Raw genomic sequence first — 72,089 nt, forward strand, 5'->3', positions numbered from 1 at the left:
TGAAATTCGCGGGTTGGCGATAGTGTGGGTTGAGGCCATGGCTATGGAGGTTGGGGAAGGAGGAAAAACATAGATAAAGGAGAAAGAGAGTTTTGAGAATGAGAGGTAGAGGGAGAGGGAGAACCGAGAGAAAGAGAGATATCAAATTAGAAGAGGAGCAAGGTGAGGAAGATGAAAAGAAATAAAATAAAAAAAAAAAGAGAGAAATAGAACACTTGGTGGCATGGCATCAGCATGCTCACCACGTTGCAGGTGGAATGCAAGAAAACCTGGGGTAGCAACCCATGGTTTTTGATTGGGTTTTAGTACAGCAATTATATGGTTTCAGTGTAATTTGATTACCAAAAAAATATAGAGAAAAATATAATAAAAATATCATACGGTTCAGAAATTAATATTGAGTAATAATATAAAGTCAAAAATATTTTATTTTATTTTGTTTTGAATAAATTTTCAGTATAAAAATATACAGACTATTAAATTCAAAATATTGTGAATAATTATTTAAGAAAATTAAAAATATACATATTATTTTTATTATATAAAAATACGGGGTTTCACAGCTCATATTTTAGCCAAATAACTAAAAAATTACTAAATTAGCCTGTTCCCAAACGAGGCCTTCATATCATTTTTCATGAGATTATACAATGAATTTTCTAGGCTAACTTAAATGTTAAATAATTTATTTGTTTTGTATGTTTATACAGTGTTGACCTATGAAGTTGTATAATAAAAATAGTATAAAAATGTGACAATTTGGTTTTGGTTTCTAGAAATACTTTTCAGAAAATTCTACTTTTTTATTTTTCATATTTTTTTTTGTTTTCAATGATTTTTTTTAATATTTTAACAATTTTTTTTTTAATTTTTAAGCACACCTAACATAAATATACTTAAAAAGTATAATATTTGTGAAAAAAATCTTTAAAAAATTTATTAAATACCAAAAATACAAAAGTTCAGTACATTTTTCGAATTTTTATGTATTTGTTAATTTTTTAAAATATTTTTTCAAAAATATTTTACTATTTAGATAAAGCAAGGTTCACCTAAAAAAGTAAGAAAAATTACTTAAAATTTTCAAAATATTCACTAAAAACAAAAAATCACGAAAAACAAAACACTCAATTTTCAAAAAATTGAAACCAAACACATTGATTAGTTTTTTTTTTCTTCTAATAGGCCCAAATGAGGTTGAGGATTATATAAGACAGGTTTCAATCCTCTAGGAGGAATTCCAGCAGATCTTTTGTCTAATAAAAATATACAATTTTTTTTTAAAAAAATTTTACTAGTTATTTTAGTTAATATGTATATCAACAGGACTTTATTTAATTAGCCATTCAAGATTTATCTTTTTATTTTTTTTTAAATAAAAAAAATTGCATTCACTAATGAGATAGAAAAAGGGGAAGGGGAGGGGAATTAAGAGTATATATATATATATATATATATTTATGTTTATATAGTTTTTAGTAGCCAACCAAATGTACTAAGTTAAAAATAGTAACAGAAACTCTAGAAATTTAAAACTGAAGTATAAAACAATATATTAAATTAGGGACCCAAAAAAAAAAAAAAATCAGGTTTTGATATCATTGTAATAAAATAAACTATGAATTTTCAATTTTATCAATTTAAACCTTAATTTTTTAATTTGTTTTCAATTTAAATCATTCTCTTATTTTCGTTAAATAAAATTGATGGAAAAAAAAAGTTTTATAGTCATTAAAATCAATATAGGTAAAATGTCTAAAATACACTTTTCATTGAGTTTAATAATTAAAATATTTATTTTTTTAATCAGTTTTACTTAATGAAAATATGTAAATGATTTAGATTGAAAATAAATCAAAAATTTAGGGTTTAAAGTGATAAAATTAAAAACTTATGATTTATTTTGTTACAAGACTCAAAACCTGAGGGTTTTTTTTTTTTTTTTTTGTAATTGTCCCATTAAATTAAACCATAGATATGTATAGTAGAAATTTCAAACAAAAATATTATAATTGGAAAAACTTACAATACTATGGGAAAAAAATTACAAACATAAATTTGAATCAAGAATTGTGTTGGGCATAATTTTCTTATAGTAAATTTTTCCCTTACTCTCCTATTTTGAGATTTACCGGTGTTTGTTTCCTAAAATGCAATGACTCTTCACTTGCAAATGCAACAATACACGTCAAAGTCTCGCTAACCAAACAAATGTTTCTCTCTCTCTCTCTCAACTATGCACTCACAAAATGCAGAAATATAAAGACGTAAATACATAAGAAATATGAAAAGTAGAGAGCGAAACATCATGAGTTGTTTGGTTTGTTTTTCAAGAAAAATTTTAGAAAAATTTTTTTACAAATAAATTTTCAAGAGTAATCAAATTAAATAATTTTTTTAAAAAAAAATTTCAAAATTTTGTTTAGTTATCTACTTTTCAAAATCACTCTCTCTCTTATACACATCAAATCAATCACTTTTTTTAAAACCCTCTTCCCAAAACAATTTTCTAAAACCATTTCTAAAAAAAAATAAACCAAACAAGTTTTTGTATTTTTTATCTCAAAAATAACTGTACAAACTCAAACTAAACACATCAATGTCTAAACTTGTCGGAGTGAGGAACTATTTATAGCCTTTGTAGTGGCTGTTCAAAGGGGCCGGTAGTCGTGAATCATCATACCGGTAATGGAAGGGACCGGACTACTCAACTTTGAATTTATTTAAAATTTTCTCAATCTATGTCTAAGTAAATGGAACAATAATCACTATTTAAATCATTATGTTTAGATTTTTTAGTGTTGATGATTGCTTTGATATTATAAGAATATTATTACCACAATCAAATTACACATACAATACTAGAGTTTTACTGAAAGTAAGAAATAAAATTTACAATTAATTAAATTTGCAAAAAATTAATTGAATGTTTTACCGAAAGTAGGGAACAAATTTTGCAAAAAACCAAATTTGTAAAAAAATAATTTAACCAAAAAGAATTAATCTATATCATTACAGATAAAAATTTTGTCTTAAAATTGCAGGAAAAATATGCTCGGTAAAATCAATTTAATGCAAATAAATAATAAAATAAAACACAAGAAATTTCTTATAGAAATTCTATATTTAATGCGTATTGTGATTGAGGCCAATGTTTAAATACTGTGTCTATAACATAGAATTTCACCCTCACCTTTGATGCTTGCAATTAATGAACGTTCTGCCTCTACGATACAACGATCACCCTACACAGAAATTGCATAACTTTCTGTGTATACAACAAACCAATTGTGCCATAATCTATGATCATAAAACAAAACTTAATTTATGCATCAATGCAATGAGATGTGATGGTATTTATAGAAGTCTTCGTGACCTTTAGAATAGTTATGTCTCTTGGATTCACACTCTTTCATACGAATAGAAACCATGAAAGATTGCATCATTTCACTCAAATGGAGTTAATTCCCTTTCCGACCATGTTACGTAGCTCGAAACCGCGGCTCGACACCAAAATGACGTCGTTTTGGTGTCAAATTTTTTTTTTTTTTTTTCTTTCTTTCTTCCCTGGTTTTGTTACAGAACGAAGAAGAAGAAGAAGAAGAAGAAGGAAGAAGAAGAGAAGGGAGGAGGAGGAGGGAGGGGAGGAGGAGGAGGAGGGAGGGGAGGGGGCCATAAAAACCGGTTGGAGGAGGAGGGGAGGCTGGGCAGATTACGGTGGTGCTGCGACGTCGGCGGGGCTGGGCGAGGCGACGGTCTGCTGCGACGATCGGCGACGACCCACGGCGACGAGCCCTCTCCTCTCTCTTTCTCCCTCTCTTCTCCTCTTCCCTCTCTTTCTCCCATCTTCTTCCATTTTCGAGCCGTTTCGAGCTCGACCTTTTCGAGCTACGAGACATTTTCGTTCCCTTTCACTTCTAAAATTTTTCAATTGGATAGTACGTTAGGTATCCAAACATTACTAATTAAATATATAAATAATATTTATATAATAATATAACTAAAAATTAATGTGGCATGTGAACCACTTAAATGGAGACATACTTACCAGGAATTGCGTCGAATTAGATAATAAATTTGTTTAGTTTAATATTTTAATAAAGTACAAAATGTTTATAAATTTAACTTGTTTATTCAGTGGACTAATCATGAACAAATGTATGACAGGTTGAACACAAATCATTGTATCCCAAATAATAATGTAATTATTTTATTTTTACATCCAAGAGAAAATAAAATAAAAAATTTAAAAAAAATGTTACATGAATAGTAAAATGTTATATTTTTCCACATCAAAAAAAGTATTGACTTTTAGTTCACCACAAAAAAAGTAACAAAAGCCACAATAATGTTATTTGGTGATTAATTGAAAAGTCTATGCCAGAGTAATTTGTATAATTTCTACTTATAACTTATGATATAGAAATAGATTAAAAAAATTGATTATTTGAAAATTGGAAAAAATATACTTTTAGTTTTTTAGTATAAACTTACAACTTGAGAAAAAATTACACCAAAAAAACCAAATATTCATAATATAATTTTAAAGAGTAATAATGTAAAGTTTTCTTAGGATATGTCATTTGTAATTACACTACTTTGATTCATATCTGTCACTTCCATCATAAAAATTTATAATTTTATTATGACTGCAATAGTGTCTGGTATCATTTTTTAGATCTTTTTTTACTTGCCCTTCTTACACCCAAACAAAAATATAGTGAGTCCCATACCATTTATATTTATTAACATGGATCTATTCCTCTGTGTTTACTAGTAAAAAATAAAGTAAAAAACATACTTATATATAAAATTACTCTATTTATACTGTTTTATTATTGACTTGAATTAGTTGTCCCAGTTAAGTTAGACACCAAAAATTTAAAAATAAAATAAAATAAAATAAATAAATAAATAAAAAATAATAAAAAATCTATATAATACCAAAGTTTGGAAATTCAATTTTTTTGTGACTTTTTAGTTTCTAGTAAGGTGAAAGTCTTTGAGATTTTTTTTTTTGGGGGGGGGGGGAGGGACCTATTAAGAAATCGTTTTTTAAGTATTTGTATCATAATTAGTTCATAATATATTCTTATATTCCAATAAGTCTTAGTATTTAGACATTTGATTCATCAAATTCTAATTATTTTATGGACAATTTCACCCTTATAAATAGTTTTTGAATACTTAGAGTGTGTTTGGTAACGCTTACGTTTTCAGTTTATATATACAAAAATTTTATAAACTAGTTTTTGTTTATTTTTGTTTATTTTTAGAAAAACATAAACTACAAACGCGTTTGATAATTGACAAAGTGTTTATAAAAAATTTAAAATATAAAAAAGAGTGAGAAATGGCGAGTGGTGGCAAGTGGCGGCGGAAGACGGTGGTGGAAAGTGGTGACGGTGGGTAGCTGCTGCTAGTGGTGGTGGTGGTGGCGAGTGGTGGGTGGTGGTGGCGGGTGGTGGTGGCGAGTGGATGGGTGACGGTGGCAGGCGGTGAGTGGTGGTGAGTGGTAGCGAGTGGGTGGTGGTGGCAGGTTGGTGGCGGATGGCGGGTGGTGGTAGGTGGTAGCGGGTCGTGATGGTGGATGGGTGGGTGGGTGACGGTGGCGGGTGGTGGGTGGTAACGAGTGTGTGGTGGTGGTGATGGCGGCGGGTGGCGGATGGTGGTGGCAGGTGGGTGGCGGATGGCGGGTGGTGGTGGGTGGTGATGGTGGGTGGGTGGGTGATAGTGGCGGGTGGTGGTGGCGGGTGGTGGTGGCAGGTGGGTGGCAGATGGCGGGGTGGTGGTGGGTGGTGGCGGGTAGGTGGCGGATGGTGGCAGGTGGTGGTGGGTGGGCGGGTGGGTGACGGTGGCGGGTGGTAGGTGGTAACAAGTGGGTGGTGGGGGGTGGGTGGTGGGTGATGGTAGTGGATGGTGGTGGTGGCAGATGGGTGGTGAGTAGTGGTAGTAGGTAGGTGGTTGTAGCGGGCGGTGGATGGTAGTGGCGAGTGGTGGGTGGTGGCGGGTGGATAGCAGGTGGGTGGTGGGTGGTGGGTAGTGGTGGTGGTGGTGGGGGTGGGTGGTGGGTAATGGTGGCGGCGGAAGACGGTGGTGGAAAATGGTGGCGGGTGGTGGCTAGTGTTGGGTGGTAAAAAAAAAAAACTGAAAGCTCAAAATGGAAACACATTTTTTGTGTTTTCATTTTTTAGCTAAATTTATAAACTGAGACCACTGATTTATAAATCAAAAATTTTACCAAACAAGTTTTTATTTGAGTTTTTTAAATTTTTGTAAATATAAACAGAAAACTGAAAATGTAAGTGTTACCAAACGGCACCTTAGCAATTTTGTGTTCCCATTGACAATGTAAACATTCACATCATGAAACATTCTCAATATCAATGTATTTTGATAACTATATCACCCGTAGGATTTATTGGAAGGGAAAATTAGTGAAACATCTCTATTCAATTTTGTATAATAGGAGATATCCAAGATTTATTTATTTATTTATTAGTTAAGGTCCTTCGATGAAATTTCTTTGTAATCATACTGTGAAAATTGGAATTTCTCTGTGTTGGAGCCAAAATTTCTCTTAGTTGGGTGAAACTTCTCTAAGTCAAATTTTCTCTGTGAAAATATTGAGGAACTTTAACTACTATGAAAATATTACATATTCTTCATCTTATAAAATCTTAATATCAAGGACCTTAAAAAAAAAAAAATTCCTTATTGGAACATAAAAAATAATTTACACTATGTAAAACATAAGTAGGTAAAAATGAATTTATGAATAAATTCCCATTTCTTTTTCTAGTTATATAAAAACTATGAATTAATAAAATAGTTGACTTTTTGTATTTTTTAATTTTTTTAATGACTTTTAAATTTTTGTAAAGATTATTTTGACCAAAAAAATCAGTTTACCAAACTCGGCTTAATTAGTGTATAGAATTTTTGTAACGCCCCGAAATAAATTCCATATGTCATCCCAAACGATAAGTAAATAACATTATGAATCTGGGTATAATGTCCTTCATTACATGATATTCGATTGTAAAAAAGGGTAACACATGCAATATATATTCATAAATAGTACATCCTAAATCTACAGCATATGTTACCAAATAGTAATAATGTAATAATAGCTAAGCAGGTAATCGTATACCTTAAAGGCTTACACCTTTCTAAGTCACTGCTTGGGTACAACAAAAGTGGACTCTCAATCCAATACAACTCTAAGCTCGAGGCTTGTTCAAAATACAAATAAAAGCAAAACAACAAGATAAGCCTTCTGCTCCACGGTCCTCCTAAGCTAAGCCCTTAGCGGAGACATATCATCAACACCTGAAAATAGTTTTCCCATAAAGGGTGAGCCAAAACCCAGTAAAAATAATCCAATACAACATATGAAGCTTAACGAAGATATAAATGTAATATACATATACAATACCATTGATAAATCATTTCATAATTCTTTTGCAAACCATGCGGTACAAATTGTATATTTCAATGTATGAAATCAGTTCCATTTCATTTAGAAAAATAAACTAAGAATACAACTTAATGGGTTTCTAACTAGTACAACTGTGGGGATATATTTTCTGAGTACCAACACGTGGCAAAGTGACGCCAACGTGTCAGCCGAGGTACCAAGTGTCCTGGTCGTGACGCCGAGGTGATCTCGGCAAGGCCGAGGTTATCTCCGAAGATATCGGAATCCGAGATAAGTGGATAAGGGCCAAGAGTTCTAGAATGAGAGAAGACTTCAGTTTGTATTAAGATAAGACTCTTAGAGAGTTTATCCTAATCTTACTGGGAGTCCAAGATTAGCAGTAATCCTGACTCCATAGAAGTTAGGCTTCTATTGGGACTAGGTTTATGTTGGTTATAAAAGAGAGGCACCCCCATGGGTCTAAGGTATGCTTTTTAGGCTCAAGCTCGTGAATTGAATAATTCATTATCTTTGAGAGGTATACTGACTTGATCGTCGGAGTGCCCCCCTGGTGGACGAACCACTGCGAGATTCTTATATTTTTGTTGCAGGTCAGTCAGGTGCCATCTATTCTGCCAGTGCTCTCCAGCTGAATTACTGAGTTGGCAGTGTGGTCGGAAAATTTCCCACACAATTTGGCGCTGTCTGTGGGAAAGAAAGAAGAATAGATGGCCAATGACGGACAGAAGGATCAGACTGGAGACAACGCTCTTGCTGGGAATGGGAGATCTATCAACCTCGACGTTGAAGGGGACAATAGCAACACAGAAACTCGTGACCAAAGTCATGGAGTGAAAGACGCCGGCCAGGAAGGTGACGCACCAAAGACAACAGATCGAAGCGGATACTACAACGAAGATGACCTCCAGGTATGGAAGGATAGATACCTGCGGAGGAACGAAGACCCTTCCAGAAGGGATGCAAAGACAAGGGGCATGAGCGCTCCCAAGGAGATAACATTCAAGTATAGAAGAACTCATCCTGAGTGAGCAGATCCCGGATTCCAGATCCTGGATCCCGGATCCGAGAAGACATGATCTCAGCCTAGACAAGTAGGCCCGAGAAGACAAGAGCTCAACCAAAGTGAGCAAATCCCGGATTCCCGATTCTGGATCCTAGAAGACATGATCTCAGCCTAGATGAGTAGGTCCGAGAAGAGAAGAGCTCAACCTAAGTGAGCAGATCCAAGATTCTAGCAGACAAGATCTCGGCACTTAAGTCCGAAAAGAGAAGAGCTCAGTGAGCAAATCTCAGATCCCAGAAGATAAAAAAGAAAACACACAAGGTTAGACTGCAGTTAGCCAGGTTGAAGACCTTTTATAAGGTTTGCAAAGGAGTATGTGGAAGCCATGCAGGGGGCAGAGAGAAGAAGAATATGTTTACCACTTGTTGAAATTTGTAGCAATTTACAAGTTGGTTAAACCGATATAATGTTTACCACTTGTTGAAATTTGTAGCAATTTACAAGTTGGTTAAACCGATATGATGTTTACCACTTGTTGAAATTTGTAGCAATTTACAAGTTGGTTAAACCGAGATGATGTTTACTATTTGTTGAAATTTGTAGCAATTTACAGTTGGTTAAACCGATATGATGTTTACCACTTGTTGAAATTTGTAGCAATTTACAAGTTGGTTAAACCGAGATGATGTTTACCACTTGTTGAAATTTGTAGCAATTTACAAGTTGGTTAAACTGAGATGATGTTTAACACTTGTTGAAATTCTGTGTGAATTTACAAGTTGACGTTAAACCGAGATCATATTTAACACTTGTTGAAATTCTGTGTGAATTTACAAGTTGAAGTTAAACCGATGTGATATTTAACACTTGTTGAAATTCTGTGTGAATTTACAAGTTGAAGTTAAACCGAGATGATATTTAACACTTGTTGAAATTTTGTGTGAATTTACAAGTTGAAGTTAAATCGAGATGATGTTTAACACTTGTTGAAATTCTGTGTGAATTTACAAGTTGAAGTTAAACCGATGTGTTATTTAAACACTTGTTGAAATTCTGTGTGAATTTATAAGTTGAAGTTAAACCGAGATGATGTTTAACACTTGTTGAAATTCTGTGTGAATTTACAAGTTGAAGTTAAACCGATGTGATATTTAACACTTGTTGAAATTCTGTGTGAATTTACAAGTTATAATTAAACCGAGGTTATGATAAAGGAAGATGGTTTAACACTTATTGAAATTTTGAGAAAAAGTTACAAGCTGAAGTTAAGCTGAGGTTATGATAAAGGACGATGGTTAAACACTTGTTGAAATTTTTGAGAAAAATTTACAAGTTAAAGTCAAGTTCAAGCAATATCTGCGTACTTGTCGAGACTACCAGGTTGTCAAAACTTGAAATATGGAAAACTGAAGTCTTGATAGAAGACATTGAGAAAGTGACAAGTCCTAAGCAACACTTGTGAAAATATTTGTTACAATATTTTCAAGTGTTAGGACAAGGCCGAGATGAGCAAGATTAGAAGTTGTGACAGAGGTATTTTACCCGAAGAGATTGCACAGTCAAGGTGTACTTTGAAGACATGCAAATTATTCTAAGTATAGAATCATACAAGAGCAAAAAAAAGAAGACATACATTCAAAGAAGAAATCAGAGAAATGCATTTAAAGAAGAAAGAAGGCACTTCGGCCTGAATATTGAAAAATAAATTATTCAGACTACAAAAATGGCACGTCGGCCGGATTAAAAGCATACAAAGACGGACAAAGTATAAGGTACAAGGTACAAGGAGTAAAAGAAGGAAACAAAACTACTCGGCATCAATGGCAGGATATAGAAGACAGTTGGGAAGACTTCTCAGCAGCCTTCTCGGCCTCGAGCTCAGCATCGATCTCCCGAAGAGTTTGATTAAGGCTCTTCTCGGCGATTGGTGCCTCGAAGTTTAAAGGCAAGGATTGAATGCAAGAATCTGGAAAAAGACACAGAAAACAGAAACAAGAATGTAATTCGTAATCAAGAATGGTGATGAAGCTATCAGAAAATCAAGACAAAAAGATTGCACAAGTGTGTCAAGCGAAGAACAGTGGCAGAAATCAACAGATGTGTGAACAGTGTGTATTTAAGAAGATGATTTGGAAACAATGGGTAAAACAGCAATGGTGATTAACAATGAAGCAGAGCTTCTTGGGAAGCAACAAGAAATAAAATCAGGAGGAACAGTGGCTTACCAAAAAGAGGGAAGCCGAAATGAGAATTACCGAAGTCTGACGACAATGACAGAATGACGTAAGCTTCACCGGAGGAGAGGAACGAAGACAGTTGCAGAAGCTTGAAAGCTTGGAACAATGACGGATTTAAGCAAAAGAGCTAGAAAGAGAAAAAGCCAGAGGATTGAATGAAAAAAGAGAAAAATAGTCAAGAAGACGACAAAGTTCAAGAATAAAGCCAAGTGCACAGGCACTAAGTAAGTATGTGAAGAACAAGAAAGTAATGACCCAGACACGATGCTAGCAACAGAAAGCGGATATGACAAGAACAGCGCCAGGCATTCAAACAATTCAAAATTTGAAGACAGACGAAAATAGAAGGCAACAGCTGGCAAGTAAATAGATTCAGAAGAGTTATAAAAGATTGAGCTTAATAGCAAGTAAAGAGTTTATGAACCTACAAAGTGAAATGAACGTCGATATGAAAATCGCCGGAGTCAAATAGATGACTGGAAATCGGGAACTCACTAGAGAGTGTGAGTGGAGCAGTTGCAAAGCTCTTGGAGTTTATGAATTAATGGAACCAGAACCTCGGCTAGGAGGTGCGATTTCAAGCAGCTTGGAAAGCATGAAACTTGATTCTTGACACCAGTGGACAGTAAAGTCCAGGGAACTTTGAGGTCGACGAGTTTGATCTCAGACAGAGGGGCACAGATGAACGAACAGTGTAGGTTCCATCACCTCAGAATGCCGAGGTAATAGAACCTAGGGGGCAGTTGTGGGGATATATTTTCTGAGTACCAACACGTGGCAAGGTGACGCCGACGTGTCAGCCGAGGTGCCATGTGTCCTGGTCGTGACGCCGAGGTGATCTCGGTAAGGCTGAGGTTATCTCCGAAGATATCGGAATCCGAGATAAGTGGATAAGGGACAAGAGTCCTAGAATGAGAGAAGACTTCAGTTTGTATTAAGATAAGACTCTTAGAGAGTTTATCCTAATCTTACTGGGAGTCCAAGATTAGCAGTAATCCTGACTCCATAGAAGTTAGGCTTCTATTGGGACTAGGTTTATATTGGCTATAAAATAGAGGCACCCCCATGGGTCTAAGGTATGCTTTTTAGGCTCAAGCTCGTGAGTTGAATAATTGATTATCTTTGAGAGATATACTGACTTGATCGTCGGAGTGCCCCCCGGGTGGACGAACCACCGCGGGATTCTTATATTTCTATTGCAGGTCAGTCAGGTGCCATCTATTCTGCCAGTGCTCTCCAGCTGAATTATTGAGTTGGCAATGTGGTCGGAAAATTTCCCACACAACAACCATCATATAATCACTTATATTTGTCATTTTACGGATATTTCGTTCGTGAGAATTGGCACCTATGTATACTCATGAATTACAAGACTTTCACCGTGGATACTCCAACCAATTTAATTCAGTGGAGTACATTCCCTTTCTTCTCCCAAACATCATACATTTACAATGTGTTAAAGATGTGACAACGCTCAATGCAAATGGATAAGAAAATTAGTTTTAATTCACCAAATTCTCATGCAATTTCTACAATAATCATAGCTATCCTCCACCAATAGCCCCAAACAGATATTTCTAAACAAATATACAATCTCTAAGACAGAGAAACCACCAAAATTTTCATAGGTGAGTGATAATACATATTTGACTCCACCATTTATATAAACATCCATCCAATTTCACATTTTCAATACCAATTCCATTTATTTATACGAAATAAATATTTAAGACATTTTAGGACAAACTCTCTTTTCTTCCGAAATCCAATCCAAGTATCAAATCAACAATTTTTTTTACAACATAACATCATATTCATTCTCATAACCATTTTCAATACATCCATATGTAACCCCTCTTTCGATTTTAAACCAAAACCCTAGGTTTGTTCAAAATCCTCTAAAATCACAATAGTGTTTATACAAAACAAATAACTAAGTTAAAAATCATACATGAGTATAGAAAATCCCTACCTCAAAGTTAGAAGACGAGCAAAGCAAGGAAGAAACCCGAATGAAACCAAAACCCAACTCTATTTGGATGAAAATGTAGCCCTTGAGATGCTCTACCTTTTTAACAAAGGCACCCGGGTAGAGAAATCACTAAATCTAGGTGAAAATGTAGAGATAAGGGGAGTTTTAGAGAGAGAGACTCTAAATCTAAGGTTTTTAGAAAGTTTAGAGAGAGAGATATGAAAAAGTGATATAAAAAGTGAATTTTACGGACTGATACACGCATAGTCCGCTCAAGCGCAAGAAATGACGCTTGAGTGTCCAGACACAATAAGTTGTTCCACTCAAGTGCAAGAAGTAACGCTTGAGAGTAAAATACACATTTCCAGTAGTTTTGAAGACAGAAGACCAACACTCAAGCTCAAGAAAGACCGCTTGAGCCGAGACCTCTAAAGCGCAAAAAGCACCGCTCAAGCGTAGAATACACTCTCCCAGTAGTTTTGCAGACTTATAAAAATACTGAGAATTCACAAAGTCCGCTCAAGCGCAAGAAGTGACACTCGAGCAGAGGAGTAAAATTCTAGGCAACAAAATGTTTGAAAACCAAGCTACCAACCTGTTTCAAACACAACCAACACAGCCTAATAACCAAACTCAAAGAGGGAAAAGAGGAATAAGACAAGAACAACAATACAGAAACATGAAACCTGAGTCCATAATATCAAACGAGTCGGGTCTAAAACCAAAATCACTATAATCTCCCCCCTTAAGGAATTTTATCCTCGAAATTTCAATTCAAACTTTAAAACCATGCTTACACCAATTACAATAATGATAATTAATCAATTTCATTACCATGACCCATTCTCTGATTATCCATTCTCATCAACTCGATACAGAAGTCCCAACATTGAAAGTATAATTCACATTTTCTAAAACATATAAAATGTTTTCAAATTTCATTAACATAACATAATCTCAATACATGCTCAAACACCAACAAATAAGTCAGGATACTTCTCACGAACCTCCAACTTACGTTTCCAAGTTGCTTCCTCAACTCCATGATGTTTCCATAACACTTTTACTAAAGGAATTGTCTTGCCTCGCAAGACTTGGTCTCGAGTATCTAAGACCCTCACTGGTCTCTCCTCATATGAGGCATCCTCATCTACCTCTACATCGGTCCAATCCAATACGTGCGATGGATCCGACTTATACTTCCGAAACATACTAATATGAAACACATCATGAACCCCAAAACATTGTGGCGGCAAGGACAAGTGATAAGCTACTTCTCCAATTCGCTCAAAGACCTCAAAAGGCCCAATAAACCTAGAGGATAACTTCCCACTCTTCCTGAAACTCATCAGACCCCACCTAGGTGATATCTTTAAGAAGACATGATCTTCTACCTCAAAAGACAAAAGTCTTTTCCTACGATCGGCATTACTTTTCTGGCGACTCTGGACCGTAACCAACCTCTTACGGATAAGTGCAACTTTCTCTGTCGTTTCCCAGACTAACTCTGAATCGAACATTAGTGTATCACCCACCTCGGCTCAACACACAGGAGATCTACACGGTCGGCCATACAATGCCTCAAACGGTGCCATGCCAATACTAAACTGGAAGCTATTATTATAGGCAAACTCCACTAAGGACAAGTGCCTCTCTCACGACCCCTTAAAGTCAAGAACACAACCCCGAAGCATATCCTCAAGGATCTGAATAGTAGACTCGGATTGCCCATCAGTTTGAGGATGTTACGTAGTGTTAAAAGTCAATCTCATACCCAAGACACTCTGTAGGCTCTGCCACAATCGGGCCATGCAACCTCACTATGTCCCTAATAAAAAGATTGACAAGATAATCTACTGAGTCACTCGCGTGCATAGGTATAAAGTGTGCTAACTTGGGTAACCAGTAAACTACCACCCAAATTGCATCACTACCCCGTTGAGTCCTTGGAAGGCCCATAACAAAATCCATCGTGACATGCTCCCATTTCCACTAGGCTCTAGGCAAGGGTTGTAACAAACCCACTGGCCTTTGATGTTCGGCTTTCATTTGTTGACAAGCAAGGCACCTCGATACAAACACGACCACATCCTTCTTCATTCCCCTTCACCAAAACTGGCGACTAAGATTGTGACACATCTCTGTGCCTCTCGGATGCAACCCAAGGCGTGAATGGTGAAACTTTCAGAGTACTTCCTCTCGACAAGACTCTGGCACAAAAAGACGGTCACGGTATCTAACACTCGAATCAGGATACACATTCAAGCGTTTCTCCATCTTCCCACTGGAGATATTTTCCCAGAGGGTTTCTACCCGCGCTTCTATCACTCGGTTCACAAGTGTAGGTCGTACAACTGTCGAGAACAAGGCTGCAGACTTCACGGACTCACCAAGATGCAAGTCAAACTCACCAATAGCATCCAACATCTCCCATTCCTGAATGGCAATACTAGCCACACTACCAATGGATTTCCTACTTAGAGCATCGACCACAACATTAGCCTTCGCCAGATGATAATGTAACTCAAAGTCATAATCTTCTATAAACTCCATCCACCTCCTCTGCCTCAGGTTCAAGTCCTTCTGTGTAAACAGATATTTCAAACTCTTGTGATCAAAAAATACCACAAACTTCTCACTATACAAATAATGTCTTATAATCTTCAAGGTAAAGATCACCGCCACTAACTCTAGGTCATGAGTAGTATAGTTCCTCTCATGTGTTTTCAACTGCCGTGAGCCATAAGCTACTATTTTCCCCTCTTGCATCAACACAAAATGAAAACCTTCTCGCGAAACATCACAATATATCGAATAGCCCAAGCCCTTCTTCGGAATAATCACTACTGGAGCAATGGTAAGCCTAACCTTAAGCTCTTGAAAAGACTTCTCTCAAGTCTCGTTCCACATGAACTTAATGCCTTTCCTCATCAGTCTAGTTAACGATGAAGCTAATCTGGAGAAATCTTTCATAAACTGACGGTAATACCCGGTGTAGCTCGGCAGCTCAAATATAATCCTATAGTTCGGACTCTTGCGGTTCTGAATCTAATCACACAAGTGCAATGTGAAATTGATAAACACCAAAGAGTCCAAATCCTACAAATCGTTTGGAAAGTTGATTTTGAATAAAAAATGCCAAAATTAGATTGCTTTGCCAGATACAGAGTCGCTACATAAATATTTTATTTTGGAGAAATTTAGGAAACCCATGACTTGTGCCAAAGGCCACCTATTCGTCATCACCAAGATTGTCTCGGCTCGAGAACTTAGGTACGAGAGGGGAAGGCCATGAATTGAGCACCCTAGCTTGCCCGATCAAAGATCAGCCTTTACTAATCATGATACGATTTTTATCAACATTATATGCGCTTGTTCCTATTTATTAGGCTAGCATTTACTATGCGATGCACGCACACAATGTATAGACTAGTTTGTACAAATTGGAACAATTCAATTTCATATTTTTTTTTAAAAAGGGTTCGAATTTTGCCACTTAACAAAGTGGGCTTAAAACGTACATTCATTGAATTGTTCCAATTCAAGCAACAAGCCTTCATCCACAGGTACTCAAATAGTTATAGTAAGTAAGCACTTAGCCTTATGGCAAGCATGCTAGTCATGGCAATCACTCACACTCATGCAAGTATGCTAAAGCACTAAAAACTCACCTACTACTCCAAGCTAAGATAAAACAAAAGAGTTAGAAAAATATAGATGATTTCTAACTATACAAGATGACTAATGCAACGCATGTAATAATACATCTAAAATAGGCTCGGCTACTTAACATGTTATTTGCAACAATTTCATAGCATGCGTTTAAACACGTATTCAACAAGGAATTTGAAACGACAATGCAAGTTAGAATGATGAACTAAGCCTCGGTGCATGCAAGACAAATGAATGGATGAAAACATGCGATATGCTAATTGAAACGTGATGCTCCTAATCTAATCATCAAAAGCAGATCAATAAAAGGGAGAAAGACGTAGGGTTGGAAGACATACACGTTATTACAACATTAATGCCCTCGTGCAAGAGGGTCCGAATGAATAAACTAGCTAAGCTAAACTACTTAACTAATTATTACAAAAAAAAAAAATGAATTAAATTAACTATTCTAAGCTAATTAATTAAGTACGACAATTAAATAATTTAACTAAGGTAAGCTAATTAAATATTTACAACACAAACTAAATTTAATTAATCAAATATAAACTAATTAAATAAGTACAAAACAAACTAATTAGCTACAACTACAAATAAATGACTAATTGCTAATTAAACTAATTAACTAGTCCCGAGAAGCGAAGGAGGCCCATGCATGCTCAGTTTCCACCCGAAGAACATCCACTGTCTGCCCTTGAAAGCCTCTGTTGCACAACCTTTGCACTGATTTTCCACTTCCAGGTCATAAGCCTCTTTGCTTCACAAACATTCTGCTCAAAATTCACTGGTGGCCGATAGGCCAGAAGTGGTGGCTGGCCGGCCACTAGTGGGGGTTACTGTCCAACAATGATGGCCTGCCGGCTAGTAACAGTGGCCGGTTGACCACTGATGATGTACCATTTCTTGCTGCAATAGAGAGCAAACAGAGCAAAGCGAGAGTATTCTCACAGGTTGTTTGTGCTGTGTATCCCTCTTTATCATCAAAACATCTAAAAAGAGTGATACACTTGGTCCTCAAACCATCTATTCAAGCAATTTCATTGCATGATGGCTAAGGAACCAAGATGTACAAGTTTAATAAATGCATAAACAAGACAAAAAACTATTACCTTATCATGCATGATCAAGGGCAATGGGGACCTAGGAAACTTGGCACATTTTATCACTTTGAGTATGAAATGCCCGAATTTTCCTTGTGTTCAACTAACATCCGATAGAACACATCAAAACATAGCCAAATTCTTATCTTTGCACAATTTTAGTTTCTGCTTTTTGTTTCTCATTTTAATTACCCTTCCATTCTTTAACCAATTAAGTCTATTGGTGAGTTAAGTCCTCTAAAAGAGAAGGAGGTGTCAAACAAGGGGTCATTTAAGGTAAGAGAGAGGTGTCATGCCGTTGATAATGAACCCCCAAAAGAGGGTTAAACCATTAAGCATGGAACTCAATCTCAAGCTTAAACAATCCTAAGACTGAAGCAACCCTCAAAGAAAACAAAGAGTCAAGAAATAAGAGAGGTTACAAAGATTATGCTTGTTGAAATTAAGTGAGAAAAAGCATTAAAACATACAATCAACTCAAACAAGTGGTGTCTAAATGCCTAAAACACCAAGCTTGTGAAGACACTTACACTAGAAGCATGCAAAACAAGGCTCAAATGCAACAACCAACCAAAAATAGAGGCAAAACAGTCTAAAATAAAGCCTAGAACATGCTGGAATTAAGCTATAAAAGGCTAGAAAATTAAGCTAACACATAGAGCTATCTAGGCTAGCAAACAAGACACAAAGAGAGGAGAATAACCTCTCCAAATTTGGACTTCAAAACATGATTTTCACCATTGAAAACACTCTGAAATTCAGTCTTCAAAAGCCCAAAAAAGATGGTTTGAAAGTGGGAAAAGAAGGTGGAAATGCCTTATAAATAAGGAATAAAGAAGGGTGAGCCACCCCCTAACCTTAATTGGCCTAAAACCACCAATTTCAGCCCATCAAAATAGAGTTTTGTATAGCCCAAAAATAGCCCAAAAACGGTGGGAAAAGATAGAAAAACAAGTATGCAAAGCAAGGTAAAAGGGCAAGTGTTATACCTTTTGAAGCAAAGATCAATTCTACGTTGCAATTCAAGCCAAAACTAATTTCAAGAGCTCCAAGAAGGCTTCAAGGAACCTCAGTCCAAAGGTGATCAACTTTGATTAAGGAGGTGTAAGCAAAAGTGTAGTGTATGCAAGCTAATGTGCACAAATTTACAAGAGAGAGAGAGAGAGAGAAATGTAGAGAGAGAGAGAGAGAGAGAATTTTGCTCCAAAAATTTCAACCCTCAAAAATGGGAGAGGAGACGGCCCATATATAGAAATACATGCATTTAGCTGAGATATATCCCTCCATACATGTGTAAGGAGATGCAGCCAATTGTGCCAACAAGTGGAATAGCTGTCAACAAAATATCTTAAAAAAGACACTGATGGTCAGCAGGTCACACCATTGGCCGGCAAGGCACAAGGGTGGCCGGCAGCCCACTAGAGGAGGCCTGCAGGTCTGAAGGTGTTGAGGTTTGAAGCACTAAAGTTTTAGTCCAAAACAAGGCATAGAATAGACAGGGTTTTAAGGCTCAAAGACAGGGCATTCTACTGAGGACTTCGGACACTAAAACGAGCACATGTAGTTATAATCATCGAGTGCAAGCGATGACGTCCAAGTCTTGAAGACGGTAAAAAATGGGGTGTCTACAGTTGCCCTCTTTGACAGAACTTAGATGTCATGAAATCACGTGAGTAAATGTCAAAGCCCCAAGACGACCTATTTTGACAAGGCCAAAAGACTTGGACAAACAAACAAGACAGAAAATAAATGGTTGCGCCTACATGCTACCTATGTATCCCTTTGCAAGGAATCAAACCAGCGTAGTTCTGGGGCGATGCAAATGATATGCATGCAAAGCAGTTTGAAGGTTGGACTTATACGCTTCACGATGCCTACCATGTTGAGAACTCATGATCATGCGAGATGATGCATTTAGCAATACAAATGCAATGAGCAAGATAAAAACATATAAATGAGCGGCTTCATGCTTAAAACCAACACAAGTTTTCATACAAGAGATAAAACACACTCTAACCTTGCCCAAAACAAGAGATGAGGAAAGAAAACATCGCTCAGGGGTGCGTGGAAAACCGTTCAGGGTTGTGTTTCACACGTCCTGAGAAACAAAGAAAAAAAAAAACTGCTTCAGCTTGTGTTTCACGCGTCTCAGGATAAACAACTGCTCAGGGCCACGCCTCGCACGTCCTGAGAAAACCACTTGAGTGCGTGCTTCGCACGTCTTGAGATGAAACTCGCCTAGGGCCGCGTTTCACGCATCCTGAGAAACAACCACTCGGGCGCGTACTTCGTATGTCCCGAGGTAGAACCCACTCGGGTGCGTACTTCATACATCTCGAGGTAGAACCCGCCCAGGGCCGCACTTCGTACATCCTGAGAAACAACCACTCAGGCGCGTACTTCGTACATCCCGAGGTAGAACCCGCCCAAGGCCGCGATTTGCACGTCCTGAGAAACAACCACTCGGGCGTGTACTTTGTACGTCCCGAGGTTGAGCTTGCCCAGGGCCACACTTCGCATGTCCTGAGAAACAACCACTCGGGCGTGTACTTCGTACGTCCCGAGGTAAAACTCTCTCTGGCGCGTACTTAGTATGCCCCAAGGTAGAACCACAGAGGGGTGTGCAATAGATGCATGAAATGAAAGTGTGCGATAGATACATAAAGTGAATAGTGTGCGATAGATGCACGAAAGTGAACAAGTACGATAGATGCACAAAGTGAATGAGTACGATAAATGCACAAAAGTGAATGAGTGCGATAGATGTACAAAAGTGAACAAGTGCAATAGATGCACAGAGTGAATGAGTGTGATAGATACATAAAGTGAACAAGTGCGATAGATGCATAAAAGTGAATGAGTATGGTAGATGCACAAAGTGAGTGAGTGTGATAGGTGCACAAAGTAAACAAGTGAAATAGATGTACAAAAGTGAACAAGTGTTATAGATGCACAAAAGTGAACAAGTACGATAGGTGCACAAAGCGAACAAGTGCGATAGATGCACAAAGTGAATAAGTAGGTTCTCCTACTGAGACATGAAAAACTTTATCCGGAACTCCTCCGAATAAACCATACATACAATATCATGCACTTCGTCGAATGAACCGTACATACAATATTGTGCACTTCTTGGAATGAACTGTACGTACAATATCATTTGTCTATCCTGACAATGGAAAAAAATAAAGAGCTTAACAAGTGCGATATAGTGAGAATGCATGTTCTATGCAAGACAAACAACTGAGATAATTGAAGGCATATTGTATGCATGAAACGAGATGCATATTCTACATGTGACTCATAACATGATGCGAGATACGCATACAGGATACATATGTGAAGCGAAATGCTTATTCTTAGCAACAACGTGAAATGCATATTCTAAGCAACAACGTAAAATCCATATTCTATGCAACAATCCGAAATGCATATTCTATACAATAATGTGAAATGCATATTCTATGCAACAATGTGAAATGCATATTTTTTGCAACAATGTGAAATGCATATTCTATACAACAATGTGAAATGCATATTCTATACAACAATAGAGAATGAAAAGAGAATGAAGGAAAAACGAATAAAGGCGACATTCAATGGTACCTTCCAATTTACCTCTTGGAGGAATTACAATATGTTTTAAAAGGATACACCTCATGTATGTTGACAAGCGATGAATGGTGTTATGCTCAAAAACAGTTTTGAGCATTCCGTAGAGACAATCTGAACCCAACAACAAACTTTACTTGCAATTCTTGGGAAACAAAGGCACAAAATAACATCAGGACTTAGAGGGAGGCTATAGGCCACCTGCCGGCCTTGAAGTACTGTTGCCGGCCACCCGTGGCAGATTGAGGGCTTTTTGAACATTTTGTCGTGGGTCTTTAAGTATAGGGCTTGACACTTCATTTCCTCATTGCCCTACATCCGAAATTCTTCCCTCTCTCTCTCTAGGTATTTTTTTTTATCTAGATTCGGGCTTTCTACGCATTTTTCAACGCCCAATGTGAAGTTTATTCGCTAAACTCTCTTTGTTTCCCCTGTTTTGAACTGATTAAAATTTGATTTCGGTGCTTTTTCTTGGATTTTCACCACTTGAGGCTTATTCCTCTCGAGTTTCTCTCGGGTTTTGTGCCTTTTCCCGGGCTTTGATTTTTCCTTCCATTTTCTCTCTCCTAGGGTTGACTTTTTCTAAGTTTGCCCTTTTTTCCTCCGTTTTTCTTCATTTTTCAACCACTTTCTCATCTTCTTTCCAGATGGTGGATGACATTCCACATAATGGAGCTCCCCTCGAGATTCCAGCCCAGTTATCACCTCCGGCAGAGATGGAGGCCGAGCCTGAGCCTGAGATATTACCGCTGGGAGTATACCCCTTCAATCTAGCAACATATCATCCGTGGACACACGTACTACCACTCGGGGGTATTAGGCATTTCAAAGAGTTCGCACGACGGGCACCGGAGGACCTCTTACTACAGGAGCCAGACTCCCATTTGTCCTATGGCGCCACCGAGGTATACACTGTGTTTTCATGCTTTCTTCACGTTACATTGCATTTCTTACTTTCACTGTATTCATTGCTTCAACTGTATGATTACACTGTATTTCTTGCCTTAATCACACTCTTACACTGTATTTCCTACATTGCCTCTTCATCTGCCTGTTCTGATACCACTTTATGTCACTATTCTAATCACAGGAAGACCCCGCTGGCGTACGCTACATCATCGACGAGGCTGGTTTCGGTTTGTTCTGCACTGGCTATCACGCCACATCACGAGCCGACCACTTCTCAGCGCATTGGTGGAGCGGTGGTGGGATACCAGAAACTCCTTCCACTTCTCCACTGTCAGGGAGATGACGATGACTCCCTATGACTTCTTCATGCTCATGAGTGTAGGAGTAGGGGGTGATCCGATCCCTTATGACATGGACATGGGCGAGTGGGAGGCCGCCTGGCTACACTTGCCGGGAGGACACCCACCTTTCTTCAGACTAGCCATGGTCCGATACAACTGGTTCACCAAGCAAGTCCGTGGAAGAGACCCAGAGGCCCTAGAGGAGACCGAGCATTACGCCCGGGGCTTTTTGATGTTCCTTTTTGGCACCACCTTGTTTGCAAACAGGTGGAACACTATAGGGTTGTATCTACTGAGTGCTCTAGTGACCCTACCTCAAGTCTGGCTCTATGAATGGGGAGGAGGTGGCCTCACCACACTATATGGCTACATGAGCTCGACGTCCTACACGAGGGGAGACAAGGTTGGAGGCTATTAGAGAGCCTGGGAGGTACGCTTTACATTTTTGTTTTACATTTTCTATCTTTTATTTTTGTAGTTTTCACTTTGTACTCTCTGTACACTGTATACTACATTCTTTACATCTATACACTGCGCTTTCTGCACCGCACATTCTACATTCTCTATATCTATATACTTTATTTATGCATTCTACACTCTACATTCTCGGTATCTGTACTTTCTACACACTGTACTATATATTGCATTATGCATTCTCGATATCTATACTTTCTATACACACTGCACTCACTGTTGCCTTTTTCTTGAAGCTCTGGGTATATGCATAATTCCCGACCCTTGCTCCGGAGCCGAAGGTGGAGATTTCTCTTGTTGTGCCGTACTCTCATCGGTATGATGGCAGATGCCTACATAGGACCCAGGAGACCTTCTCATTCTTCCACCGACACTTTGACATAGTGACTGCAAAGGAGGTAACCCAAACTGACAGTTACTTTTGCTTTATCAACAACTGACGACGACTAACAATCTGTATATTCCCTGTTTGCAGATCTCTTGGCAGCCTTGGGCGACGTTGCCGACTGGAGCAAGAGACTAGTATGCCGGAGCCTGGGGGGTCTCCCATTTTCGACTTTTGCTGGGGGGCCCAGTTTGCCGAGCCTAGTTTCTAGGCAAGCTGTTTGTGTGCTAGACTATTGGTTTGCCTGAGCCGGTAGATCCCATGACGTCTCCAGCATCTATGAGGACTATAGAGAGCCTCTTCTTCTAGGAGATGATTTAGTTCATCGGGGGACTTGGACGCTGACTACTTCCTGGGGGAGGGAGATTACTCAACATTCATCCGGACACACCTCATGCCTCCTTTGATGGGTTCTCGTGCAGGCGGAGCAACAGGGGCCCCTATGGCAGGTAGGACTCGGGCGACGAGGGCCAGGATTAGAGGGGTCCCTCCCGCTGGATACGTTATCAGTTGGTCAGAGATCTTGACCATGCTAACATGCTGGAGGCCAGCCGAGACGTCCTACCAGATTCCGATCGAGCTGGCGGAGGCCGAGCATAGATACGTCTAAGCTCGCGATGCACCTCCGGTATGTACCACATTTCCTCAAGCTTTCCATTTTCCTTCTGATATTTGTTCCTTCCAGATACTGATCATTTCCAATACATTTACAGGCACCCCCGAAGTACACTGAGGGATTGCTCGAGCTACTGGCCTCGTTCGAGGGCATAATACTGAGGAGGGAGGCACTGCTCAGTCTCTATGGAATCCAAGTATTCTCCCCTATTTTCTGCCCATATTTCAACATTTTTCACACTGTTGTACACATCATTCTAACTGAAGCACTGATACTCATGTGACGATATACATTTTTCCCCTTATCACATCACACAGATACGCTGCACTGACACACTGTACTGTACTTGTAATGTATCTGGCTCATTGCATTCCACCACTCTTATCATATTGCATCTGCAACCATACATTGTATCTGATATGCCAATATTGCATCTTTTCAGGTTTCGATCGCATTGAGAGCACCAGCGGCAGCGACTGCATCTACACCATCACCACCTCCTTCAACAATAGAGGGGAGGGAGAGACGGGTCCCACCACACAGCCGAGTGGAGCATCGTAGTCGAGGCCGGAGGAGCCCCTCAGAGCCAGTGTTGAGTCACGACGATACTGAGACCAGTGGCTCCGGGGAGGCAGTGAATTTGCAGTCTGAGTCCTCCGAAAGTGGAGAAGATGGTGGCTCGAGATCTGGAGGTGATGTTGAGTCAGGCTTTGGAGCAAAGAGCGGCGATGATTCCGGTTCTGGCCCGGCATCTGAGTCAGACAGCAACGTTGATGGAGATAGCTTTGAGTCTCCACCCAGAAAGAGGGTGAAGAGGGCCTCTCGAGCCTGAGATGACTGGTGCTTCTTTATTTGTATTTTTGCTTAGTTTCTTTTTGTTAGTAGCATTACCATATGTATAGCTTTAGGAAGTTCTATCTTGCTTTAAAACTTGTACTCCTCTTTTGTAAAAAGCCATGATCGAAATAAAATCGATACAGTTTTTATGAAAAGTGTGATGTCATTTTTGCATCGTGAGCACCATATATGCATGAAATGGCCAAGACCACTTGATTAATACAAGATGCTTAATCGGGTAATGAACCGACCAACAACCAAAATACAAAATGCAATGCACAACTCAATAAACAAAACAACTCAAATACAACTCAACAAACTTGCTAAAATGAAAAGGACTCAAAACAAGACCACCGAAAACACACACAAAAAAAAAAAAAAAAAAAAACAAGACAAAACACAAGCTACCTCTACTTTCAGCACATAGCTGGACAATAGGCCCAAAAGGGAGGCTGTCAGCCAGAGGAGCGCAGAACCTCCAGATTATTGACAGCTGGCTTCCACTCATTACCTTATCTTCTACAAGAGCTTCACCTTCGTCATTTCTCCTCCAGAACTCATTCTAGCTACTGTTTTTGCCACAAGTGGAGCCATTTCTTGCCTAAAACCTCGCGGATTGGATTGCGACTTTGGATGGCTCGAAAAAGGTGAATTTTTGGGGTTTCGACATAAATGCACTTTTTCCGTTGAGTCGGACTCCACTTTGTTTTCCGTTCCTTCATGCCGTGGCTAGATACTGGAACCCGATTACACACGTCTTTAGCTTCAGGGAACAAGAAATATGCCCGACAATTGAAGAATTTCAAGCGTTAATGGAATCCTGGTGCGATGAAGAGATCATGCCTCAATCTCGTTTTGGCCATGTCCAAGCTCTGGGACGAATGTGTGGACTCACTATGCACGAGGCTCGATCTCTAGCCTACAACGGAGAACTAGACACTCCAAGTTTGATTCATCGATTTTCCGACCTTGGTGATCGCAGCGATCGTCTTTGGCGGGATTTTCGACAGCACGCCCTTTGCTTATGTATGCTAGCTCATTTCCCTTTTGCCCCTAATTTTGACGGATCTAGCATTTGCTTGATTGAAATAGCGCAAGGTCTGAGAGAAGGAAAGAGTTGCATTGGCTTGGCACTGGTTGAGACTTTGATGGGCTTAGACACTTTCCATCGACTGGAGACTACCAGATTCGCAGGAAGTCCACTACTTTTTCAGGTAATGTTTCCCACCCTTTCTAATATGTGTTTCTCACATCTCTCAGCACTCACGCTCTGTTTTTCTCTCAAAGCCCTTTTCTCACTTTTCTCTCAACATATATCTCTCTATTCTTTAATCTCTCTTTTCTTTCATCCCTTCCCAGGTGTGGCTCATGGACAAGCTGAAGGTAGTGGACTCTTGCCTTGAGTACTCAGCTCGAGGCTGCTTCTTTCGCCATCAGCTAGTAAATTTACCAAATAAGGGGTGGTGGTACGAGTGGATGTGCAGCAGGTCTGCTGCTGACATAGTCTGGTGTTGCCCCTAGCTTGATTTGACCGAGATGAGTTACGGCATGGCTTGGTAATCTAGGATACAGCTGATTGGCTTGACTCACTTTGTATTCTACTTCCCATTCTGGCTCAAGCGTCAGTTTGGGCAGGATCAGGCCTGCCCAGAGAGGGGGTAGAATACCCGGTTTCATTCCCCATCCGACGTTCACATTTGGCTAGGTACCTCATTGCTTGGAGGACAAGAAAGCTTCTGGCCCTTGCCCCTGGTTTCAGTTGCGCCCTTTCTGGCGAATGCTTAGCCTGGCTTAAGGATGAAGCACAATTCGGGCCTACCTTGGCTTTAGAAGCTTCCACAAGCACGAACAAGGAACGCAGGAGCACTTGACTCATCTATGTCCCTAGTTTATTGCTTTGATCTTACTTTTCAAATTTTTTGAATGTAATAAAAGCAACCTTGATTTGTATCGAGAGTTGGAGAACTTTGTATTGAAATTAATGAAATTAAAGTTGTGAGCACTGAAAATTTTCCTTTTGGTCCAAAAATGGTCCAAGTTGAAAAAGGTAAAATTTGAACAAAATCAACTTTTATTAAAACTTTCCAAAACCATTTTCGCAAAGGATCACCGCTTGACACGCATAGAATCAATCTTTGAGATGTACCACCCCGAATCCAAAGATCACAAATTGCCCTTTGAGTGAATAACACTGCTCAGCACTGTAACTAGTTCTCAAAGTAAAGATCACAACCGAACCTTTGGATAAAGAATAGACAAAGATGACTTGATCAATCACATGGACAGGATAATTGAGTTGGTGGTGTTTACAACCGAACTTCAGGATGAAGTTGCCTACGTATCCCAAAGATAGGAATCAGGCCTTACGTAGTTCGGTTTGGGTAAACTCAAGTATTAACACTCTCCTTTTACATTCTAACTTTTGCCAAGGTCGCCCTTTAAGGTTTTCAACATTGCAAGCTCAGTTTTTCCTTATTTCTAATTTTTTATGCTCTAACTTTTGCCTAGGTTGCCCTTTCGGGTTTTTGGCCTAATGAGCCTCTCAGGGATAGTATTTCTTCAACTTGTCTATGTTGATCGGTTGGGAAAATTTTAGGCCATCAGGTCCATGAGAATAACAGCTCCACCCGACTAGATAGTTTTGATAATGTAAGGACCAGTCCAATTAGGTCTGAACTTACCCCTTGGGTCATGGATGGGAGCTCGATTGTCTTTCAGCACCATATCCCCTTCGTTGAGATTCCGGGACTTAACCTTCTTGTTAAAACCTTTACAATCCTGCGTTGACAACCCTGAACATGGTACAATGCTTTCAGCCGTTTCTCATCAAACAACATCAATTCTTCGAGCCTGCTCTGTTGCCAGTCCACCTCTACTATTTAACACTCAGGCATGACTCGTAGCAACGGAACTTCTATTTCAATCGGCAGAACAGCCTCCATACCATGGACAAAAGAATAAGGAGTTTCCCCTGTAGACGTCCAGATTAAAGTTCTATAACCCTAGAGTGCGAATGAAAATTTATCTGGCCAGTCTCTGTAGGTCTCAATCATCTTTTGTAGAATATGCTTGATGTTCTTGTTGGCGGCCTCAACAGCTCCGTTGGTTTGTGTCCGATATATAGATGAATTATGAAAAGCCACATTGTATTTTTCGAACAAGTCTATCTCTTCTTTCTTGAAATGGAAACCATTATCTAAAATGATCTCGTTTGGGACTCCATATCGGCAAATGATGTTGTTTCGGATGAACTTAGCCACATACGTTGCTTTTAACACCGCGTAGGACTGAGCTTCCACCCACTTCGTAAAGTAATTAATTTCCATCAAAATATATTCATGCCCATTCAACCCTTTTGGTGTAACTGTGCCGATGACGTCAATTCTCCAAACTGAGAAAGGCCATGGTGAAATCATGTTGTACAGCATTGACAGCGGGATATTCATGTGATTAGCATGAATTTGGCATTTGTGGCATCGCCGAACAAAACCAATACAATCATTCTCCATGGTAGACCAGTAGTAACCTTGCCTGAGAATCTTCCGGGCCAACATTACTTTGTTCATGTGCGCTCTGCACTCCCCTCCACAAATGGCCTCCATTAGACGCTTTGACTCCTCTTGTTTGACACACAACTTGTGCATTCCCAGATGACCTCTTTTGTATAGTTTACCTCCGCAAATGATAAATTGGGCAGCCCACGCCGTATTGCCCTTTTGTCTTTGGCATTTGCCCCTGGTGGATAAATCTCATTTTCCAAGAAGTTTCAGATATTGTAGTACCAAGGGTTTTGATTTTACGCTTCATTTATTGTGGCGATAGTTTCGTAGGCCGGCGTATATCTCTGCTCAATGATAACTAGACGCATTCAGACTCCAACTGGGATGTTTATCATGGAAGATAGAGTTGATAAGGCGTCAGCGAACCTGTTACTCTCTCTCAGTAGATGTGTGACAGTCAACTTTTCAAACCTAAGAATCAGAACATCCAAGGTCTGGTGATAAATCTTCATCTTTTCTTTTTTGACCTTCCAGTCTCCGTTTGCTGAGAAACAACTAGGTTCGAGTCCCCGGTGACATCTAACCTTTTTGCCCTTAATTCCAGGGTGGCTTCCAAACCAGTGATACATGCCTCATATTCTGCTTCGTTTTTGGATACCTTGAACCGGAGTTTGAAGGCTAAAGGTATATGGGAATTGTCGGGTGCTATCAGCAACACACATATCCCCTAACCATATTGATTGGACGCTCCATCAAAGTACATTGTCCAACTCTCCTACTCGACTTGCAGAATAGCTTCATCTGGGAACAGGTATTCGACAGCTTCATCCTCTTCTACTGGGTGATCTACCAAGAACTTCGTTACAGCTCTCAGCTTGACCAACTTGCGGGTGACATACTTCAGGTCAAATTCGGAAATGAGAAGCAACCAACGGGCTAGCCTACTCGTAAGTGCTGGTTTCTCGAAGAGATATTTAATGGGATCTAATCTCGAAACTAGAATTACAAAGTGAGCTAACAAGTAGTGCCTCAACTTTCTGGTAGACCATACCAAGGCCAAACAAGTTTTCTCCAGCGGAGTGTAGCGAGTCTCATAATCTAGCATTTTCTTGCTCAAGTAATAGATGGCTTTCTCCACCTTATCCTCAAATTCTTGAGCAAGCATGCATCCCACCGTTGTGTCCATTACTGATAGATACAAAATCAAAGGCTTTCCTGGCTCTAGTGGCGACAACACAGGTGGATTCTAAAGGTACTGCTTGATCTGCTTAAAAGTGAATTGACATTGATCGTTCCATCGAAATTTCTTTCCTTTCTTTAGAAGACCAAATAGTGGTTCACAAGTCAAGGTTAATTTAGAAATAAATCGTCTTATGAATTACACTTTACCCAGAAAGCCTCGCACCTCCTTTTTAGTCTTTGGTGGTGGCATTTCTAGGATGGCCTTAATTTTGGAAGGATCTACCTCGATGCCCCTCTGTGTGATCAAGAAACCCAACATTTTCCCTGTTATTATACTGAAAGTACATTTCTGCGGATTCAACCTCAGACTGTATTCTCTGATCCATTGAAAGAATTTCTTCAAGATGGTGTAGTGACCCTCTCTTTCTTTGGACTTGACAATCATGTCGTCCACTTACATCTCAACCTCTTTATGGATCATATCATGCAGAATAGTGGTTACAGCCCTTTGATAGGTAGCCCCAACATTCTTCAACCCAAACGGCATCACCCTGTAGCAGTAGGTTCCCCATAGTATAGTGAATGCAATTTTCTCTCTATCCTCGAGCGCCATCAGAATCTGGTTATACCCGAAAAATCCATCCATGAATGAAAGTAATGCATGGCCCGCAGTGAAATCTACTAATTCATCAATGTGCGGCAAAGGGAAGTCGTCCTTCGAACTGGCTCTGTTCAAATCCCTGAAGTCTACACATACCCAGATTCTACCATCCTTCTTCGGCACTGGGACGATGTTGGCCAACCAAGTCAGATATTCAGATACTAACAAGAAACCTGCTTCGATCTGCTTGGTGACCTCCTCATTAATTTTCAGTGCCCAATCCGAGTGGATACTTCGCAACTTCTGCTTGACGGGTTAGGCCTTGGTGTCAAGAAGGATCCAATGTTGTACAATCTCAGGATCGATTTGAGGCATGTCTTCGTAGGACCACGCGAAAATATCTTTGAAATCTTTTAATAAAACGACTAAGCGCTCGTGCTCCTCTAAAGACGACATGGACCCGATCTGGATCAGACGCGGATCCTTCTCAGTACCCACGTTAAAAACAATGATTTCATCAGCAAAGGGTTTTGCAAACCTCTCATCCTCTCGATTAATCAAATTTTTCAAAATCAAAGGAATTCCTTCCTCTTCGTTTTAATTAAAATTTTGAAAATCCTAATCAATACAATAAACAAGTGGTACAGAGAAATACTCAGAATAAGCAACGACATTCTCATTCATAAAGTCTAGCTCATCCAGCTCTTCGGTTACAACCGACTCAAAAGTAAAAGAAAAGGATGACCTAGACAAGACCTTGGCATCCGAGTTATCACCTTTAGAAATATCAGACTCAGACTCAAAAGAACTGAAATCTGATTCCGACTCCATAGACTCTATGGAATTAGATTCCGGCTCACTACCCGACTCAGAACTACTAGGCAGGTAGCCCTCCTCCAATTGCCAAACGAGAGATGATGCTTCAGATGCATCCAAAATGCTGCTAGAAGGGTTCACACCCGGTTGGTCCCCGATCATGGAGATGGTCAGGTTATCCCCTAAGCTCTCTTAGTCAGCCAGAAGATTTGAAAAGAGACATGCCAGTGCTGCCCCTACTTCAAGTTAGCTATTGTCTGAGTCATTTTCCATGTTTTTCGTAGCTTCAGCAATTGGTTCAGCCTTTTCCTCTGTATCACTGTCTTGCAACTATAAGTAGAAGAAGATCTCAAAGTCGGGGACACGCTGCTTTACAGGATTTAACCAGGGCTCAGGAAAGCCACAAAATGGAAAGCCCTCTCCCTCCTAAACAAAGTGACCATTCAGCGTTCCTCGGATTGGCTTGTGAACAAACTCAGACCTTCTCCCGACCTGCTTGGCTCTAGCTCTGTCTGCCATCTCTTCCTTTTTCCTGACCCAATCCTCTTTGGTGGGCGTATAGCCAAGACCAAAGACATGTGGATTATGCGGCACATCGGCCAATGCTATGACGCCTTTCTAGCCATTTTTTTCCAAACCCATTCCTGGCACATGTTGGAGCTTGTTCATGAAATAGATTGATTGGGCGCTGACATACAAGCCCTCATCAGCTGCCAAGATGTTCTGCACTGCCCGGGCCTCAACCAAAGTAAATCCTGAAAGGAATACATCCTCTTCGCCATGGTTGATTTCTAGCACTAGTGTAGTTACCTCTGGAGGAGGATGTATGGATGAATTCCCGAACACAATAGCCACTCCCTTCCCATGGAGGTATTTCAGCATTTGATGAAGGGTAGAAGAGACTGTTTTCACCAGGTGCAGCCAGGGTCTCCCTAGCAGTAGATTGAAAGTGGCCGACACATCCAGGATATGGAACTCAATATCCTGTTGAGCTGGGCCTAGTTGAACTCTGATTTGTACCGTGCCTATAACCTCTCTTCTCATATTGTCGTACGCCCGAATCACCTGAGCTGTATGCACGAAATCTGCTGGTTTCAGGCCGATGGCAAAAGCTGTGCATGACGGATAGACATTGATAGCTGACCCAGTATCGACCAACACCACTGGTACCCATTTTTTTCTGCACTCAACTGATATGTACAGAGGTTTGTTGTGTGCTGAGCCTTCCGGCGACAGTTACTTGTCTGAGAAGGTTAAAGTTGGCGCAACGCCTCTTGGGAAGACCAATCCCATAAGCTGTTCAAGAGTCGTGTCAATGGACAATTTGGCCCTATCCATCACCGATAGTATAGCCTGTCGATGCACTTGAGAAGCCATAAGCAACCCCCAGATTGAAATGTCGGCTTGAATTTTTTTTAGCTGTTTCAGCACTGCCTCTTGTTCCAACTGTTTTTCCTTTTACTTCTCAACCTCTCTATCTTTCCCGGAGGCTTCAGCTTGGTCCAAGTGCGGCGGCTTGAAATACTGTCCACTTCTCGTTATGTGGTCAATCTCTTCAGTGTACGAAGTATTATCTAGCAAGCATCCACCGCAGTCTTCGTTGGTGTGGGCCAGAAGTGAATCGTCGTCCTCCCACCATATCCCTCCGGTAACTGACAAACAATTTTCCGGCTTCGGTCTAGTCATCCTCATATCAGAAGTATCCCCTATGGGGTGTTGGGCTTTTCCAGCTTCTTGTTTGTCTTGATTTATTTCTTGCAAAAACCGCTTCAACGCAGCTTCCTGTTATGTATCCGCGGTACTGACGGCGCCCAGTTCCTCAGCTAAATTCTTGATGTCGATGCTCTCCGGTAGTTTTTCTTTTTCCTCGGCCATTCCAGTCATTGCAACAATTCTTGCTCCCTTTTCCTCCGACTATCTTTCAATTTCTTCCACTTTGTCAAGTTCGTCACTAAGCCATCCGGAGTTGTTTATCGGCCCATTCAGATCAAACCAATCAATCTGCACGTCCCTTTGATCATGTTCATCATAGAACTGCAGATTTTCTAAATCCTCCTCTAGCTCTTCCAGATCATCCAAGCCTTGGCTTGGGCCATCCTCTCTAACCACATTGACCTCCACTGTTGTTGGCAATACCACTTCTGGTTTGGCTTGATCGGTCGGCATGATGTAATAGCATGGGTCATACACCCCCTCAGATAAGTCCGCAGAGCTCTCAAGCAATGGACTGACATTTTCCTCCAAGGCTAACCTCCATCCTTCTGCCACTGTCACCATCACGGGTTCAGGTTGAAGTGTGGACGTGTCCATCATGCACAAGTTCGTGCTTTCAGGGAAGAACAACGTCGGTCTGGGTAGGTGAGAAGGGGTAATATATATGTTAGGATCATAGGAGATGGCCAGTGTATGTATTAGGTTTAGGTTCCGAGGTGGGGGAACTTGATTATGGGCCGAGAGAGGGTTGGTGGTTACATTTGGCTTTTGGGGTGGTGCTATCACCTTATTGTCGATGAGATCTTAAATCTCATGACGCAGCCTGAAGTATTGGTCGGTGTCGTGACCGTGCTACTGGTGAAAAGCACAGTATTTGGCTGGGTTGTGTTTAGGTGAGAGAGGGTCGGGTAGTAGGTGTGGCTCTAACGGCTTAAGATGCCCCTTTTTGATCAGCACCTTCATGGCTTGGGATGAAGGCATGTAAAGTGAGGTAAAGACCCTTTGGATCAGACATGGTTGTTTGAGGTTTGTGGAGTTGTGCTGGCGAAAGGGTTGGCGGTCTTGGTTGTGGTGGTGACAAACACTCACATCAGATGGCCGAGCAGTTGTGCTACCAGTAGTGGTTGTATTGGAATTACGCACAAAAGGCCTCTTGGCTTGCTCTTTTCCATCAGTTATCAAGCCCTGTTTCATTGCATCTTTGAACTGAACCCCTATCTCATAGTGCTCAGTGAATATGAACAACGGTAAGACGATCATCTTCTGCAATAATTTCCCTTGCAGATTGCGAACCACCATCCTGATTTGATGCTTCTCTGACGGCCTAGTAGTCATCATTGAAGCCTTGGCCCTCCACCTCGTTACAAAGTCTGAGAAGCCCTCCTTTGGCTCTTGAAGGGTTGTCTCAAGATCACGGGTTGTGACCTCGATCTGCGTATTACATGAGTATTGTGCGATGAAGGCCTTAGTCATTTCCTCCCAACTCCTCTTTACTGAATCCTCCAACTTTGCATACCAGAAAGTCGCTATTCCTGACAAGGTCTGGCCGAAAAGTGACAACTTTTGAAGTCTGGTGAAGCCCATCGGCCGCAGAATATCAGAGAACAACCACAGATGAACCATGAGATCTTTAGAGCCATCAAACCGATCTATGTGTGGCATTTTAAACCGGTCTGGCAAGGTTACTGCAGAGTCAGTATATCCATCTTCAATGTCGAGGATAGAGTTCACGCCCTGTGCCCGCTTGAAAAGTTTCTCCAGCTTGTTGACCTTAAGTCCAGTCGGGTCAACTTCTAATTCAAACAGACGCTTAGTTTGGTACACTGGTGCCTTGAAGGCTTATGGTGGGATTGGCTCTACCGGATTGCCCAGATTCTCTTGGACATTGACAGTGATTCCGGGTGCTGAGATACCCGCATGAGGTGCATGAGATGCAAAAGTCGTTGCTTGCTGTGGTTGCTGTTGCTGCAGCTTGTTTATTACTTCGGCTTGATGGGTTGTAACTTCAGCTTAGCGGGCAGCATCTTGCTGCATGGTTTCCAATGTTTGTTGGAGATGACGAATCAAGTCCTCCATACTGACTGCAGGGTGCTGAGTCATCTGAATAGGCGAATGATCTCTTGCTGGCCTAGATGTAAAAGATTGAGCCTGACTAGATGTAGGTGATTGCTGAACTGGTGAATTGTGACTAACTCTCCTCTATCTAGTAACCGATGAGAGTGAAGCAAACACAGGTTGTCCCCTAACAAGATCTCCGGATCTGTAAAGTCTCCTTACACGGGTCCAAAGTGCTTGGGGGGTATCCGAACTGTCTGAAACTATTATGATAAACTACCTAGTAAAAAGAAACAAAGCAAAAGGAAAACAAAAATCAGAAACCGCACAACACCTCAGCTCAGATGTGAACAACACACAGATGTAATCAAAGCTGTAGGACTGCACTCAACACTGACTTCTGTCCCCAAATCTGATACCCAAACTTGCAACCGATATGCACATTCCTATAACGCCCCAAAAATAACCGATATAAATTAAGCACGTCAACCAACATCCACTAAAAAATAATAACAATTCTCCCATCTTTACATTATCAATTAACAAGTTTATACAAAAATTCCACATGTGAAATATACATTCAAGGATAAAGGAATACATGAATCTATAGCATGTAGAGCATCATATTCCAAAACATTAGAATGCCCTCATGAGTTACAACTTCCAAGGCTTAAGCCCGGTTACACAAAAATGACCTCTCGGACCCATACATGAATAGCCCTTGGCTAGCAATTAATTCATAACAAAATAGAGTATTACTCTTCACAACATATCCACGCCCTCAACTTGGCGAGATCACTACGTCTTTTCCTGCACCAAAATCCTATAGGGTTGAGCATAAAACCCAGTAGAGAATCCTTACAAAGTATATACAGTTATGTAGGATTTTTCCAATATTGAATGCAAATGCCATGCAATGCCCATTTAATGAAAATCTCTTTTACATGCTCTTCTTGAAAATCGCCTTTTTTTTTTTTTTATCAACAATTGAAATCTCAACAATTTCGAAACCTACAATTTTATTCAATAAGGGCAGTAAATACGACTCAGGTAATCCCGAGGTTGGTGTCTGCAAGTAGGCTCAACAAGTACTACCAATAACCTCACTTTACCAGTTCCTAACTGGAAGGGAAGTGATACCTCTTCCACGCGTGTTTTCGGTCTTTCACCCCAGACACTTAGGCCAACTTATCAATTCCATCTACACCTCCTAACCGGACTTACCAATGTATTTATCCCATAACATTTCCATGATTTCATTCACAATATTACATTCTCAATAAGAGTCCAATTCTTAATCCAATGTTCATGACATGCAAGGTTTTAGAAAGGGCAATGCAACAATTATTTATATTATGTCATATTTCTCCACTTTCAACATAATTTCAACAAGCATTATATGATGATCAAAGCTTCATTTTCTCCTTTCAATGTCATTCCACAATTAACCAAAAACTTACTACCATTTACCAGTAACATAATAACGTGTTCCCAATTCATGCACTTCTATCATTTCATCTTTTTAAGGTTATAGTAAAGTTTTGGACAAGCAATCTACAATCTCAACAATTCTCATGTGTGAAGAAACTCATCATCAATACATATATATATACACATTTGTAACAAAACAAGAAAAACTCTCCACTTCCTTTACTTATCATAACACACACTATGAATTCATGTATATATATATATATATATTACCACCTAAACACTCTCATCTTCCTTTATTCAAGAAAATCCCCAAAATTCTAGGTTTTTCTTCTTTACAAACAACACACCCACACACACACACCAAACACATGAAAGGGACCCTCAAGGACATATCCTTTCCTTACTTAAAACAATTTCAACCCTCAAAATGCTATCCGAAAAGGATTTAAGATTTTTGAAACTCACCTTTGTAAATCTCTACATTTGAGCCATAAAATCAAAACCAACACAATAGCTTCAAGAGAACCTTCAAAATCAACATCAAGAATGCAAAACATGTATATATAACTCAAGAAGTCCCTACCTCAAGGTTTTGGAGAAGATGAGAGAAGAAACCCTAGAAATCAAAGGTTGTGGGAAGTTGATCTCCACCGTACACAATGTGATTCTCAAGAGGCTCTACAATGTTAATGAAGAAACTATTGACCAATTTCTCAATGATGGGGAAGGATCAAGGATTTGATCTCGTTTTAAGGTAGAAATATAGAGAGAGGGGAGAGCAATGTATTTTTAGAGGGAGAGACATAAGAAAAATGATACACACAACCCAAAAAGAGAAGAAAACAGAGCCTTCTTGGACTCAGGCCGACCACGCGTGCGGCACTTTCCCCTACACGTACGGAGCCTGCCTCCGGCACGTGCAGCCTTGACCCCTGCACGGGTGGCTCCTTCCGCACCTCCCCCTCCGCACCTGCAATTTAGGCAGTGTGCAAGCCTCTCAAGACTCACTTTTCCCCGCATGTGTGGCCTCATCCCCCGCACATGCGGCCCTGGCCCAGCGGCCCAAAATTTTATGGTTTGATTTTCGGACACTCCGGACTCGATCAAGCATCCTCCAAAACATGTGAAAATCGGTTACCAAAAGGCAAGAACAAGGTTTTGTGAAACTCCCTAATGCAACAAACCCAAACCACTAACAAGGTTCCATGTCAAACCGGCACCTGAAAGATGACCTAAGGTTAACAAAGGAAAACAAAACTAGTGACACACTCGGTCATCACAATTCCTGTAGAGTTTCACTCTAAAAGCACATACCAGTTAAGTGAGAGCCCAAACACCCCTATAAGGGGGTAAGGTTACCATGTCCTAGTTTCGTCATGAACTAGGGTTTACTATTCAAACAATGCGGTTTCATACAATCCTGTATTCGGGTAAGCATCTTGTCCTAGTTTGGATCAGTCTCTATGGCTTTCGATATCTGACTAGGCCAAATGGTCAAAAGGGTACCTCAGCAAGACAACCTAATATACCTCTCGTGCCTAATACCGAAAAGTGAAAGGCGGATCAAACGGTACAACGGTAATCTAGATCCAAGGGTTGTGTTCCCATCATGGCAAAGCCCGTGACCGGTCAGCCTATTGGCAAGCTTTTCAGACAAGCCTTCGGCAAACCGTCCAGGAATAACAGATAGCAAACACAGTGTCTTAAATGCACCAATGCAAATGCAATACAAAAAAACATATAAGTGCAGATAAAATTTCATATCATGAGTTCAAGTCAAGTTCTCTAAATCCCCATCAGAGTCGCCAGAAACTGTAGCTTGGCTTTTTCTCGCCCCCTTTTAGAAGTTTGAAAGAAACCCTACAGTTTGGACTCTCGCGGTTCTGAATCTAATCTCACAAGTGCAATGTGAAATTGATAAACACCAAAGAGTCCAAATTCGGCAAATCATTTGGAAAATTAATTTTGAATCAAAAAATGCCAAAATTGGACTGCTTTGCCAGATACAGAGTCGCCACCTAAATATTTTATTTTAGGAAAATTTAGGAAACCCATAACTCATGCCAAAGGCCACATGTCCATCATCACCAAGATTGTCTCGGCTCGGGAACTTAGGTATGAGAGGGGAAGGTCATGAATTGAGCACCCCCACTCGCCCAATTAAAGATCGGCCTCTACTAATCATCATATGATTTTTATCAACATTATATGCTCTTGTTCCGGTTTATTAGGCTAGCATTTACTATGTGATGCACGCACACAAGATATAGGCTACTTTGCTCAAATTGAACAATTCAATTTCATTTTTGTTTTTTTTAAAAAGGGTTTGAATTTTTCCACTTAACAAAGTGGGCTTAAAGTTTGTGAATTTACCACTTGACAAAGTGGGCTTAAAATGTACATTCATTAAATCGTTCCAATTCAAGCAACAAGCCTTCATCCACAGGCACTCAACAGTTATAGCAAGTAAGCACTTAGCCTCATGGCAAGCATGCTAGTCATGGCAATCACTCACACTCATGCAAGTATGCTAAAACACTAAAAACTCACCTTCTACTCCAAGCTAAGATAAAACAAAAGAGTTAGAAAAACATACATGATTTCTAACTATACAAGATGACTAATGCAACGCATGAAATAATGCATCTAAAATAGGCTTGGCTACTTAACATGTTATTCGCAACAATTTCATAGCATGCGTTTAAACACATATTCAACGAAGTATTTGAAATGGCAATGCAAGTTAGAATGATAAACCGAGCCTCGGTGCATGTAAGACAAATGAATGGATGAAAACATGCGATATGCTAATTGAAACGTGATGCTCCTAACCTAATCATCAAAAGCGGATAAATAAAAGTGAGAAAGACGTGGGGTCGGAAGACATACACGTTATTCCAACATTAATGCCCTCGCACAGGAGGGTCCGAATGAATAAACTAGCTAAGCTAAACTACTTAACTAATTATTACAAAACAAATGAATTAAATTAACTATTCTAAGCTAATTAATTAAGTACAACAATTAAAAAATTTAACTAAGGTAAGCTAATTAAATTATTACAACACAAACTAAATTTAATTAATCAAATCTAAACTAATTAAATAAGTACAAAACAAACTAATTAGCTACAACTACAAATAGATGACTAATTGGTAATTAAACTAATTAACTAGTCCCAGGAAGCGAAGGAGGCCCATGCATGCTCGGTTTCCACCCGAAGAACATCTACTGTCTGCCCCTAAAAGCCTCTGTTGCACAACCTGTGCACTGATTTTCCACTTCCAGGTCAAATCTACTTTGCTTCACAAACATTCTACTCAAAATTTACTAGTGGCCAGCTGGCCACCAGTGGGGGGTTGTCATCCAAAAATGATGGCCTGCCGGCCAGTAACAGTGGCCGGCCGTCCACTGATGATGCACCATTTCTTGCTGCAACTGAGAGCAAACAGAGCAAATAGAGAGTATTCTCACCGGTTGTTTGTACTGTGTATCCTTCCTTATCATCAAAACATCTCAAAGGAGTGATACACTTGGTCCTCAAATCATCAATTCAAGCAATTTCATTGCATGATGGCTAAGGAACCAAGATGTACAAGTTTAATAAATGCACAAACAAGACCAAAAACCATTACCCTATCATGCATGATCAAGGGCAATGGAGACTTAGGAAACTTGGCACATTTCCTCACTTTGAGTATGAAATGCTCAATTTTCCTTATGTTTAATTGACGTCCGATTGAACACATCAAAACACAGCCAAATTCTTATCTTTGCATAATTTTAGTTTCCATTTTTAGTTACTCATTTTAACCAATTAAGTCCATTGGTGAGTTAAGTCCTCTAAAAGAGAAGGAGGTGTCAAACAAGGGGTAGTTTAAGGCAAGAGAGAGGTGTCATGCTGTTGATAATGAACCCCCAAAAGAGGGTTAAACCATTAAGCATGGAGCTCAATCTCAAGCTTAAACAATCCTAAGGTTGAAACAACCCTCAAAGCAAACAAAGAGTCAAGAAATAAGGGAGGTTGCAGAGATTATGCTTGCTGAAATTAAGTGAGAAAAAGCACTAAAATATGCAATCAACTCAAACAAGTGGTGTCTAAAGGCCTAAAACACCAAGCTTGTGAAGACACTTACACTAGAAGCATGCAAAACAAGACTCAAATGCAATAACCAGGCAAAAATAGAGGCAAAACAGTCTAAAATAAAGCCTAAAACATGTTGGAATTAAGCTATAAAAGGCTAGAAAATTAAGCTAACACATAGAGCTATCTAGGCTAGCAAACAAGACACAAGGAGGGAAGGCTAACCTCTCCAAATTTGGACTTCAAAATATAATTTTCACCATTGAAAATACTCTAAAATTTAGTGTTTAAAAGCCCAAAAAAAGATGGTTTGAAAGTGGGAAACAAAGGTGGAAAGGCCTTACAAACAAGGAATAAAGAAGGGTGAGCCACCCCTTAACCTTAAATGGCCTAAAGACACCAATTTCAGCCCACCAAAACAGAGTTTTTTATAGCCCAAAAGCTACCCAAAAACAGTGGGAAAAGATAGAAAAACAAGTATGCAGAGCAAGGTAAAAGGGCAAGTGTTATACCTCTTGAAGCAAAGATCAATTCTAGGCAACAATTCAAGCCAAAACCAACTTCAATAGCTCCAAGAAGGCTTTAAGAAACCTCAGTCCAAAGGTAATTAACTTTGATTAAGGCGGTATAGGCAAAAGTGTAGTGTATATAGACTAATGTGCACAAATTTGCAAGAAAAATGGAAATATAGAGAAAGAGAGATAATTTTGCTCCAAAAATTCCAACCCTCAAAAATGGGGGAGGAGACCCCTTATATATAAAAAAAACATGCATTTGGCTGAGATATATCCCTTCATACACGTGTTGGGAGATGCAACCAATGGTGCCAACTAGAACAGCTGTCAACAAAATATCTTAAAAAAGACACTGATGCCCGGCAAGCCACAACATTGGCTGGCAAAGCACAAGGGTGGCCAGCAGCCCACAAGAGGAGGCCTGTAGGTCCCAAGGTCTTGAGGTTTGAAGCACTAAAGTTTTAGTCCAAAACAAGGCATAGAATGGATAGGGTTTTAAGGCTCAAAGACAGGGCATTCTGCCGAGGACTTTGGGCACTAAAATGAGCACATGCAGTCATAATCATTGAATGCAAGCAATGACGTCTTAGTCTCGAGGATGGTCAAAAATGGGGCGTCTACACCTAGCTAACTGTAGACGTCCGCGGGGGACCCCGCTACAGTTCGGACTCGATTTTGTGTCACGGTTCTTAATCTGAACCAAAGAGTCCAAATCCAGCAAATCGTTTTGAGAAACTGATTTTTTGAAAAGTGGTGCCAAACATGGACTGCTTTGCCAGATACAGAATCGCCACCTAAATATTTTAAAATGGGAGAATTTAGGAAACCCTGACTCGGTGCCGAAGGCCACATGTCCGTCATCACCGGAGTTGTCTCGGCTCGGGAGCTTGGGTACGATCGGGGAAGGTCAGCTATGAGCACCTCCTCTCGCCCGATCCGAAGATCGGCCTCTACTAACCGTGATATCCGTTTTTGAAAACGTTATGTGTTCTTATTCCGGTTATTAGCCTAGAATTACTATGTTATGCGCACAGCAAACAAGTATAGACTAGATTGCCTAATTTGGAAACAAGCATCGCATATTCGTTTGTTTTGGGAAACGCTTTGGGATTTGTTACTCGCAAGTAGGCTAAAACACGGATTTCAATAAGTTTTTCCAACTCAAGCAATCCAACCTTCACCCACAGGCATTCAAGCAGTTTATCACATAAACATTTAGCCGCATGGCAAGCATACTGTCATGGCAACACTCACACGCATGCAACATGCTAAAGCGAAAATACTTACAGAGTACTCCGCGCCAAAACAATAAACTAGTTAGCAAACATGCATGTCCTAGTTTATGTTAAGAATGGCTAATGCAACACATACAGGATGTAATTAGATAGGCTCGGCTAATCCTAAACATGGCATGTGAAATGCGATCGATTGATGCACGTATTCAACTTGGAATTGAAGTACAAATGCAGTTAGCGTGATGTACCGAGCCCGATGCATGCAATACAAATGCATGAATGCACGCATGCATAGCATAAGGTATGCTAAATTAAACATGCCCTAATCTACCATCATAAGCAGGTAAATAAAAGGGAAGAAAGAAGTGGGGGTTGGAAGACATGCACACACACGCACCCACACTTATTACAGATTTGCCCTCGCTCGGAGGGGCCAAATAAATAATACCAATTAATTAACTACGCAAGCTAATTAAATATTACAAATTGCCTAATCAACTAAACAAATTAGCTAATCTAAGTAAAGCAGTAAACCGCCTCGGGAGGAGAGCTCGATGCAATGCACGCTCGGTCCTGCTCGGAAATACACCGCCATGCATAGGCTGCCTCTGTTTTCCTTACTTTACTCCTCTGGAGGCTGTCAAAACCTCAGGACTACTTCTCTAGACATTGAGGAGTGCCACCGGCTGAATAGAATTGCCACCGACAGCGTGGTGTAGTCACCGGCACAAAATGAATCCATCGGCTGCTGATTCACTGCCAGTCGGCAATATATACTGCCGGTCGGCAAAGAAGGCCTGCAAAACCTGCAACTCACAGCAGCAGAGGACAAGGCAAAGCATGGCAGCACAATTCAAGGCATATATGCACCAATCATGTCCCTTATCATGGTAATGACTCAAATGGGCATGTGTCTCGATTCTCAGACCACCAATCACGCATTTCCATGCATGATGGCCCAAGTGATCAAGTATGCAACTTTCATGTCAAATGAAATGCAAACCAAACAAACAAACCGAGGCCCAATTCCTATCACCAATTCAAGGAACAAGGCCTGCATGCAAGATGCAATGCAACCTAGGCATGCAAGCTAAGGATGCAACATGGCATGACAAAACACTTATGCAAGCATACAAGCAAACATGAGGCAATGCCAACTAATGGCAAGATGGACTTAGACATGATTTAGGCAGCTCTAACAAGGCCCAAAACAGTGGCTAAAGTGACCAAAACAAGGGACCAAAATACACATACACGCATGCACATGTTAAGGCCCAAATGCTTAAGCATCAAAGGGCTATTTCTAAGCACATTTGAATGAGGCAATCATGGACAAATAGCATGCAAGGTAAGCATTGAAAACTATGTTAGGATGATGTCAAACCAAGCAACAAGATAGGCTAAACATTAGCATGCAAATGGTCCAAGTACTTGAAGCAAGTCAAAGGGACTTGAACCATGGCTAAGCCAACCAAGCCTCACAAGGCTAAGAGGGCTTAAGATAGGTTCAAGACAGACCTAGACTATGCAAAGGGGGCCCCCTAGATGGCATCTAAGTGACTCAAATTCAAAGGCATGTGCAATGGCCAAAACATGGAGCATGCTACACAAGCTTTTAAAGCATTAAAGATGCATCCAAGGTAAACATATAGGCATGCAAATGGGACTGAAATGACATGGTAGATGGTTCCAAATCACCAAATCAATGCAAAAATGTCATGCTATACATTCACATACTTGAAGCATACAAGCTTGAATACAAAGGGGCTATACTTGGCATGCCAAATCCGACCCAAACAACTATGGACAGACCTAAAACATGGAAAAACATGCACAAAAGCTTCACAAGACTAAGCCTAAAACATGCTTGAACAAAGGCTAACAACCTAAGGCATATTAAGGCAATAACAAGGCATTGCATGGTAGGTATGCTAAGCATGCATGGTGTACCAAAACCAACAATAAATAGAGGCATATCATGATATAATAGGCACAAAAAACAGCCAAGGCATGGTCAACATGAAGCTTAGCTAGAGGCTCTCTCAAGAGGCCAAAAATGGTCCATTTCAAGGACAACAAGGAGAGGGGGTAGCCCTCCCCTTTTGGAGACTTCAAGGCACCATCTTCACCACTGAAATCCCTCAAGATTTCAATGGTGAAGAGGCCCAAACACCAAAGTCTCGAAACTTGCACAAAATAGCACAAAATGGGGCCTTTCAAGGCCTAGGAGGGGTCAAACACCTCCAACCCACAAAACATTCTAAACAAACAATTTAGAGGGCCTAAAAACAGAACTTTTTTGTATTATACACCAAGCTTAAAACCAATTTTAAGATAGGTAAAAGTATAATGCAAGATTGGGGAATAAAGAGGCAAAATCGTTACCCTTGAAGACCCCTTCAACAATGGTGCTCCAACAGCTCCTTTTAGGTTGAAAACAGCTCCAAAACTTCAAAACCAACCTCTTAGAACCTCAGTAGCTAAGTGAAGGTGAAACACTATGTGTTTGTGTGCAATAGTAAGACACAAACACACTTAAACACACACAAGAGGGAGATATAGAGATAGAAAGTGTATGGATTCTAACCCTAGAACTCAAGAACCCTAAAAATGGCTGTCTAAGCTCTCTCAAGTGTCTCAAGTGTCTAACCCTTGCAACAAGAGAGGAGACTCTCTCTTATAGAGCCTTTTTGTCTTGTAAAGCTTACAAGACAAGCTTCTAAAGAGGGAGATAACGTGTATGGAGGGGAGCCAAATGCAAGACAGCTGTCTTAAAATATCTGCAAAAGCAGATGCACAGTAGTCGGCCGGCCAAAGATGCCATTTTGGCAAAAAAGAGTGTCCACCGGCAACAAATAGTGCCGGCCGGCAATATACATTGCCGGTGGCAGCAAAAACTAGCCGGTGGCCTCTGGCCACTGCCGGTGGTGTGTGGGGATGCCTCACAAGGCAATCCCTGCCCTTCCAAGGCAAAATGCAAGTGTTTGGTGCAAAACCAGACACTAAACAGTCGAGTTCGGAGATTCTGAGGCAAGGCGCGTAGCCGAGACCTTCGGGAACTCCAAACGAACACAAACATGGATGATCACCGAGTGTTCAAACGGTGACGTCCAAGTCTTGAGGACGGTCAAAAATGGGGTGTCTACACCAACCCTAAGAAACTATGGATCTAAAAAACATTCTTAGGTTGTTCTCAATCTTGCACTGCATCTATCTTGGATGAATCTACAGTCACACCTTCCCCAGATACCACATGGCCTAAGAACTTAACCTCTCTCAACCAGAATTCACATTTCCCAAACTTAGCATATAGTTTGTAGGCTCTAAGCAACTCAAGTACTACCCGTAAGTGTTCCTCGTGCTCCTCCTCAAAGGGTGAGTAAATCAAGATGTCATCAACAAAGACGACCACAAGATGGTCTAGGAACTCACAAAAGATCCAGTTCATCAAATCTATAAATACGGCTGGTGTATTGGTTAGCCCAAAGGGCATCACTAGAAACTCATAATGGCCATACCGCATATGGAATGTCGTCTTCTGGATATCCTCATCCGTTACTCTTAACTAGTGATACCTCCATCTCAAGTCTATCTTAGAAAAGCAACAAGACCCCTTTAACTGATCAAACAAATCATCTATACGAGGCATTGGGTACTTGTTCTTAATAGTTACCCTGTTCAACTTCCGGTAATTAATACAAAGTCACAGCACACCATCTTTCTTTTTGGCAAAGAGAGTCGGTGCTTCCAAAAGTGAAGTAATATGGCAGATAAAACCCTTATCTAGCAGCTCTTGGAGTTGAATCTTCAACTCACTCAACTCAGCGGGTGCAAATCTATATGGTGCCATAGAAGTCGATGTCGTACCAAGCACTAAATTAATTGAGAACTCAATCTCACGGTGGGGTGGTAAACTGGTGAGATCCTCAGGAAAAACATCCAGATATTCACAAACTACCCTCGGCAAAATGACTCGGACTTCATCACACTCATTTCCCAAAAAGTTGGCAAGAAGACAACTAAGTTCACTCCGCCTACGCGGATCATACACCGATGATAAGACTTTATCAACCCGGTCCCCAAAGAAATAAAAGCAATCACCGCTCAAGGTATGTACAATAACCCTCTGACGGTAACAAGTTATGACAACTCGATACGATGACAACCAATCCATACCCAAAATAGCTTCAAAACTAGACATCTCAATCAACACAAATGCAAAAGGAAGTTGGTGACCGGCAACCTCTAGGTCACAACCCTGACACCCTTGCTCTAAAACAATCTCACCACCAATAGGTCACTCTACACTGAGAGGAGATAATAACCGAGCCAACTCTAACCCCAAAGCCAATGCAAATGCAGACGAGATTAAAAAAAAAGAAAAGAATGCACTTGTATCAATCAACATATTAGCAATGGAATTGCATAACAAGAAAGTACCTCTCACTACCGAAGGCGCTGGTACTAAGTCTGGCGCCGTAATAGCATACACACGCCCAGTAAATCTCTGGTCTACCTGCTCACCCCTCGGAGCATAGGTCTGATGCACAGATTGAGCTGATGAGGCTCCCTAATTGGCCCTTGAGGCCTATACTAACTGTGTAGACTGGTAGCTATGTGTCTGCCTGAAACCAGATGCACCAGGTATGCCACCCAACTGTGGCAAAACCTCTTCATATGCCCTACCTGCCCACACTGATAACAAGTGAGCGGCTTCCCTCTCCCCTGACTCTAGCTCTGAGAAGGGGTCGAAGACAATGCAGACCGTTGCCCTCTTCCCTTCTGCGGGCAAGCTGGAGACTTATGGCCCAATTGGCCACACTTGAAACAAGTGAAATCTCCCTGACCACCTCTCCCAGAACCCGAACTTGGTACTGGAAAGTGGACCTCGATTGTGCTTCTAGAGACTACTGTGAGTTAGAAGCCCTCTGTCTTTTACTGTCCCCTTGAACATCCTGACTCCTCTTGGAGTCCGTCATCCGCTCCTCATCCATTTGCATCACAGTCTCAAGATGAGTCTCCGACTCTACAATTTATCTGTAATCTCTAGTCATCGAACCAGCTACCTTCAAAAAAAGCCCAGTCCTTAACCTTTTTTCAAACTCCACACAACAGCTTTGGTGCAAATCTAGAGAAGCTAGTAAAGGCTTCTTCAAACTCGACTACCGGTGTGTTTAACTGGTTAAGCTGTGAGAAGTGCTCCCTCAACCTCTCTCTAACAGTGGGAGGCAAAAACTTATCTTGGGAGGCGCTAACAGAAGCCTTCCAAGTCACTCCAATACGCCCACGCGCATATTTCCACCACTGATCCGTATCTCCCTTCACTTGGAAAGAGGTTAGGGTCACTTTCAGTCTGTTGTCTTCAATGCCAAACATATCAAACATCTTCACTATCAGCTCTAGCCACTCATCTGTCTTCAGTGGCTCCTTGGGATCACCCAAAAACTCGTCCGAATTTGACCAAAAAAACTCTCGCTTCAAGAATGACAGCCCTGCCTCAGCAACATGGGCCTGGACTTGATTCTCAGCCTTGAGAATGTCCATGGATTCCTACAATGCTCTGTCCATTTTGCGAGCTAAGGCATCCATGGCCTACTGACCGACTAGTTCAACCACATTGGCCTGACCAATCCCTTCTTCTTGCATTGGAATCTCATCTGGTAGAGGCACCTCATACCTCCTAGGCTTACCATGCCTACCACCACCACAGCCACGTCCACGTCCTAACATCCTAATGAAGGTTAAAAAAAAGAGATTAGCACATTTACAAATGTGCCGAAGCTAACTCACTCACGTCTTAATGCGGTAGACAACAATAATTCACTCCATGTAAGTACGTAGTCACATAAACACATATGAATTTCATTCCTAGATAATGATCATCCTGCGGCGTTGCCAGAGTTCCGAATAGAAACAGCAGTGATTAAGTGCTCTTCTAACAGGACTTCTAGAAACCCGTAGACCCAATCTATATCTTAGGAATTAAATCTCATACCCATATAATCATATAAACATGTTATCACATAGCATACCATATATACTAGTGTCTCTATCAAGCAAGGCAAACCCATTGTGGTAAGAACTACTTCCCACGTACCCAAAGTATTTAAACCCAGTACGCTCTGATACCAAATTGTAATGCCTCAAAATAAATGCGATATACCATCCAAAATGATAAGTAAATAACATTATGAATCAGATTATAATATCCTTCATAACATGATATTCGATTCTACAAAAGGGTGACACATGTAATATACATTCATAAATAGTACATCCTGAATCTACAGCATGTGTTACCAAACAATAATAATGTAATAATAGCTAAGCAGGTAATCATATGCCCCAAAGGCTTACATCTTTCCAAGTCATTGCTTGGGTACAACAAAAATGAACTCTCAATCCAATACAAGTCTAAGCCCGAGGCTTGTTCAAAATACAAATAAAAGCAAAATAACAAGATGAGCCTTCAACCCCACGATGCTGAAAATAACAAGAGGTATATCACCAACACCTGAAAATGATTTTCCCATAAAAGATGAGCCAAAACCTAGCAAAAATAATCCAATACAACATATGAAGCTTAACGAAGATATAAGGGTAATATACATATACAATGCCATTGATAAATCGTTTCATAATTCTTTTGCAAACCATGCAGTACAAATATTTCAATTCATGAAATTAGTTCAATTTCTTTCAGACAAACAAACTGAGAATACAACTTAACGAGTTTCTAACCAGTATAACCATCATACAATCATTTCTATTTGCTATTTTACGGATATTTTTCTGCGGGAATCGACACCCATGCATACTCATGAATTTTGAGACTTCTACCCCTGGATACTCTGGCCAACTTAATTCAATGGAGTACACCCCCCTTTTTTTCTCGCAAACATGGAGTACATCCCCTTTATTCTTTCAAATATCATACATTTACAATGTATTAAAGATGTGACAACGCTTAATGCAAATGGATAAGAAAATTAGTTTCAATTCAACTAATTCTCATGCAATTTCTACAACAATCATAGTTATTTTTTACCGATAGCCCAAAATAGATATTTCTAAACAGATATATAATCTCCAAGACAGATATACCATCCAAATTTCCATAGGTGAGGGATAATACATATCCAACTCCACCATTTATATAAACATCAATCCAATTTCACATTTTCAATACCCATTCTATTTATTTATACAAAATAAATATTTAAGACATTTTAGGGCAAACTTCATTTTCTTCCGAAATCCAACCCAAGTACCAAATCAACAATTTTATTACAACATAACCTCATATTCACTCTCATAACCATTTTCAATACATCCATTTGTAACACCTCTTTTGATTTTAAACCAAAACCCTAGGTTTGTTCAAATCTTCCAAAATCACAATAGTGTTTATACAAAACAAACAACTTAGTTAAAAGTCATACAGGAGTATAGAAAATCCCTACCTCAAAGCTAGAAGACGAACAAAGCCAGGAAGGAACCCAGATGAAACCGAAACCCAACTCTATTTGGATGAAAACGTAACCCTTGAGATGCTCTACCTTTTTAACATAGGCACCCAGGTAGAGAAACCACTAAATCTAGGTGAACATGTAGAGAGAGATGGAGTTTTAGAGAGAGAGGCTCTAGATCTAGGTTTTTAGAAAGTTTAGAGAGGGAGATATCAAAAAGTCATGAAAAAAGTGATTTTTATGGACTGATACATGTACAATCCCCTCGAGCACAAGAAATGATGATCGAGCATCTAGACACAATAAGTTTTGTTGCTCAAGTGGAAGAAGTGATGCTCGAGCATAGAATATACACTTCCAGTAGTTTTGTAGACAGAAGACCAACGCTCAAGCCGAGACCAATCAAGCGTAAAAAGCACCGTTCGAGCATAGAATACATTCTCCCAATAATTTTGCAAACCTACAAAAGTACTGAGAATTCACAAACCTGCTCGAGCGCAAGAAGGGACACTCGAGCAGAGGAGTAAAATTCTAGGCAACAAAATGTTTGAGAACCAAGCTACCAACTTGTTCCAAACACAACCAATACAACCCAATAGCCAAACTTAATGAGGAAAAAGAGAAATAAGACAAGAACATACAGAAGCATGAAACCTGAGTCCAGAATATCAAATGAGTCGGATATTAAACAAAACGTGTTAGTGTAATTTACCCTTAAAAGTGATTGAAAACTAAATCATGCATTTTTTTTATTAGGAAGGCAACTAATTCATGTTATTAATCACATTGAGTAATGTTAGGAATTTAAAAAAATATCAAAAATTTAATAAAATATTTAAAATTCTATACAATATTAAATCGAGTTTGGTAAATTGATTTTTTTGATTAAAATAATCTTTACAAAATATTAAAAAAAATTAAAAAATACAAAAAGTCGACTATTTTATTAATTCACAGTTCTTTATATAACTAAAAAAAGAAATGAGAATTTATTTATAAATTCATTTTTACCTACTCATGTTTTACGTAGTGTAAATTTTTTTTTTATATTCCAATAAGGAAAAAAAAAAATTAAGGTCCTTAATATTAAGATTTTATAAGATAAAAAATATATAATATTTTCATAATAGTTAAGGTCCCTCAATATTTTCACAAAGAAAATTCGACTCAGAAAAGTTTCACCTGACTGAGAGAAATTCTGACTCCGACACAGAGAAATTTCAATTTTCACAGTATGATTACGGAGAAATTTCATTGAGGGACCTTAACTAATAAATAAATAAAAAATCTTGGATATCTCCTATTATACAAAATTGGAGAGAGATATTTCACTAATTTTCCCTTCCAATAAATCCTATGAGTGATATAGTTATTAAAATACATTGATATTGAGAATGTTTTGTGATGTGAATGTTTATATTAAACATTCACATCACGAAATTGCTAAGCATTCAAAAACTATTTATAACGGTAAAATTACCCATAAAAGAATTAGGATTTGATGAATCAAATGTCTAAATAATAGGACTTATTGGAATATAAGAATATGTTGTGGATTAATTAAGATACAAGTACTTAAAAAACGATTTCTTAATAAATCCCCCCCCCCCAAAAAAAAAATCTCAAACACTTTCACCTTACTAAAAATTAAAAAGTCACAAAAAAAAATTGAATTTCCAGACTTTAGTATTATATATAATTTTTTTTTTTAAATTTTTGGTGTCTTACTTAACTGGGACAACTAATTCAAATCAATAATAAAATAATATAAATAGAATAATTTTATACATAAATATGTTTTTTACTTTATTTTTGACTACTAAACACAAAGGAATAGATCTATGTTAATAAATATAAATGGTATGCGACTCACTATATTTTTGTTTAGGTGTAAGAAAAGCAAGTAAAAAAAAATCTAAAAATTGATACCAGGCACACTTGTAGTCATAATAAAATTATAAATTTTTATGATGGAAGTGACAGATATGAATCAAAGTAGTGTAATTACAAATGACACATCGTAAGAAAACTTTTCATTAGTGCTCTTTAAAATTATATTATGAATATTAGGTTTTTTTGGTGTAATTTTTTTCTCAAGTTGTAAAAAAAACTAAAAGTATATTTTCCCCAACTTTTAAATAATTAATTTTTTTTAAAATCTATTTCTATTTCATAAGTTATAAATTGAAATTATACAAAACACTCCGGCATAGATTTTCAAATTAAAAATAAAAAAAAAAATAATAATAATAAAAATAATAATAATAATAATGATAACAACAATAACAACATTATAAGCTGCACCAAATAACATTATTGTGATTTTTGTTACATTTTTTTGTGGTGAACTAAAAGTCAATACTTTTTTTTATGTGAAAAAATATAGGCCTTGTTTGGTTTGTGTTTCAGAAATAATTTTCTGAAATCTTCTCTGAAACCACATTTCTGGGAGTAATCAAACGAAACAGATTTTTCCAAAAAAATTCTCAGAAATGTGTTTGGTTGTCTTTTTTCAGGATCACTTTTCAAAATAAATTGTCAGAAATCCGTTTGGTTGGTTTTTTCAGAAACACAAAATACAAACACCCCCAATTATGTAAACATGTTTTTTTTTTTTTCTTTTTTTTTCTTTTTTTTTTTTTGAGAATGAAGCAAAACATCACAGATTAGAATGAAATTGATGGATACTCACAGCATGGTCAAGAAATTCATGCGATAAAGCTGTATTTTCTAATGCAAAAATCTGGCCTTATGCCAGATCAGTTCACCTTTGGAAGCATAATAAGATCTTGCTCAAGTTTGAGTTCCATTGAGCTAGGGAGGCAGTTGCATGTTCATGTCATTAAATCAAAATTTGGTTCCCACCTTATTGCACAAAATGCTTTGATTGCAATGTAGACAAAATTTGGTCAAATTGCTGATGCATTGGATGTGTTTTCTGGTATTAAAAAAAAGGATTTCATTTCATGGAATGCAATCATTGTAGGGTTTGTGTATGGTGGTGATGCAAACGAAGCCATGCTGTTTTTTTCTCAGATGAGGCATCTGGCATTGACCCCAGATGATATCACAGTTCGCTCCCTGGTTTGTGCCTGCACAAGTCCAGTTACCCTAAATCAAGGCACGCAGATACAACCATACCTTATCAAAGTGGGTTTTGATTTAGGTATAGCAGTGTGTAACACTTTACTTTCAATGTATGCAAAGTGTTCAGATCTTTATGATACATTTAAAATGTTGAACGAGATGACAAGCAATGCAGATTCGTTCTACTACTCATATCAAATGCTCTTTTCAAATAAACCACCGAACTCTATAATGTGATGAAGGATAACCCAGTTACCAGACTAGAATGAACACAGTACCTATTACCACACTGACAACATACCAAACCAGTGTCTCAAGAGATGAAGACTAACAGAATCTATTTAAGCACCCAATTAAGGCCTTCTATAAAAACATGTAAAAATGGATCTAAATATGTAAACACACATTCAGAACACACAGAAGCATCTGTTCCCAGACCAGAAAACAGAAAGTAGCATAATACAAATTTAACATACACAGAGAAGCATCTGTTCCAGTTACACATTCAGAACACACAGAGATGGGACTGTTCCAGTTACAGCATCTAAATATAAAATACAGATTCACCATTGCATCTAAATTTAAAATACAGATTCACCAGTTACAGCATCTAAATTTAAAATACAGATTCAGAACATAGCAACACAGACTTCCCAGCAACACAGCAAATTTAAAATTAATCTAATCACAACTATCCACTGTTTCACTATTTTGCCAGCAACACAGCAACACAGACTTCAACACATGGATACAGAACATCACCCAGATAAAGAAGACACAGATTCAGAACAGCACCACAGTAAATTTGATTGCAGCAGCCGCACCACGCGTTGGCTTCATCTGCATATGGCTTTTGAGTTAGCAATCCCATTTTCAAATATATACAAGAAATACAAATATAATGTGAAGTTTGAAACATTAACCTACTTTGATTATGTGCTCTATTTTTTCCAATTACCAAAAAGAATCTACCTACTTGTTATCATATACCTATTGTTGTATGCCTCCCACATAGATGCTGCAACCTCATCTCGCCATTGTCTCATCTGCACTAGTTGTTCACGTGACATGTTCACATAGTTGTGTTGTTGCATAGTTGGTACTCCATTTTCATTTCTGTGGACATTTTGAACTCCAACTTCACCCTGAACTTGACTTGCACCTTCACCTCCACCTTCACCTTCACCTTCATCTTCATCTTCATCTTCATCTTCATTTTCGTCTTCAACGTCATCTTCATCTTCGTCACTTGATTCTTCTGCATCGAAAAATTCATCTTGCTCTTGCACCGTCCGGATCTAATTGTGGAGAACACAACATGCCATAACGATTGGCCCTTGTCGTACCATATCATACTGTGGCATGTGTCTCAATAATGGAAACCGTTGCTTCAACACTCCGAAGGTTCTTTCTATAACATTCCTCAAAGAAGAATGTCTATGGTTGAACAACTCCTGTGGACCATGGTAGCGACGCCGCCTATTGAACTCTTGCAAATGGTATTTTTGGCCACGATATGGGGCTACGTACCCGGGCATGTGTGTATACCCGGTGTCAACGAGATAATACTTGTCTACAGGAAAACTCTTTCAGTAAGAACATGTCATGCCATAGTTGGGTGTGAGAAAAAGGAAAACTCTAAATTAAAAACAAATACACTTATTAGGTGGTGGGTGTGGAAAGTCAGCAGAATTTGTGGTAAGTGCTTCTAGGAAAATTCGCAAATCGTGTGCACTACCTTCCCGACCAATGTATACAAACGTAAACTTCATGTCAAATGAACATGCAGCCATGACATTTTGAGTTGTATGCACTTTTCTACCTCGATATGGCATTTGGTCACCTTCTAGTGCCACAACAACAACATGTGTGCCATCTATGGCCCCCACACAGTTCTACATGACATAACTTTGAATTAATTTATCTAATTTTCAGTCTGAATAAGCCATATAAAATAATGCAAATGAACTTAAGTTTTTGTTACCTTAAACCATGGCCAGTATCATCTGTCATTTCGAATTTTATGGTAGGTCACATCCATGTTCGGTGGTTAGATTACAAATGGTACAAGATTTCCCAACGCCCGCATCATAAGTACGAAATGACGATGAATTGTCTCATTTGAGTGTTGAAATCGATCTCCTGCATTTCTTGTTCCTGAACTTTGACCACAGATGAATAAAAACATAGCCAACGACTCTTCAAGTGACAATCGTATGTTCGACAAGTCTACAACATTTCTACGGACAATCTGCTTAACTAATTCCACAAATGTCGGGACTTCCATTCGCAATTGTTCACGGATTGATTTAGGATTTCCGCTTAATAAGAATTTTATGTACTGCTCACCGGTGTATGGACAATTACGTTGCGGTTGTCTCGTAGGAATGTCACGTGTTAGTTGACAAACCATGTGTAAGTCCATCACATCATCGTCATCGTCATTGTACGGGTCGTACATACTGTTTGGTTGCCTTCCATTGGGTCGTGACGACGACATCTAAAGCAGAAAGTGTAAAACAGTCAAGGTATTATCAGTAATGACATGAGTACAACACTAAAAATTTAATGAGGACATTGCAACAAAGAAAGCATGGCGAAAAGATATTACAACAACATAGTGGTAAGTCTAAAGCCAATGAACTTAGACAGCATGATATAGATAGTTAGGTCAACACCCAACATAGTCCAAACCGAATATTACAAAAACAAACAAATTAAAACAAATATAATTTAAGTTTAACAAATGCGAAAAACAAAGAAAAATACACCCAAACAATTCTGCGAGCATCTTCATTTCCAGAAACCTCAAACCAAACAGTGGGATGACCAGGCTTCTTACAAACTGAGGATCCAAAGGTACCTCATTTCCAGTTCCATGGTCATAAACATGGTTCGCCATTCTAGTGATGTGAACATGTTCATGGCCTTAAAAAACAAGCTCCAATCTAGGGCCATTGATTTTAGGATGGTCATACATGCTGCAACGGAGTACGCATCAGTTGCCCCAGCGTTGACCTCGGCTTGAAGGTAAAACCGTTCACGTGCTTCACATGAACGTTGCCATGATTGCAGTGCATCGTCCATTTTTGGGTTCTTGCTGGACTGACCCTGGCCACTAGACTTACGCTTACTTCCGGAATTTATAGATTCATCTACTACGCCTTTTCCTGATGTATATGCATGAAAGTGTTTATCCATTTCTCGCTCGTCATTAGATGTGGGTGCACCCTAACGAGAAGAACGCGTAAAAGCGCCCATGGCAAATGACTTGGCAAATATTTCTGACAGGAGCTCATAATGTTCAAGGCCTTTGGTTTGGAATTGTTTTGCATTTGGGTGTGCCTAGAAGTTGTAAACTTTAATTAATTAAGCATTTAGAAAATTATTTCTCTATGCACATGGTTATGCTAAATGTATGCGCCAAATAATTACCTGAACATAATTTTTCCAAACATCGTCTGGGGCTGTCACTGTTTGAGTGATTGGATCCCAGCCCAAACCCGTGTGGTTTTTCAGAGCAACAAACTCTTTGTAGTTCGCCTTCAAACGCGCGAGCTTACCCTTCAATTTTTTTTGCCCATAATTTTTTCCAACCTTTTTAGTCATTTCATCATCAATTGTTTGCCACCGCCTTGGGAAAAAACTCCTATCTTTCTTTGACATGGAAGGACCCTCTTTCTTTATTTCGTCCACCAATATTTCTAAAAATATCTTGACAATTTCGGACCCCCACATCTTAAAGTCGTCATTATCGTTAGTCATTCTAGCCTAATACAAGTGCAACAAATTACAGTTTATAGTTATGTGAACACCTTAAGTTCCAGAAAAAGTTTGGCAGTACGTGACATGAAGCATATGCATAATAATAGCCATTACGAATATTACAAATATTTAATATGAGATTCTGCGTGCAAAAGTTTACCGAATAAGGACAATCGTTTTCAGCTGTGGAGGAATTGATTGATGGTTGAGGTGATCTCTTCCTCTTGGCCCTTGGTGTATTGAACAATGACCGTGGAGTACAAAGTTGGCCTGGTTTAAAATCAAAATGAAAAATTCAGAATGAGCAGAATTTATGTGGCATACATGAGCAGAATTATCAAAGCAGAATTTTCAGAATGAGCGGAATTTATGTACGCATACATGAGCAGAATTTATATTTCAAATCAAGTACCGCCTTTTTTCTAGTCATTCATTTCTGGTCAATGCAAGAAAAATCATTGAAGTTATTCTAAGTGAACATATGTGAAATACAATATTCAAACCTTCATAGTTTAAATTTTAAATCTTGCTAGTATTCTAAATCAATTTTGCCTTATAAAACTGAAGAGAATTGTCATTCCAGCTACAACGACTCCACAGCACTAACTGATATAGAACCAAAAACTGGGTCAGATTGTGAGAACCGTGCCACTCCTGTGAAACACACTATTGGGCTATTTTTTTAGCCCATGCAATAGAGATCACCATCTAGAATTTTTGGCTAGTTGCCTGGTTAAATTTAAAGAACATTGACAATGTTTGTACACTAATTTGTAGTTTTGACATTAGTAGAATAAAAAATTAAATTAATTCCACTCTAAAATCCCAACAAAAGTAGAAAAATGAATATAATTGAAAAATGCCAATAGAACAACTCAAAGTTTATTGAAGAAGAAAATAAAAAGGTTGCTCCAAACAGGGAAATTAATTTTTGCAAAACGCTCATTAGATCATTTCAGTACGAATATCCCAAACAGAGTTTTTGATCTGTCATTGATGATATAAATGCTCTCAGAATTTGTATTGACCAGAATTTATGTATGCATACATGACTAGAAAAAATGCGGTACTTGCATTGACCAGAATTTGTGTGGTCATCTATAGCCTTCTCTTGAATGGTTCATTTGCAGCATACTGTTCCCAAAATAAAAGCTGAAATGGAGAAAACATTGCAGTGGCTCATTCCCATTGCCACTAACACAACCAAGTAAAACTACTAGCCTTGACAACATTATGCAAACTCTACCACTATATAAAAAATTAAACTACTCCATTAAAACTTTAAAATCTACTGAAAAGATAAATAACTCAAACTTTTTAACACATTCTAAACTGCTACTCGACTCATTTACAAGCCTAATCAGTAGTGTTTTGTAACCTCACATTTGCTATTTTTCAATGTATCAAAACTGCATCTTCTATTTCCAACATCAAATATGTGCAGCATTTTCTATTTTCTCATTGTTTTTATATTCTCAAAGTAAAAGATTTTTTGAAAAGCCAAAACTACAACAAAAGCAACACTCATCAACTGCTATGTTAGACTTGGCTTGCTCACAAACACAAAACACACACCAAGCCTACTAATCTACAGAATGAAAGCTTCACCGGAATCAATTCAGCAGAAAATGATACAGAACAAAAAATAAGAGTGCAAATGTATAATAAAGTAAAGAAGATTCCAATGTTTGTGGTGTAAACCAAGTGGTGTAGCAATTGCTATCGATTCCATATCCCAAAAGTCTGGCGTCAAAGATAGTGTAACAAATTACATCAAGCTTTTGCACGATATGCAAAGATATATTACAGTATATGACCACAAAATCCTGCATTTTCGGGCAAAAATTTCCTTCTTATTTGAGAGCTTGAAAATGATATCAGCAGAATTGAGGGACCTTTAAATTATTCTTTCACCTTCATTGTTTACTGTCGTGGAACGAAATTCATGGCTGAAATCAGTGTAAATTCATCTTTTCACAAAAAATGGGGAGAAACAGCCATTTTCTTATCAAAATTGCTAATCCTAAAAAGAGAACTATTTGTAATCTGCATATGTTCTATGAGACACCAAATAAATTAGGCTAAAGTTAATTTACCGATTTCGAAAATTATCTGGTGTGTGACTGTATGGACTACGATTTCAAAAATTTACTAGAATCAGTCAATACATTGTTCAAAACTGACAAACCCAAATGAAATTTAAAAAAAAAAAAAAAGTAGTCATGCATTAGAAATACCTCTTGCTTGCCTGCTTTTGGTGGCCCTCAAATCCCACCGTCCACAACGAAGTTTTGAGCACGGCCTCTCCATTTTTGCAGCGAAGGATGAAGTTATGCTTCGTCTTGGTGGGGTTTGACGCTGGTTGGTTTGCATTTTATAGAGCCCTGAAGAAAAAAACGAAGGACATTGATGTTACAAGTCCCGATTGTGTGAAGATTTCATTCAGTTTGACTAAGACCAAAGCTAGGGCACGATTTGGGGAAATCTGTGAGGCAGAGAAGTTGTGATAGACAGTGTCAGTGTATCTAATGCGGAAGATTTCAAAAATCTTGAACAGCATATTGATGGAGGGAAGGCAAGTGGGTCTTCGAAGGCACTTGGGCGAGTGCAGATCTTGACGTACAGGTGCGGATCGTCTTCCTTCACACAGCCGATAGAGAGCCGTTGGACTGCCTTGAATGATTTTCTTTGTATCACAGAGATAGGTCAGAGAGGTTCTTTTGAGAGAGAGAAGACAAAAGATGCGTTTTCAGAGAAGCTTTGAGAGAGAGAAGTTCCAAAACGTGTTCTGAGATGAGTCTCAGAGAATTTTTCAGAAACAGGTTTGCCAAACGTGTTTTGGTACTTTTTTCTCTCAAAAATTGTTTCTGAAATACAAACCAAACAAGCCCATAACATTTCACTATTTATGTAACAGTTTTTTATTTCTTCATTTATTTTCTCTTGGATGTAAAAATAAAATAATTGCCATTATTATTTGGGGTACAATGTGAAGAAAGTAGAGAGAGAAAGAAACTTTCAAAGATATTTTTCATTTCAGTTACACAAATCAACCTTACACGAGTTCACTTATATATATACAGATATATGGTTTGCTCTAACTAAGCTTGTTACAGAATCAGTTGTGAATTTGTTACATATACAAATGATCTCATGTACACAAACCATATACTTGTACTGGTCTCTCAACATGCATACCAATAGCTGACCTACAGCTACCATACAAAACAGGTTTAGCAGATCTCCTATATGCACCTACAGTAGCTGAAGATATGGCATTTGTAGCAGATGTATCAGATGTAGTAGGTGCAGCTAATATAGCAGACGTAGTAGTGGTTGGTGCAGCTGATATAGTAGTTGATGCAGATGATGATATAGTAGTTGATGCAGTTGATGTAGATGAAGTAGCTGATGCAGATGAAGTTGGGTGGTCTTGAGCTAAACACTTATCAATCGCCCTTAAGCTGAAAGGTGGGAGACCAACTAAAAGCTTGGATTGAAGAAAAAGAAAACGAGACACAGGAAGAGATTTGGTAAAAATATATGCCACTTGATCAGAAGAAGCCACATGACGAATAAGAAGTTGCTTAGCTGAGACTTTTTCTCACACAAAATGATAATTGATTTCGATATGCTTTGTCCGAGCGTGAAACACTGGATTAGCAGCAAGAGAAAGAGCAGACAAGTTATCACACCAAAGAACAAGAACTGATGAAGTACAGATATGCAGATCTTTAAGAAGTATTTGAAGCCAAGCAACTTCAGCACTTGCAAGAGCCATAACCCTGTATTCAGCTTCAGTAGAAGATCGAGCAACAATGGGTTGCTTCTTAGCAGCCCAAGACACCAAGTTAGGACCAAGAAAGATGCAAAAACCTAAGGTAGAACGCTTATCACAGGGGCTACTAGCCCAGTTAGTATAAGAGAAAACATGAAGATCAAAGGCACCAGAGAAAAAGGTCACACCAGACTATAAAGAACCTTTAACAAAACGTAAAAGCCGCTTAACCATAGCAAAGTGAGCTTGAGAAGGATTATGCATATACTGACAGGCTTAGTTGACAGCGAAAGCCAAATCTGGATGAGTAATAGTCAAGTATTGAAGGCCACCAACAAGACTTCGATAAAGAGCAGGGTTAGAAAAGGGAACATCAGAAGAAGAGACAACTGGTTTAGCAGATAGAGGAGAAGAAGCTGGTTTGCAATCTGTCATGCCAGCACGCTTGAGCAGAGTAAAGGCACACTAGGATTGAGACAGAAAATAACCAGAAAGAGTAGAAGTAACAGAGATGCCAAGAAAGTAAAAGAGATTGCCTAATTCCTTAAGAGAAAATGTTGAATGTAACTGAGTAATAAGATGCTTGAGATGAGAAGGGGAATATCTAGTAATTAGAATATCATCTACATAAACCAAAAGATAGGTTAATGAGGAAGAAGTGGCTTGAACAAGCAGAGAATTGTCACAATGACTATTAACAAAACCAAGGGTAAGCCAGAAATTAGAGAAAGTGGAAAACCAAGCTCGTGGAGCTTGTTTCAAGCCATAAAGAGACTTGTTAAGCTTGCAAACATAGGTAGGAAATTGAGAATGAACAAAGCCAGGAGGCTGAGACATGAAAACATCTTCTTCAAGATGGCCAAAAAGGAAAGCATTGGACACGTCTAATTGTTGAATAGGCCAGTTATAGTGAAGAGCAACACAAATAAAAACTCTGATTGTAGGTAGTTTTGCAACTGGACTGAAAGTATCTAAGAAATCAATGGCTGCTTCCTGTAGATAGCCCTTAGCAACCAGGCAAGATTTGTACCTAGCAATTGAACCATCTGACCCTTTTTTAATTCGAAATACCCATTTGCAGCCAACAATATTTTGAGTAAGAGAAGGTGGCACCAGAGTCCAAGTATTCTGATCTTGTAAGGCAGTAAACTCTTTAAGCATAGAATTAAACCAATGAGGACATTGAAGAGCTTCTTTATAAGAGTGTGGTTCATAGGTAATAAGAGAAAAGGAAGAAGAAGGAGCAGTGAGACCAAAGTGAGGAGCAGTGGCTTTAGTAGCTTTCTCTGTAGTAACCATAGAATGAGAATTAGTGGAAGTTGGCAGAGGTAAAATTGGAATAGTAAGTTGAATACCAGGTGGAGAAGAAGAAATAGGAGATAAAATAAAACCAGGAGATGATGGAGTTGTAGCAGCTGATGTAGGAGAAGAAGAACCAGAACCAGGTAAAATAGAATCAAAAGATGCAGAACTGGAAGCGGGAAGTGTAGAAGTAGAAGAATTATTAGATGAAGAAGATGCAGAACTGGAAGCAGAAAGTATAGAAGCAGAGGAATGAGTAGGTGAAAAGGTAGTAGAACCCCAGAAAAAGAAGTACATCCTTAGAAGAAATGAGAGGAGGAAGAGTTGCAGGTGAGGAGGCAAAAGGAAAAGAGTGCTCATCAAAAATTACATGTCTGGAGATATAAACAGTACCAGAGAGAGGATCCAAACACCTGTAACCTTTGTAACTAGGATGATAGCCAATAAACACACAAGCCTTGGATCGAGTCTCCAACTTGTGAGAGGTATAGGGACGTAATCAGGGATAACATTTACACCCAAACACCTTGAGAAATGCATAGTCTGGAGCAGTTTTGTATAAAACTTCAAAGGGACTAAGATACCCCAGCTTGGGACTGGCCATTCGATTTATCAAATAAGTGGTTGTAGCTAGAGCTTCAAACCAGAACTTCAAAGAAACAGAAGACTGATCAAGCAAGGTAATGGCAGTCACAACAAGATGGCGATGTTTTCTTTCAGCCACACCATTCTGAGATGGGGTATGAGGACAACTCAGTTGATGAACAATACCAGTAGACTGAAGAAGAGACTGAAACTGTCTTGAAGTGTATTCACCTCCACCATCAGTCCTTAAGATCTTAAGAGATGCAGAGAATTGCTTTTCAGCATAAGCTTTGAAATCCAAAAATTTAGAGTACACTTCACTTTTGTAAGAGAGAAGATAAATCCAAGTGAAATTACTAAAATCATCTATAAAAACAACATAATATTTGGAAGAATCAGATTGAACAAATGGCCCCCAAACATCTGAATGAATTAAAGCAAGAGGAGATGTAGTTTTATTAGCAGACAACACAAAAGGAAGTCTGTGGCTTTTGGATACACATCAATTATTACAAAGAGAAGAACAATCTTTATGAGAAAAATGAAAGCCACATTTATTTGCCATAGTATGAAAAACATTAGAAGATGGATGCCCTAGTCTTTTGTGCCAAGTAGTAACAAGAGAATTCGTACTAGAAAAGGCTTTAGGAGCAGCAGAAAATGAAGAAGGAAAATGGTAAAGACCATTGTAGTATGGACCTCTACATAGCACCTTGTTGCTGAGATTGTCTGGAACAACAAATGACTTATCATTAAAAGTAATAGAACAATTATTATCAGAAGTCAATTGATGAACAGATAACAAGTTAGAAGATATTTGAGGAACATGAAGCAGATTATTAAGTTTGAAGTGAAAAGAAGGAGTAGACAAACTACCAGTTCTTGAATTTTGAATGGGAAGAGTATTACCATCACCAATCATGACCTGATCAGAACCTTGATAAGGTTGATAAAGGTGAAGATTACTCAAGTCATTGGTAAGATGAGATGTGGCTGCAGACTCCACATAACATGGAGGAGAAGATGAAACTGAATTCACAGGTATTGGAGCAGAATAGGCCTTGAAATTGGAAGTACCAACAGAAGGATTCACAGTATAGAAAGGAAACACAGGCTGAAAAGATGAATTCCTACGATGTCTACACTCAAGAGCTGAGTGGTTTCCTTTACCACAAATTTGACAGACCAAACCATACCTTTGAGGCCTTCCAGTTCTTCGACCTCGATTATTGTTGTATTTGCCTCCACGATATTGATATTGTGAAGAATGACCTCCTCTGTTCTGAAAGGAGAAGTGCTTAGTAAAAGCAGAACCAAAGGAACCTTGTGGAGAACCAGAACCAGAGGAACCTTGAGGTAAAATGTTAGATCCATGTGGAGCAGCAAAAGCAACAGTAAGATCAGAAGAACTACCAGATTTATGACAGTGTTCAACATGTATAGCCTTAGAACAGAGCAGAGCACACAACTCATCCATAGTAAGCACTTCAGATTTAGCACGAATAGTAGTTTTAAAAGCATTGTACTCCTTAAGAAGTCCATTGAGAACTAGAAAAATCAGATCTTCATCACAGATAGGAGAACAAGCCAGTGCTAATTGATTAACAAGATCTCTAATTTCTTGAAGATAAACTTCCATAGACTTTGTCTTCTTGGAGACTGTACTTAATTTGTTCTTGAGCTGATATATATGTGATCTGGATAGAGAAGTAAATCGCTTCTCAAGAGCAAACCAAAGTTCTGTGCTACGTTTCAGATGAAGAACTGACGAATATATTGAAGTATAAGTGTGGCTATAAAATAACTAAGCAGACAAGAATCAACAAGTTTCCATTTCAAAAACTCAGAATTAGCAATAGCTTGATTGTTGAAGTCCAGGACTGTAGCAGGAGGACAACTCATAGATCCATCAAGAAAACCAAAAAGTTCAGTAGCTTCAAAGAAATTCTGAATTTGACTCTTCCAGATGGAATAATTCGTTGATTCAAGTTTAACTGTTATCAGAGAATTAAGATTGGAGACAAGCAGAAGCACATTAGAAGGTAATGATGTCTTCTTAGATGAAACAGTAGTGCCTGATGGATCGGCCATGAAAGACTTGTTAGTTTGGATCACCATTGTTGCTCGTGAGAGCTTAAAGAAGCTTCGACACCATGAAGAAAGTAGAGAGAGAGAAAGAAACTTTAAAAGATGTTTTTCATTTCAGTTACACAAATCAACCTTACATGAGTTCACTTATATATATACAGATATATGGTTTGCTCTAACTAAGTATGGTTTGCTCTAACTAAGTTTGTTATAGAATCAGTTGTGAATTTGTTACATATACAAATGATCTCATGTACACAGACCATATGCTTGTACTGGTCTCTCAACATGCATACCAATAGCTGACCTGCAGCAACCATACAAAACAAGTTTAGCAGATCTCTTATATGCACCTGCAATAGCTGAAGATATAGCATATGTAGCAGATGTATCAGATGTAGTAGGTGCAGCTAATATAGCAGACGTAGTAGCGGTTGGTGCAGCTAATATAGTAGTTGATGCAGCTGATGTAGATGAAGCTGGGTGGTCTTGAGCTAAACACTTATCACAATGAACTAAATTACTTGATTTCGATTTGTGTTCAACTTGTCATACATTTGTTCGTGATTAGTTCGTTTTATAAACAAGTTAGATTTATAAACATTTTATACTTTATATTAAAATTTTAAACTAAACAAATTTATTATCTAATTTGACTCAATTCGTTGTAAGCATGTCTCCATTTAAGTGGTCCACATGCCATATTAGTTTTTATTTATATTATTATATAAATATTATTTATATATTTAATTAGTAATATTTGGATATCTAATGTGTGAGATACCCACTATCCAATTGAAAAATTTTAGAAGTGAATGGGAATTGACTCCATTTGAGTGAAAGGATGCAATCCATCATGGTGTCTATTCATAACCCAAGAGACATGATCATTTTAAAGGTCACAAATACTTCTATAAATACCATCACATCCCATGGCATTGATGCATAAGTTAAGCTTTGTTTTAGGATTCATACATTATGTCTAGTCGAGTATATAAGAGAGAGTGCATGACACAAATTGGTTTATTGTATACACAGAAAGTTGTGCACTTTTTGTAAAGGGTGATTGTTGTATCCTGGAGGCAGGATGTTCATTATTTGCAAGCACCAATGGCGAGGGCGAAATTCTATCTTACAGGCATAGTATTTAAACACTGGCCTCAGTCACAATATGTATTAAATACAGAATTTCTATAAGAAATTTCTTGTGTTTTATTTTATTATTTATTTGCATTAAATTGATTTTACCGAAAATATTTTTCCTACAATTTTAAGACAAATTTTTTATCTGTAATGATACAGATTAATTCTTTTTGGTTAAATTATTTTTTTACAAATTTGGTTTCTTGCAAAATGTGTTCCCTACTTTTGGTAAAACATTCAATTAATTTTTTGCAAATTTAGTTTCCTGCAAATCTTGTTTCCTACTTTTAGTAAAACTCTAGTATTGTATATGTAATTTGATTGTGGTAGTAATATTCTTATAATATCAAAGCAATCATCAACACTGACAAATTTAAACATGATGATTTAAATAGTGGTATCGTTCCATTTAATTGGACATAGATTAAGGAATCTTTTATGTTGATTATTATTTTGTTAATTATCAATTGAAAGTTATTTTAAAGCAACTTTGAGTTTGCATATTTAGTGCGCAGCTATTTCTTTCGCCCATGGCTAGTCGATTTCCCGAACGAGGGATGGGGGTGCCACTGGATGTGCAATAGATCTGCTGTTGACATTGCTTGGCGTTGCCCCTGGTTTGATCTACCTGAGATGAGCTACAGCATGTCCCGGCAACCTGGCATTCAGTTGGTTGGCTTGACACATTGTGCCTTCTACTTTCCATTCCAATTTCGGCGCCAGTTCAGACACGACCAGACTTGCCCGAAAGAAGGGGTAGAGTACCTAGCTTCATTTCCAATCTGAGGCGCACATCTAGCTCGGTATACCATTACATGGAGAACAAGAGAACTTCTGGTCCCCCCTCCCAATTTCAGTTGCGCCCTTTCTGGCGAATGCATAGATAACCATGAGCCATAATATTAATGCGGGAGTTTATCTCTTGAATTAGAAAAGATAATTCATTTTTCTTTTGTCACAAATATTTTTAGAACAATGACACTTATTCATAAATGAGTCATATTGTTTGTGTTAATTTATGTGTTATTACAAATGTAGGGGAGAGAAACAGAATTGTCCGGTAATCATGATTTATGCTAATCATGATTTATGATAAATTATCCATAGAAACTAGAATAGAAGTAATCAAATTTAAGAGTTGAAGTCTTAATTTGGAGGTATAAGTACATTTTCTTAAATGCATTATACAAGTATTTTTTTTTTGAATTCATTTTAAGAATTTTTACAATTAAATGAGATTGGCTTCAGGGAAGAGAAGGTTACTTTCTTTTGCTAGGAGACTAACTCAAATTAAATCTGTTTTGACTAATCTGCCTATCTACTATCTATCACTGTTTCGGATACCTACTGGGGTGGCAAAGGAGATTGAGCGAATGTAATCAGCTTTCCTTTGGGGCGAATTAGACCTCAGACAAAAAGTGCATATGGTCCGGTGGGAGGTGCTTGCAAAGAATAAGAAATTAGGTGGGTTAGGCTTGCGGAAGATCATAACGTTGAATCAATGTCTCTTGTAAGGGATAAAAGATGGGTACCAGAATTAATGGGTAGAGGATCTAAGATCTGGTCTGCTATAATCAATGTTGTAGTGTCCGTCCTAAAGTTGCATAATTTTTATATTAATAACTCACAGATTGTTTTGGGGGATGGAAGGAGAGTTCAATTCTGGAGGGACAAGTGGGTTGGTAATGTATGCTTAATGGTTGAATTCCCAAGGCTTTTTTTCTTTATCTAATGACAAAAATGGAGTGGTAAGTGAGTTCTCTGTGAGAAGGGCAGATGATGGTGGATGGAATCTTGGCTTTAGAAGATCTTTATTGGTATGGGAGGAGGAGGAAGCTATCAGATTATTCAATTTGCTTAGCATGCACCACAAATCTGTGATAACAGAATTGATGAGTTAAAATGGAGTGCTAATCCATCTAAGCTTTTCACTGTTGCATCAGTTTATGACTGGTGTGAATCACTTATGGGGCCTGTTGTGCCAGTGGCTAATTAATTTGGAACAATTTTGCTTCTCCTAAAGTGCAATTTTTTGGGTGGTTGGCTTGGCTTGGTAAGGTTAAAACTTCCAGTTTTCTCCATAGAATTTGAATCTTAATTGAGAGTGCTAATCTTGCTTGTGTCTTTTGCCATGATGTGGTTGAAATAGTGGAACATCTATTACTCTTCTGTCCTTTTGTTTAGTTGTTGTGGTCTAATATAGTGAGATGGTGGGGCTTGCAATGGGTCTTACCAGGTTCTGTGAATGGTTTGTTGCAATGGTGGTCTGGTTGTAGAATGAAGAAGCTGGAAAAGAAAATCTGGATGGTTCTCCCTTTGGTGATTCTCTGGTCTACTTGGAAACATAGAAATGCCTGTGTATTTTCTAGTTCTCAACCAAATTTGGCAAAATTGTGTGAAGTAGTGAAGGTTAGATTAGCTATGTGGCTCAAAGCATCACCATTTCAAGTGGAGTTTTCTATAAATGATTTGGTATTTAACCTGCAGCAAGTGAGGTATTGCATCAGAAATGGAGGTTGAACAAAAGTTGGTGGTGGCTGAGTCTACTTTCAGGATGCTTTCAGGTATGCTCTACTACTTTTGAGTCTGCTGTTAGATTTGCTGCTGTTTTTGAGGTGTTGCTGCTGCTTTGGGTCTAGATTCTGTATGAAAGCAGCCAGATGCAAGTTTTGGTGGTTCTGTGAGGGGTGCCCTATTTTGTGGGTCTGTTATGCTAAGTTGTGGATAGCTCTTGTTGTAATCTTGTTGTGGGTAGTGTAGACACCCCATTTTTGACCGATCTTAAGACTTAGACGTCACCGATTGAGCGCTCGGTGATATTGCATATTGTGCTCGTTCTGAGGTTTCAGAGTCTCGGCTGCGAGCCTTGCCTCCGAACTTCCGGACTCTTTTGTACTTTGCCTCGATTTGTGAATCAGGTCCCATTTTCTCCGTTTTCTCTTCCCGAAGGGAGGGAGAGGTCTCGTAGACCATCTCTCAGTGGCCGTAGGCTACGTTTCGTGGTCGTAGGCCATTTTTTCTCGTTTGTAGCCCGGTTTCCGATTTTTCGGAGCCATTGGCCATGTACCTCGGTTCGGGATTGCTTAACCATCTCCGTTTGCTCTAGTTTTTGGTACACACCTTGTTTCCTTCCTTTTGAGGGACACTGTGGCCCAGGAGACCACCTTCGTGGTCGCATGCCACTTCCGATGGTTTACATGGTGGAGAAAGGTGTGCAGGGCAAAGGTTTAATTTCTTCGGCAAGGAGAGAGTCAAATCTCAACTTCATACCCCTATTCTAGACCAAAACAATCTTGATCAAAAGATTTTAGTCTTAAAACCCTCTCTTTCAAAACGTTTTTGAAATAAAGTTTTCACGATGTTCCGAGGCTCGCATTTTGTCAAATGTTGCACTTTTCGGTAAACCGAGCAAGGACAAAGTGGAAATGAACGAACGAGAGATGAAATCTTTGAAAAATATTTCAAAACACCTTGTCTAGAGGTTTGGAGTTGAAGAAAAGAGGAGAAGAGAGAGGAAAACTAGTTTGGGAGAAGTTCGGCATGAATCCAGGTAGGACCGAAACTGTGCGACGTCACCGAAATGGACATAACTCTTTGCACAGGAGAAATTTTGATGCAAGGTTGGCACCATTGGAAAGATAACTTCAAGGGCTTCAATGTGGCCACATGGAAAACCAGAAAATTAGATGGCCGACCCACTTTGTTTGGTCAAAAGTGGTTCAGCATGAATCCGGGAAGGAAAGAAAACACTACGCGGCTTCACCGAAATGGGCATAACTCTTTGCATACTTGGATTTAAGATATGAGGCCACCACCATTGGAAATATTACTTCTGGGGCTTCATTTTTCACTCAAAAAACTCCTAAAGCCAAGTCCAGGTGGGGGAGATATGGTTGGTTGAAGTCCGGTTGGACCGAATCTGCGCGGCTTCACCAAAACGGGCATAACTTTTTGCACAGGAGGAATTTTAATGCAAGGTTTGCGGCATTGGAAAGCTAACTTCAAGGGATTTATGGACGACCATATTTAGGCCTTGAACCTTTTGAACCTTGGTCGGCCGACCAGGGCAAGTGGTCGGCCGACCATTTGAACTGGTCGGCAGCTACCCTCTGTTTTGTCTCTCTGAGTGTGTTCCAGCTGTGCCAGCTGTGTTCCATTTGACCCACTGTCCAAGATTTGAGCCTCTGTTTCTCTTCTTAAGTAAGCTTTGGTCCCTTTTCTTAGTTAGGAAGAGAAGTTTGACCCTTTGGCCAAGCTTCTTAAGGAAGCTTGACCCTTTTGGTTAGCTTCCTTTAGAAGCTTGCACCCTTTACTTGAGACTTCCTAAAGAAGCCATGGCCCTTTGTCTTCTATAAGACAAGTTCTCAACTCCATTTTGCAAGGTTAGAAAGTTTGGCCAAGGCACATGCACTCCACCGTCCATAGCCTTCTTCTCCAAAGCTCCAAACCCTAATTTTCTTGGCCATTTACACTACACCTCTAAGCCTAACACCTCCACCATCCATTCCAGCACCTTGGAACTCATTTTGCAGAGGTCCAAAGCTCACTTTCTTGGTTCGAGGTTGGCTGCATTGCTGTGCTACATGGGTAAGTCCTCATTTTCCCAATTTTTGCATTATTTTGCTCTATACCTTAGCTCCCTTTGCAAGCATTTTCAAGCCTTGGTGTAAACTAAAAATAGTCTTATTTTGAGCTGCTCTTCATGTTTGTTAAAGAGTACTTTTCTGTTTGAGGTCTCCTACCCCCTTGTATGCTTTATCTCTCTTTTAGGGCTTATTTTGCATGATATATTAGCCTTATTTGTGAGCATTTTTGGACCTCAACCTAAACTGAAGAAAGTCTTGTTTTGACCTCCTCTTTAAGTTTTATTGAGGTCACTTTTCTGTTTGGAGTCATTTTCTCCCTTGCATGCTTCATTTCCCCATGTTTTGAGCCATGCATGTGAGCATTTGCATTGGCCTTGTTTTGGCCTCTTAGCCACTGAAATCCAGTGGATTTTCAGTGGCCTTGATGTGTCTTTGAGCTCCAAAATCATAGAGGGGTGACCCTCTCACCCCTCATTCTCTTTACTAGCATTGTTGGCCTTCCAAAGGGACTTTATTTTGCATGCATTGAAGTCATGTTTCAGGCCTCATTTTGTAAGTTTTATAGTCTGCATTAGCTCTGTTCAGAGCCCATTTTGCCATATTTTATGTCTATGATGCATGTGTAGAACAATCCCACTCAAGGCCTTTTAAAGGGTCTTTCATTTGCATGCTTCCTAGGTTAATTTCAAGGCATTTTTGGTGAGTCTTAGGGCTGTCATAACTCATTTCTAGAGGTGGTTTTGCCATGTTACATGTCTATCTTGTATGTGCTTAATAACCCCTTGTATGGTCCTCTAAAGGAGCTCATCATTTTTGCATGCATTGGTTGCATTTCAGTGGTTATTTCGGCATCTTTTGACATGTTTTATTCACTTTTTTTGGCTGGCTTGGTGAGTTCTCATGCGCGTCATATACATGCCATGTAAACCATGCTTGCTAGCCGAATTCGCATGCTATTTTTGTCTATCATGTTAGCACTTTTCGGCCATGCTTTAAACTAGAAATGTGCATGTTTTGGGGCTACCTTGGCTCTGTCTTTGTACTTCATGGCCAAATAATGCTTGCTTTTCATAGTTATAATTCAATGCATGTGCCTAGCTTTGAGTTTCGGGGCTTATTTCATGCATCGGGTGCCATATCTCCATGTTTCGGGACTATTTAGCATCATGTTTCAGTGCTGGAAATTACATGTTTGTATGCCATCTTTCATCCCTTGCCATGCTTTGGTAGAGTGGCATTTTATGCCTTAGGTTCGGTCCTCGGTACGCGTGTACGTGTGCATGCATTTCGGTTGTCTCTTTTTCCATCACATGGCTACTGATGTGAGTGTGGCTGAGGTCCATTCATGTTGGTGTAAGTCCATTATGCATTGTGTATGCGTTTTCAGTTCATAGCATTGCGTATGCTAGGTTGTATGTTAGTCACATTGTCCATGCCATCTCATTTGCATTGTGTTTGGGATAGGAGTTAGCCCGAGCACGGGAAAGGAGGGACGTTTCGTACTCCGAGTGACAGAACGTGTCTCAATTCCCAGCCGCTGACACTCCGGATTACCTATGATGGAGTTTAGGTCTTGTTGTGTTTTCATGTGCATTCATTTCACATCGAGTCGTGCAATTCGACTCTTCGGCCATCATGCATCGAGATGCGTGATTGGTGGCACGAGGATCGAGGACTACACTCCTTGAAGAGTAGTCATGCATACATATATGAAATACTTTGCCATGCCCCTTTGTTGCTCTGTGTCACAGCAAATCAGAAATCAGCGGTCTTCTGGAGCGTTGCGCAATATTCCGAAAACAATTGTAAACGGAGGCGAATCGGGGCATCGCAATGGATTTCCGCGCCAGGCAATTCAAGAATGCATCATTCCACCATTCGGAACAGAGCTGAGGCAGTCCATAGGCTTACATGCTAGTTTATCGCTTTCCTAGTTAATTTGTTAATTAATTAGGGTTTTGTAATATTTAATTATTCATTCTGGACTGTAATTATTTATTCGGACCCTCCGAGCGAGGGCACAACTGTAATAAGTGTGCGTGTGTGTGATTTATGTCTTCCAACCCCATGTCTTTCTCCCTTTTATTTACCAGCTTATGATGGTTAGATTAGGGCATGTTTCAATCAGCATACAGTATGATAGCATGTTTGCATTTATTCATCTATCTTGCATGCACTAGGCTCGGCGCATCATACTAACTGCATTTGTATTTCAATTCCAAGTTGAATACGTGTTAGCTGTAGCATTTCATATGCCATCTTAGAATAGCCGAGCCTATCTTAGTTGCATTTTGCATGTGTTGCATTAGGCATTACTGTATAGTTAGGACCATGCAAGGATTTCTAATTAGCTTCTGTTTTGGTTTGGAGTACTCAGTAAGTGTTTTTGTTTTAGCATCCTTGCATGTATGTGAGTGACTACCATGATAGCATGCTTACCATGAGGCTAAGTGCTTAAATGATATAACTGCCTGAGTGCCTGTGGGTGATGGTTGGGTTATTTGAATTGGAACAATTCATTAATTGTGAGTTTTAAGCCCACTAGATAGTGG

Source organism: Camellia sinensis, chromosome 5 (assembly GCF_055761805.1).
Source record: "Camellia sinensis isolate YWXY chromosome 5, ASM5576180v1, whole genome shotgun sequence".
NCBI classification, from domain to species: Eukaryota; Viridiplantae; Streptophyta; class Magnoliopsida; order Ericales; family Theaceae; genus Camellia; species Camellia sinensis.